The 72089-nt window shown below is 35.8% G+C and overlaps 1 protein-coding gene and 1 non-coding gene across 2 annotated transcripts; both read left to right on the forward strand.

Moving 5' to 3' along the window:
- Nucleotides 1–31521: 31521 nt before the first annotated feature.
- Nucleotides 31522–35936, forward strand: LOC114392352 (receptor protein kinase-like protein ZAR1). The gene is made up of 3 exons (XM_028353465.1): nucleotides 31522–32421; nucleotides 32618–33171; nucleotides 35074–35936. The coding sequence occupies exons 1-3, from the start codon at nucleotides 31691–31693 to the stop codon at nucleotides 35721–35723; spliced, it is 1935 nt and encodes a 644-aa protein (XP_028209266.1). The 5' UTR covers nucleotides 31522–31690; the 3' UTR covers nucleotides 35724–35936.
- Nucleotides 35937–71113: 35177 nt separating this feature from the next.
- LOC114404239 lies at nucleotides 71114–71220 on the forward strand. Its single transcript, XR_003664869.1, has one exon. It is a non-coding gene; the product is annotated as a small nucleolar RNA R71 (small nucleolar RNA).
- The last annotated feature ends 869 nt before the right edge of the window (nucleotides 71221–72089 follow it).

Below are 72089 nucleotides of genomic sequence, written 5' to 3' on the forward strand. Positions count from 1 at the left end.
ACTTGTGAAGCCGAGTATGTAGCTGCAACTTCTTGCACATGTCATGCCATTTGGCTAAGAAGATTGTTGGAGGAACTTCAGTTGTTGCAAAAGGAAAGCACAAAGATCTATGTTGATAATAGATCTGCACAAGAGCTTGCAAAGAATCCGGTGTTCCATGAACGAAGTAAGCATATAGATACAAGGTATCATTTCATTAGAGAGTGCATTACAAAGAAAGAAGTAGAATTGACTCATGTGAAAACTCAAGATCAAGTTGCAGATATTTTCACCAAGCCTCTCAAATTTGAAGATTTTCGAAGATTGCGAGCAAGACTTGGTGTGAAGAATTTTTCAATTAAGGGAGGATGTTAGATATTAATTAGAAAAATAATAATAACAAGTTTTATGAGCCTTAAATTGTGGAAGATGAAAGTTGTAAGGTTGTGAGTTACAAAGTCTTGAATAAGCAATTATGTGAGCATTTAGTATTCTTGAATAAGCAAATTATGTGAGTGGTCACTCTATTTTAGTATAAATAGGGGATCATACTCTTGTATTTTGTGTGGCAAATGAAATAAAATCTTCTTCTTCTTCCAACAAATGCTTTCACTTTCTCGAAGAGGCAATGGGTTTCATAAACACAAATAACGCTTGGACGATGTTGATAGATGATACCCTTCGTACAACGATAACCTTGAGCACTAACAGCTCCCTTAACATTCCATGATAATAAACAAATACTGGACTTATCCATGGACACGAGTAGGGGGTTGAGGGCTATCACCCTCATTGTCGAGGTCTTGGGTCAACCTCAGAAGCATCAATCATTTCACTTGGGTGATCCCTATTGGGAACTAGAGCAACCTGGTCAATAGCCATGTCATTTTCTTTGGTGGCAGAACTTGTAGAACCCACTTTGGGAAACTTAAGCATCTTAGCCCTAGGTTCCATTTTCTAGGATAGGCGAAAGGGTTCTGTGCTAGTCTGAAGAGTTGTGGCTGCTACTCCTTTACCCTTGGTGGAGCCGTTAATGAAATTTCCTTTAGCGGGGGTTAAGGGAGTGTTCGAATGTGGTTCCTTGATGATAACAACAATATTATCCTTCCTTGGTCATTTTCGCTCAGGCTCCTTCGCATAATTATTGTGTTTTTAACAAAGTCAATAACTGCCAATGATGAGAGGACCCTATCCCATTTGACTATCCCTTGATTGGTTGAAATTGGGTTCTTGCCATTGCCTTTCTTTTTACATTAAATTGTTAACCACTCACCATGCATATTTACCCTTCTCGAAATCACGGCTTTATCATTAGTATCTAGATCAACATTGATAGGATTTGATCTCGCAAAATCCGTATGAGATACAAAAGTGGTTGTTTTTGGCTTCTGCCACCGCCAGCCTTGCATTAGAGTTTGCAGCCATCGTCTCCACTTGAGGTTTGTGAGTGCACTCCCTACTCCGATGACCATAATGGCCATAGGAGGTGCAAACTCTCGTACTCAACATAGTACTAGTGCCCCTCCTGATATTTATCCTACCAACTACCGATTTGTTAAGGTTAACCTCAACGTAGACCCTGGCAAAACGTCTATATTCCGCATTCAAGGTATTCAGGTCCACCTTAATGGGTTTGCCAAACACTAAAGCCAAACCCATCAAAAAACTCTCATCATAGTACACCATGTTTAAGCTCAGAAAACGAACCCATACAAGCATGCTATCGATGGTGTCTACCTCCGTAATGAACTCCGACAATCATGTCTTCACGATTAAGTAATGGTTGAACAACAACCACAGACCACCACTCATGGCTATCTTCCATTGAGTCAAACTTCACCATAAAGTATCCATGCCCTACGTCTCATAGGTCAAAGTCTTGTTACTGATAGTAATTTTGGGTCATATATATATATATATATATATATATATATATATATATATATATATATATATATATATATTACATAATTGAATGAGTTAGGGTCATTATTTTATTAGCCAAAATATTAAAGTGGTCTAATTAATATAAAATTATGGATAAGGGTATATATGTTATGAAAGGCTAATTGTGTAGATACCATTAGTGATATTATAATTTGATGAGGGACAAAATTATAATTATCAAATTTGGGGTAACCGATGGCAGTTACCAATACAAGAGGTTATGATTCTCATTTGTAGAGAGAAGTGACAAGAACGTACAAATTATCCCCATCAGAAGAGAAAAAATCAAAGAAGAACATAAATCTCTCTACATTTGGAAGATCATAAAACCAATCTTGATCTTCATCAACCTTTCATCATCTCATTATGGCTAATGTAGGTATGCTTTCGCATCATGATTGTGAGTATATTTCTCTTTACATGGATAGAAAGCATGTTAGGATTGATGATCGACTGTTAGAATCAAATTAGGTTGATTGATTGAATCCCTACAAATTGGTATCAGAGCCACCCATACTTGATTCATGTAAGATTTTGGAAATTTTATTTATTCAGGCTGCTGGCATATTCTAAATTTTAAGATGAATTTAGATATTTTACATATTGTTGCTTGATCTTACCTTTTACTAAAGTGTAACTTCCAACAATATTTAAATGCACCGATCATTTAAAGGTTACAATGCACCATTAATATATATATATATATATATATATATATATATATATATATATATATATATACATATAACTTTGTGTTTATTCTTACTTTTAGAGGTCGCTGCAGTAAATTAAAATAACAATCATGGGCTTCTAAAATTTAAAATAAATAAATAAAGTTAACATAATTTACTCTAGAAATGTTTTATTTTTGGATTTGGTGCATCAATGTTCAAAATTTAGCTACAATATATCATTTTAATTGTTTAGTATTTAAATGAACTAATTGAATCAAGATACCACCAAAGTGGCGTCTCTTGTGTAGATTGTTCATAAAAAATGTTAACGTGTGTGATTATTTATATGAGTGGTGATTGACCCAAAGGAAAGTTATCATTTAACTAATTTACATACACACCTGTTATGTTAAACGTATGATAATTATGAGGTTTTGCATGTGAATGATAAATCACATCAAAAGATGAGTTTACTATTTGATATGCTTTTATTATCAATGTTTGAACATTACAACAAGGATTTCACTAGCAATTAATATCACTGTCCAAAGACTTGATATTAACGGTGTACTGGATATCTTGAGATGGGTTATACCATTATTTAAATGCATTGAAGACTGTTCTACGAGCTTATTGTATTATTTGTTTTGATCTTTCATGGTATTGCTTCTATATCTGCTAATCTGAATTCAGTTCCAAATCCTAATGGTACAAATTTTAAGGACTGGAAAGAGAACATGCAAATTGTTCTTGGTTGCATGGATCTAGACCTTGCATTAAGGATTGAGAAACCCACTTCTCCTACGGATTCCAGTACCTATGAACAGAGGAAACTTCATGATAAGTGGGATCACTCAAATCGCATGAGTCTTAAGATCATTAGGCGTGACATTCCTAAGGTCTTTAGGGGTACTGTTTAAGATGATATAACTAGTGTCAAAGAATTCCTTGCTGAAATTGAAAAGCGTTTTGCAAAAAGCGATAAGGCAAAAACAAGTACTCTTCTTTAGAACTTAATTTCCATGAAGTATCAAGGCAGAGGAAATGTCAGGAGATACATTATGGGAATGTCAAATATTGCTTCAAAATTAAGGGCACTAAAGCTTGAGCTATCAGAAGACTTGCTTATTCATTTAGTGCTAATTTTTCTACCTTCACAGTTTAGTCATTTTAAGATCTCTTATAACTGTCAAAAGGAGAAATGATCTCTTAATGAGCTCATTTCATACTGTGTGCAAGAAGAGGAAAGGTTGAAGCAAGAAAGGACTGAAACTGCTCATGTTATAAGTACCTCTAAAGACAAGGGCAAAAGAAAAAAGAACTGAGGAGCCCAAGAATGAAGCTGCTAAGGTCCAACACAAAAGAAACAAAATTAAGGTGACAATTGTTTCTTTTGCAGTAAGCTTCGACATGTAAAGAAGAAATGTACCAAATATCATGATTGACATGTAAAGAAAGGTATGTTTCTTACTTTGGTTTGTTCTGAGGTCAATTTAGCTTCAGTACCTAGAAACACTTGGTGGTTAGATTCTGGTGCCACTACTAACATCAGTGTTTCAATGCAAGGTTGCCTAAGCTACCGGAAGCTAATAGATTCTGAAAGATGGATATATGGTGGATATGGTAAATCGGTAGAGGTGGAAGCTATAAGGCATTTTAGATTATTATTATGTATTGGTTTTTATTTGGATTTGAAAGACACTTTTGTTGTACCTTCATTTAGACAAGATTTGGTTTCAGTTTCTTATTTGGACAAATTGGGTTATTTGTGTTCATTTGGAAACAATGTGTTTAGGTTGTCTTTTAATTCGGATATTGTTGGAACTGGTTCACTCTTGGTTTATGATAATCTATATTTACTTTATATTGTAGCTTCCTATGGTGAATCCTTTAATGCAAAATTACGTGGTACTAAGCGTAGAATTGATAATACAAACTCAGGAGCATTATGGCATAAGTGCTTAGGTCACATTTCTAAGAACAAAATTAAACGACTTGTGTCAAACAGAATCTTGGATTCCATTGATTTCACAAGCTTTGATGTTTGTGTTGAATGCATTAAAGGTAAATAGACCAAAAGAAAGAAATTGGGTGCATATAGAGCTACAAACGTCTTGGAATTGATACATACGGACATTTGTGGGCCATTTCATACACCTTCATGGAATGGTCAACAATATTTTACATCACTCATAGACGATTACTCCAGATATGCATATATGCTTCTTATACATGAAAAGTCACAATCTCTAGATGTGTTCAAAACATTTAAAGTTGAAGTTGAAAATCAACTCAATAAAAGAATCATGAGTGTCAGATCTGACCATAGTGATGAATTATATGGCAGATATGACAGTTCAGGTGAACATCGTCCGAGGCCTTTTGCCAGCTACTTAGAGGAATATGGAATCGTCCCACAATACACCATGTCGGGGTCACTTGGCATGAACAGTGTGACTGAAAGACGAAACATAACTCTTAAGGATATGATAAGAAGCATGATTTGTCATTCTAACTTACCAGAGTCACTCTAGGGAGAGACACTAAAGATTGCAGCTTACATTCTAAATAGAATGTCAACCAAGGCAGTTGCCAAAACACCTTATGAGCTTTGGGTTGGGCGAAAGCCTAGTCTGAAACATTTTCATGTATAGGGATGTCCAGCTGAGGCAAGGCCTTATAAGTCAAATGAAAGGAAATTGGACTCCTGAACAGTGAACAACTACTTTATTGGTTATTCTAAAAGATCCAGGGGCTATAAATTTTATGATCCCAAATTAAAGACAATTTTTGAGACGAGAATTGCCACATTCTTTTAGGATATTGAGTTTGGGGGGGGGGAGAATAAGGTTAGAGACTTTGTCTTAGAGGAAGAATCAGTAACAATTCCAGAACCGATTCATACAGTTGTTTTTGATAAAGCAAATTCAAAACCTCTACAAGATATTATTATTGAATCTCTCACTCAAGATAATTTGGTCATTCATGAAGAACAAACTCAAGATCCTCAAGAACCTATGCTTCATGAGCCAGTACCTTTGTTGAGATCTACAAGAGAAAGGAGAAGTGTTATTCCAGATGATTATGTGGTATTTCTCCAGGAACACGAGAAAAATAATGGTATGATGGAAGATGAACCAGTCATGATGCAAGACAACAAGATTTGGGAACTTGTCCCATTGACAGAAGATGTGAAACCCATTGGTTGCAAATGGATATTTAAGACCAAGCAGGATTCCAAAGGTAATGTGGAGAGGTATAAGGCTCGTCTTCTGGCAAAGGGCTATACCCAAAAGGAAGGGATTGACTTTAAAGAGACTATCTCTCCAGTTTCTTCGAAAGACTCTTTTAGGATAATCGTGGCTCTTGTTGCACATTATGATTTAGAGCTTCATCAAATGGATGTCAAGACGACATTTCTCAATGGCCACATTGATGAGACAATTTGTATGGTGCAATTAGAAAACTTTGTGTCAGGAGACCCAAAGAATATGGTTTGCAAATTGACAAAATCCATTTACGGGCTAAAACAGGCATCTCGTCAATGGTACCATAAATTTCATCAAGTAATTCTTTCATTTGGTTTCGAGATGAATCTTGTTGATGATTGTGTGTATCAGAAATTCAGTGGAAGCAAGTACATTTTCCTGGTCTTATATGTTGATGACATACTGCTTGTCACTAATGATATAGGCATGTTGCACGAAACCAAGAAATTTCTATCAAGAAACTTTGAAATGAAAGATCTTGGTGACGCCTCATTTGTATTAGGAATTCAGATACACTGAGATCGATCTCAGGGTATTCTAGGATTATCACAAAGGAGCTATATCGAAAAGGTACTTAAAAGGTTTGGCATGCAGGAATGTAAATCCAGGGATACTCTAGTTGCTAAGGGAGACAAGTTCAGTCTCAAACAAAGCCCAAAAGGAAATTTGGAAATTCAAAAAATGCAGAAGATTCCCTATGCATCAACTATAGGGAGTTTGATGTATGCCCAAGTATGTACGCGTCCGGATATAGCATACATAGTTGGGGTATTAGGTAGATATTTAAGCAATCCAGGAATTGATCATTGGAAAATAGCCAAAAAAGTTATGAGGTATTTGAAGAGAACAAAGTATTATATGCTTACATACAAAAGGTCATATCAGTTGGAGATCACTGGGTATTCTGACTCGGATTTTGCAGGATGCCTAGATAGTTTGAGATCCACTTCAGGTTACATTTTATGTTAGCTAGTGGTGCGATTTCTTGGCGTAGTGCCAAGCAAACCCTTACTACTTCATCCACTATGGCGACAGAATTTGTGGCATGCTATGAGACATTAAATCATGGAATATGGTTGAGAAATTTTGTCACAGGGCTGCAAATTTTGGAAGAAATTGAAAGACCACTTAATTTATATTGTGACAACAAATCAGTTGTATTGTATTCTAACAACAATAGGAGCTCGATCAAGTCAAATCATATTGACATCAAGTTCCTAGTTATTAAGGAAAGGGTACAGAGTGGACAAATTTCCATAGAACATTTAGGGACAAACTCCATGATAGCAGATCCTCTTACTAAGGGATTTCCACCCAAGGTCTTTCATGAGCATGTTGCTCACATGGGTGTTTTACAATTCGAGGAATCTTTGGTTTAGTGGGAGTTAGTCACTTTTATGTATTTTATGTTCTATATATGTTAGATTTTATGTATGCATACATTGACTTTTAGATATATTTGGTTATATATATGTTTTATTATTCTGTTATTACACTTTGTACGTTAAGGTTATTAGATGATCTCATTGAGGTAAAGTAGGACCAGTTGAAAATAGACGTGTACAGACCATCTTCACGTAATTTTCATGCTACACATTTCATGATGAGTCTATGTCATTTGATTCTGTCAGCATTAGTGATCATTGATGGGTTTAGTTGTGATTGATACCATGAAAATTGCTTTGGTTCTATGTGTGGATGTAATCAATGGACAAGATTTTTGGAATATGCTCAAGGCATGTAATGACAGATTTTGAGCTCATAAAGTTTAACACGTCTAATCAATATATAAAATTATGTCTAAGGGCATATATGTTATGAAAGGCTAACTGTGTAGATATCAGTAGTGATATTATAATTTGACGAGGGGCTAAATTATAATTATCAAATTTGGGGTAACCAATGACAGTTACCAATACAAGAGGTTATGGTCCCCATTTGTAGAGAGAAGTGACAAGAACATACAGCTTGATTTCCTTTTCTCTTTATCCCCATCAGAAGAGAAAATTTCAGAGAAGAACATAAAGCTCTCTACATTTGGAAGATCATAAAACTAATCTTGATCCTCATCAACCTTTCATCATTCCATTATGGCTAATTCACATACGCTTCGCATTTAGTTTTCATCATGATTTTGAGTATGGGCACAATGGTGTTGAAAACTGATAATTTGGCAATCTCACAAGGAAGAAGAAGAAGGAAAGAAAGATAGCTTTTCTTGTACAGATTCAAAGAAATCAGATTACTATTCTCATACTCAGTTTTTCTGTTTTTTTTAAACAGTACTACAGCAAGCTATATATGGTTATTCTTCTAATTCTGTTATAACTACCACTAACTAACATACAAGTGATAGAACTAACTAACTAATCATCTGAATTATCTTTTTATCTAACACTCCTCCTTAATTCAGATTTCATTTGAGCTTCTAAGTCCCATCTTTTTCCTCAGATCTTCAAACCTCTCCTTCTTCAAAGGTTTTGTTAAGATATCTGCAAGTTGATCTGCAGATATGCAAAAATCCAACCTCAATCTTCCATTGTACACTTGATCTCTTAAGTAGTGAAATCTAGTCTCAATGTGCTTGCTCCTTCCATGAGCAACAGGATTCTTTGTAAGGCTTATAGCAGACTTGTTATCTACCATCAACAGCATTCCATTCTCAGATTTTACCTTCAACTCATTAAGCAAAGCTTCTAACCATATTGCTTGACAAGCACTCATGCTAGCAGCTATGTATTCAGCCTCACATGACGATAAGGCCACTACGGATTGCTTCTTTGAACACCAACTGATAGCTGCATTTCCTAGCTGAAACAAATACCTTGTGGTACTCTTTCTATCAGTTTTATCCCCACACCAATCAGCATCTGAAAAGCCAATCATCTCACAGGAACTGCTACTCAAGTTTGTAGGAAACAGCAAACCAAAACCAATAGTCCCTTTCAAGTACCTCAGTAGCCTTTTCACTGCATTCAAATGACCTTGTTGTGGTGCTTTCAAAAATCTACTCACCAAGCCAACTCCATATGCTACATCTGGTCTGGTATTGCATATATACCTCAAGGAGCCAACCATTTGTCTGAACACAGTCTTATCCACCAATTTTTCAAGCCCAGATTGATCCATCACAACACTAGTTTCAACAGGAGTTGAAACTGAGTTGCAGTCAAGCATCTGAAACCTCTTTAGGACATCAATTGTGTATTCACTTTGGTGCATAAAAATTCCAGCCTTTGTCCTCTTGAACTCTATGCCCAGAAAATATGATAATTCTCCAAGATCTGACATTTCGAACTCAGACTTCATCTCTTGCTTGAATGTCGAAATAGCACTGCAATCCTTTCCTGTTATCAGTAAATCATCCACATTTAAACACACTATGAGGATATCTGAAAGACTTTCTCCTTTAACATACACACCATATTCAGTAGTGCATCTCATGAATCCAATTTGCAAGAGAAAGGTGTCTATTCTCTTGTTCCAAGCTCTGGGAGCCTGTTTCAGACCATCCAAGGCCTTATGAAGCTTGTACACCTCTGTTTCTCTACCTTTCATCACAAACCCTGGTGGTTGAGTGACAAAAACTTCTTCTTCTAGTGAGCCATTAAGAAATGCAGATTTTACATCCATTTGGTGTACTTCCCAGCAATTGTAGCTAGCCATTGCTATTACAAGTTTCACTGTTTCCAACCTAGCAACAGGGGCAAATACTTCATCATAAACCAGACCTTGCTTTTGCAAAAATCCCTTTGCAACCAGTCTGGCTTTGAACTTTGTTACTTCTCCTCTAGGATTCAACTTAGTTTTGTAGACCCATTTTACTGCTATGGCTTTCTTTCCTATTAGTAGCTTTGTGAGACTCCATGTCTTGTTTCTCTCAATAGACCTCAACTCTTCTTCCATTGCTTCAACCCAATGTGAGTGCTTCAAAGCTTCTTCCACGCCAATAGGTTCCATCTCAGCAAGTAAGGCCATATGGACAAAGTCACCATCAACTGTAATCGAGGAATCTGGGAATATCTCATAGTCATCCAGCCTTGTAGGGGCTTGTCTATTTCTCTGAAGTCTCGTTGATACTGCTTCATCATGAACAACATTGTCTTCTGTTCCTACATCAGTGTTTAGACCTTCAATTCTGGTTCTCAATTCAGATGTGCCCTGCTTATCACTCTAATTCCAGGATTGACCCTCATCAAACTTCAAATCTCTACTCAACACTAGTTTCTGAGTTTGAGGATTAAAAACCCTGTATGCACCAGTAGAATGGTAGCCGAGAAATATGAGTTTCTCACTCTTGTCATCCAATTTTCTCCTTATTGCGTCTGGAACGTGCTTATAGCAGATAGACCCAAAGATTTTGAGATGGCTCACACTTGGTCTAGTGCCTGACCAGACTTCTTCTAGTGTCTTGTCTTCCAATCTCTTTATTGGACATCTATTCAGCAGATACACAGATGTTGAAACAGCCTTAGCCCAGAATTTCTTTGGCAGGTTCTTTGTCTTTAGCATGCTCTTTGCCATGTTGAGGATGGTTCTATTCCCCCTTTCTGCCGTGCCATTGTGTTGTGGAGTGTAGGGAGCTATAACCTCATGTTCAATCCCCTCCTTAGTGCAATAGGATTTGAATTCATTTGACATGTATTCTCCTCCACCATCTGATCTTAGCACTTTCAATTTGGACTCACACTATTTTTCGACCAGAGTTTTCCAAATCTAAAAAGTGTCAAACACATCACTCTTCTTCTTAATAGGATAAACCCACACCTTTCTAGTGAGATCATCAATAAAGGTTACAAAAAACCTGTTTCCACCAAGAGACTCCTCCTCAAAAGCACCACACACATCAGTATACACAACTTCAAGTGGTTTAACAGTTTTTGTAGGTATGCTTGAAACAAAAGAATTTCTAGCTTGCTTGCCTATTAGGCATTCATCACATAGCTTCTCAGGAACTCTAATGTTTGGTAGGCCTGTTACTAAACCTTTTCTATTTAGTAGCTCTAAGCTTTTGAAATTTAGATGGCCATACCTCTTGTGCCATAGCCAAGTTTCAATTTCTGTGGTGGACTACATACACTTCTGATCACTAATCTGAATTTCAATTCTAAATGTTCTGTTGGCCGAGAGTGGAGATTTTAGGACACTCTTCTTGTCTTTATCAAAAACTTTCAGCATGTTGTCCTTCATCTCCATTGTATAACCCTTTTCAAGCAATTGTCCAAGGCTGAGTAAATTGCTTTTCATCTTGGGAGCATACAAGACATTTGAGATGCAGGCTTTCTTTCCATCTTTTCTTTGAATCATCACGCTCCCTATCCCTTCTGCTGTAATTGAGCTGTGATCTGCGAATTTCACTATGCTTTTGGAAGTCTCATCAAGTGTTGTGAACCACTCTCTTCTCCCTGACATATGGTTTGAGCAACCAGTGTCTAGGTACCAGAAATTAGCACACTGAAGATCATTTTTTGTGGTAACCATCAGCAAATAATGATCATCTTCTGTATTCTCCTCTTGTGCCAACCTTGCTTCTTCACCTTTCACATGAGAGCCTTTACTGAATCTACAATCAGTTGCAAAATGGCCAAAGTTCCTGCAGTTGTAACACTGCACCTTCTTCTTGTCGACCCATTTCTTTTCCCGTGAGAATTGGCTTCTTGGATTTGACACAGCTTTCTGTGAAGATGATCCAGAATCACCACACTTTGAATCTTCAGTCTTTCTCCACTTCTCATCACGCCACTTTCCTTTGTTCATTTTGGATTTGTCTCCTTTCTTGTCAAAATTTCTGCTTGTTTGAGCTTGTAAGGCTTGATCATTGTGCTTCTCAGGATTCCTTTCTCTTAATCTCTGCTCATGCGCTTCAAGTGAACTTTCTAGTTCTTTAAGCTTGAAGGATGTAAGATCCTTTGATTCTTCAATGGCCACCACAATGTGATCAAACTTTGATGTCAGTGTTCTGAGCACCTTCTCAATCACCAGTTGTTCCTTAATCTGTTCTCCACAACACTTCATCTGATTGGTGAGTGTGAGAATCTTGGTGAAATACTCAGCTACTGATTCAGTCTCCTCCATTGCAAGAAGCTCATACTGTCTTCTCAATGTCTGAAGCTTTACCTTCTTTATCTTTTCTGCACCTTCATAACTCTTAATAAGAATATCCCATGCTTCCTTCGAGGTTGTGGCATTTGCAATTTTCTCAAAGTTGGCATCATTTACACATTGGTGAATTAGGAATAAGGCTTTACAGTCTTTTTTCTTCAAATCTTTGTAGGTAGATCGATGTGCCTTAGTAGCACTGGCATTGGGTTCTTGATACCCGCTCGTGACAATCTCATACACATCTTGAAAACCCAGAAGAGCTTTCATCTGCACATGCCATCGATCAAAATTCTTTTCACCAAGAATTGGGAGATTGTTCATCGAAACTCCATTGCTCGTCATAGCTCAAGGTTCTTCCTCTGCTCGAATTCGTCTTCCTCAAAAGCGTGGATTCACACAGAATCTCCTTCGATTGCTTCAGTCCCAGGTCCCTCCTTTCGCGAGTTGATTCACATAGAAACAGACCCTTCAACCTTGCTCTTGATACCACTATTGAAAACTGATAATTTGACAATCTCACAGGGAAGAAGAAGAAGGAAAGAAAGAGAGCTTTTCTTGTACAGATTCAAAGAAATCATATTACTATTCTCATACTCAATTTTTCTGTTTTTTTTTACACAGTACTACAGTAAGCTATATATGATTATTCTTCTAATTTTGTTATAACTACCACTAACTAACATACAAGTGATAGAACTAACTAACTAATCATCTGAATTATCTTTTTATCTAACAAATGGGATTTCATTCATCTTTATGCAATAATTTCTCTCTACATAGATAGAAAGCATGTGATTAGGATTGATGATCAAACTATGTTGATTGATTGATTCCCTACAGTTGCAACTTCCACAGTGCTTGGAGTATAGACATCATTAGAGGGAAGCCAATGGTTTTCCCCACAATTTGATAATAAAAGCATATGTTGATGGTTCTCAAAGGCTCTTAAAGTAGCTATCATCAACCACAATCTTAGGGAGAAGAGGGTTGTTTTCCTCATATTCAACACACAATAAGTTCTTGGCGAAGAGATCTTGTCTAGCTTTTGGGGCCGATGGAGGTTTGCCCGCTACTTTATCATAAAAGGAAACTTTCGATACGATGATCAGATTTGATGGATCCATTGGGGGGCGGTCACCATGGGTGGGGAGGAGAAAATGAAACATTTTATTTTAACTTATCTCGACTAAAGTTTTATTTTAGTTAATTTTATTTTGACTCTTAAATTTTATATTGAATCTCAATCACGACAGGAAATGCATGAGTCAAAATTCTAATTTTGACAAAAGTAGAAGTTACTTCACTTTATGATGATTTTTTTCATTAAAATTGAGTTTACTAAAATAATTCATCATGTTTTAGCATGATTTTAAAGTCAAATCAATCAAACAAACACTAAAACCAGAGACTTGGTTCATAATTACTTTGGGAGTTGCTAGGTGCACCCAGCAATATTGCTGGTGCACCCAGCAATTTATTGAAAGTACCATTTTGCCCTTTAAAATAAAATTATAAAAAACGCAAATGTAATTTCCGGAAGACTTTTTTTTGAACAGATTCTTCTTCTCTCCCGGAACACAGCTTCTTCTTCTCTCCCGGAACAGCTTCTTCTTCTCCCGGAACCTGCTTCTTCTTCTCTTCTCCGTGAAGCTTCTTCTCCGCGAGGCGCGCCAAGGCTTTCTTCTTCTTCTCCGCGAACAGGTTAGTTCCCCTTCCCCTTACCCTTAGCTTGTAATGTGCATCACTGTTAGCATAGCAATGGAACCTTAGCATAGCAATGGAACCTTAGCATAGCAATGGAACCTTAGGGTAGAAGACGAGAGGGGAGAAGATGAGAGTACGCCGGAAAAAATGGCGAAAAAGGCTGACGGAGAAGTCTTCCGGAAGACCCGTTAGGGGTTCTTCCGGAAGTTCCGGAAGAACATTTTCCGGAAAGTTTCCGGAAGAAGTGTTCTTCCGGAAGTAACCAAACGTCTTCCGGAAGAACACTTCTTCCGGAAGACTCCCGGAAAACCTCTTCCGGGAACTTTCCGAAAGAAGTGGTTCATCCGGAAGAATTCCGGAAGACGCGCTCTTCTGGAAGAACTTTCAAATTTCCGGAAGACCTTTCCGGAAGAACCCCTTCTTCTGGAATGTTTCCGGAAGAACCACTTCTTCCGGAAGTGGTTTTTTTGTTTTTTTTTTTGTGTTTTTTTTTATAAATTTTTTTAAACAGAAATTGTTTTTATTTTTTTTAAATGAATTATTTTATTTATTTTGGTTATTTTGTTTTTTAGATTTTATGTAAAATGAAGTTTGGGTTGTTGATGTCATATTTTTTTTATAATTTAAATTGTGTATTTTTACTAAATATTAATTTGTAAATTAATTTTTTTTTATAAAAGTAGTTGTGTTTGTTTTTGTTTATTGTTTATTTTTTTAAATTAGTGTTTTTTCTTTAAAAATGAAGTTGTCTATTTTTATAATTAAAGTTGTGTATTTTGGAAGTTTTATAAAAATACTAATTTTTTATAATTAATTAGTTTATTTTATTATAAATGAAGTATTTTATTTACTAAAAAAATTGTGGATGTTTACTAAATAATTTTTTTACATTAGTTGTTTAATTTTTTTAAAAAATTAAGTTGTGGATGTTTAGTAATGAATTATTTTTATATTAGTTGTGTTTTGTTTTTATAAATGAAGTTGTTTATTTTTTTAAAAAAAAATTAACTTGTGGATGTTTACTAAGTAATTTAGTTGTGTTTTTTTTTAGAAATGAAGTTTCTTATTTTTTTTTTTAAATTAAGAGTTGGATGTTTACTAATTAATTTTTTTTACATTAGTTGTGTTTTTTTTTTTATAAATGTTGTTTAATTTTTATAAAAAAATTAAGTTGTGCATGTTTATTAATAATTTTTTTTACATTAGTTGTTTTTTTTATATAAATGAAGTTGTTTAATTTTTTTAAAAAAAATTAGGTCGTGTATGTGTGAAAATAATTTGATTTAAGTTAGTCTTATTTGTTTATAAATAAAGTTGATTTTTTATAAAGAAAATTGTGTATATTTTGACCGAAAAAAATATGTGTTCGACATGATTTACAGATCATGGCCAGAACACGAGGTTTAGGTCGTGCCATAGGTAGAGTTGTAGGCAGAGATAGAGCTGCTGACGAGGATGCTGGCGATGTTCCCGAGAGGCGTAGGCCAACTGCCTCAGCCCGTAGGCTACGCGTTCATCAGATGACTACGGAGGGACGTGATATGGCTGAGGACGTCGCTGACATGACTGATGATGTCCCTGAGCAACTTACGGAGGCACCTGAGATGCGTGCGGACGCACAGGGTGCTGATAGTGGTGAGGGGTCAGATGGTGATGATGCTGCAGAGGGATTCCCTGGTGGTCCACGTGACCCGTCAGTGCTCACATCATTTGTCGAGCATGTTGCACATGCCGTGTGGAGTGGACAGGTATTTTAATTTGTTAATTATTTGTCATTGTTTATTTATTTGTTTATGATTAATTTTTTTTAATAATTGTATAATTTGTACTTCAAATCAGGAACGTCCTGATTTGAAGTTAGTGTCACATGGGAGGAAGGTGACACTGATTGGGAGGCCAGTGCCTGAGATTGAAGGCCTGGTGGCTGCCACAGGATTAAGTCCACTGATAGATTGTTCAGTTATTACTGGCGATCCTGGACTTATATCCGCATTTGTGGAGAGGTGGCACAGTGAGACTAGCACCTTCCACCTTCCTGTAGGAGAGCTGACGATCACATTGGATGATGTGTCGTCCATTCTACATTTGCCCATCACTGGCGCCTTGCACAGTTTCCACGCTCTTTCTACGGAGGAGGCCAGATTCTTGCTCACGGAGTTGCTGGAAGTGTCTGCGGAGGAGGCCAGAGCCGAGACAGCACTCACACGTGGAGCATATGTACGATTAGGATGGGTTCGTGACATTTATGAGACCAGATGTCAGGCCCGGCGGTGGATTGTCGCAGCTCGCGCTTATCTGCTGCACCTTGTCGGTTGCACTCTTTTTGCTAATAAGAGTGCAACATACGTGCATGTGGTCCACCTTGACGCTTTCCGGGACCTTGCTCATAGTGGTGGTTACGCTTGGGGGGTTGCCGCGCTGGTTCATATGTATGACCAGTTAGATGAGGCTTGTAGGACCACCACCCGACAGCTTGCGGGGTACTTGACGCTACTTCAGGTAAATTTTGTGTTTATTAATATGTTAGGTTCGATTATGATTTAATCATGTTTTTATGTTATGTTAACCTCAATTATTGTGTAGTGCTGGATCTATGAGCACTTCCCTAGTGTGCATCAGTGCGTGACTGACGATACATACCAGGAGACGTCCCCACGTGCTTCCCGGTGGTTGACGTCGAAGGCGCACATGAAGGGCATCACAGGAGCACCCTACAGGGCACGTTGTGATGGTTTGACCGTCACAGATGTGTCCTGGTTTCCGTACACGGAGCATCGGGGTGTTAGGGCGTTTCAGGAGATTTCATCGTTCCAGGGTCAGCTCAGATGGGGTCCTATGATTGTCACAGTTCGATCGGAGAGGGTGGTACGCCAGTTCGGTTACATCCAGAGCATCCCTCCGCCGCCTGTTAGTGCACGATTGTCACAGGATCAGATAGATGACAGGTGGATGGAGTTTGCGGATCACTTACTACCTGCGGGTCAGCCTTGTCTAGTGCCTGGGCTGGTATCTGCGGATTACATTGAGTGGTTTTTCCGCATATCTCACCCTTTCATGACACCGACCCAGGCAGCTGACCAGCAGAGGGATGCACCAGCTACAGACCCTGAGGACTACATACAGCCGCCCAGCCCCCAGGTTCCAGTGGCGTTTGACCCCCCTCCATATGTGGTAAGATTATTTGCGCGTTTAATGTTTTATGAGTTGTTGTTTATTTTGAATTTCATAATAAATGTTTTTACTGACTTTGACAGGATGATTACGAGGGATATGAGGCGATTGCACAGAGGTTGGAGCGTGTGCTCAACCTTAGGATAGTCACTGCAGGCACAGAGTTATATGACATTATGCAGGACTGCCTGACGATCGCGAGAGGGGGACCCAGTGCTGATGGGACGGTCAGGGCTCGTCAGAGACGCCGCACGGACCATTGATCATTGTATTTATTTTGTTGTGTTGTAGTTGACATGAATATTTGTAATTATTACAGTTTTTGTTTAATATAGTTGACGTGTTTTGCACAGTTTATTATTTTATAATATAGTTTGTTATTCCGATTGTTTGTGGTCCTTAAGCGAAGTTTACGGTTGTTTTAAATTTATTTTTAAAAAAAGGGAACCTAGAATCATGAGTTTTGTTTGTAAGAATTACATAAAAAATAAAAGTTTTTAAAATGATTAATAATTCATAAGTGAACCCTTTTTCCATGTTCAAGTACCCATGCTTGTAAGAATTACATAAATGAACCCTTTTTCCATGTTTGTAAGAATTACATAAAAAACATAAGTTTTTAGAATCATGAGTTTTGTTTGTAAGAATTACATAAATGAACCCTTTTTCCATGTTCAAGTACCCATGTTTGGGATTTTTTTGCATGGGTGTGCCTGTGCCCTGAGACAATGGAGGGCAGCCATTTCTCAAGTTTGGACGTCAAAGAATCCAAAAAAAATAGTCTCGTTCCCCGGTTCCATCAACTAACACGTCAAAACAAAGCCTCAAAATCCAAAAAAATAGGAAATGAACCCTTTTTCCATGTTCAAGTACCCATGTTTGGGATTTTTTTGCATGGGTGTGCCTGTGCCCTGAGACAATGGAGGGCGGCCATTTCTCATGTTTGGACGTCAAAGAATCCAAAAAAAATAGTCCCGTTCCCCGGTTCCATCAACTAACACGTCAAAACAAAGCCTCAAAATCCAAAAAAATAGAAAATGAACCCTTTTTCCATGTTCAAGTACCCATGTTTGGGATTTTTTTGCGTGGGTGTGCCTGTGCCCTGAGACAATGGAGGGTGGCCATTTCTCATGTTTGGACGTCAAAGAATCCAAAAAAAAAATAGTCCTGTTCCCCGGTTCCATCAACTAACACGTCAAAACAAAGCCTCAAAATCCAAAAAAATAGGAAATGAACCCTTTTTCCATGTTCAAGTACCCATGTTTGGGATTTTTTTGCGTGGGTGTGCCTGTGCCCTGAGACAATGGAGGGCGGCCATTTCTCATGTTTGGACGTCAAAGAATCCAAAAACAATAGTCCCGTTCCCCGGTTCCGTCAACTAACACATCAAAACAAAGCCTCAAAATCCAAAAAAATAGGAAATGAACCCTTTTAACAATTTATTTTTTGGACCACTGATCAGCTCATTTATTTCATATTTTATAACCGTATCTGAATACTCAAACCGAGCTGGTTGGCGGAAAAACAATCGTCTTACCGTTTGTGATTCGTGAATTCCAAGAGGGGGAATCCCTTTAGGTGCAACTTGCTTGATTAAATTCTTCAGTTCATCGATGGTACATGTTGAAGGAATTTGAAATTTCTTAGGATTTTTTCCTGTGAACGCGCATCCAACAAATTTGTTCTGCGGTGGCATGTTCCATTTCCCGTTGTAATACAGGATCGCGTCATGAGTACGAGGCATAGTACGTTCAAGTAAGTTTATTATTTCATCTGGTGTTCTTCCAACGGTGCATAATAACTCAATCGGACCAACACAAGAAAATTGATCATTACACATTAACATTGTGTTGACATCGTCATCATTTATCAATTTGATACACTCAAAGCGAATTTGGTTACCTGTATCGGTGAATGGCTTCCGGTAGTGAATTTCATCCAAAAATTGTTTGTCGGATAGCTGAAGGGTATTGTGTATTCTGGTTTTTAGGCTTGCAAAATCACACCTATTTGGTACTCGAATGGGCACCGGAGTTGAAGTTTGGAAGTAAACCCCAGTATCATTGTGAATAATCGATCCATTTGGATAAATGAAAGCCAACCTTGAGTTGACAATCGTCTGACTGCTAGTTTCTCCTAGAAATGCCATAGTTTGTGTATCAGTTGGGAGATTATTTGAAAGCAAGATATTGTGTGATTTAGTAGCCTAGTCTGCCATATATATAGATGGTTGTGACCGAGCCTTTGTTTACAAAAAAATAGACACGCGTAAATGTGTAGTCAAGTCAGCCAATGTGTTGTCGCTAATGTGTAGTCAAGTCAACCAATGTGTTGTCGAGCGACTGCTAGTTTCAAAATGTGTACTGAAGTCAGCCAATGTGTTGTCACGCTGAAACTGTAATACGCATGCATGTCATTATGTGTTGTCAATTATGACAATGATGTATGCTGCACGCGTAAATGATTTTTGTTGGACCAACAATTTCCTTGCTTAACCAAACGAGTAAACCAAACGAGTAGTTGATAATATTAATTGGTTAGTAACGGGTTACAACAAATTATATCGTATAATGAATACAATTAAATAAACAATGTTTAGTCTTCATTTAGGTCTACATAGTGTGTTTTGAATGACATCAAGCTTGTGTATTGCTGCATTCTACTAATATATGGAATTGCCCATTGCTTTGCCTGAGAATAACAATTGCTTGACCACAACAGCGCTGGGGGCAGCAACGGACAATGGTCTTTCAAATAAACCTGTTGTACATGAACAAACATTATATCATGCGCTGACCGTGCCAAACGAACCAGCGAAGTCATTGCATAATTGTTACACTAACTATATTCAATGTACCTGAACAAAATGATTTCCAAACACGTGACCGACACATATGATGCGGTGGCCAGAAGAGTCAGGTGGTGGTTGACTTCTAAGAGGGAAAAATGTCATGCTTTGTTGTTGGGACAACGATACAAGGATTACGTTATACCGTGAAGCAATCACATAATTGTTACACTAACTATATTCAATGTACCTGAACAAAATGATTTCCAAACACGTGACCGACACATATGATGCGGTGGCCAAAAGAGTCAGGTGGTGGTTGACTTCTAAGAGGGAAAAATGTCATGCTTTGTTGTTGGGACAACGATACAAGGATTACGTTATACCGTGAAGCAATCACATATCCCATGTCTGTTATATCCATCCACTTGTCCACACTAACCTAAATGAATCAAACATACACATGTAAGTAATTTAAACATTGTTATTAAAAAAAATTAACCTAAAAGCATACCTTTGAAAAGCCATCAACAAGTAGGGACAACTTTAATTGTTCAAATCTCTCTGTGCCACCGAAGAGGTTGATGTACTCATGCGACCACCTGCCAAGTTCTTTAAGCAATTCATTACGCACTAACGGCCACGAATCTTCCCCCATACCTAATAAAGCGCCAATGGACCGATATCCACAGTTACCGTCCGCTTTCACATCCACAACGTCATGAATGAAACCTTGAAAGAATGACGCAAATTGATCCAACATCGGGATGATCCTTGTTGGCTGACGAGATTGAGAACATGATGCACTTCGTTTCACTGGAGAGTTGCTGCTTTGAACAGAATGAAAAGCATCAACATACTCCCAGTAAGACGGATCACGCTTTGTGGATGTTTGACTTCTTTTCATCGGTTTCTTCGGTGCACCTTTAGTGTTCACCTTTGACGGAGGAGGGCACATAGAGTTATGATCAGGGTATGCGATTTCTCGAAGTTTACTCTTCAGAGTTACTTTGCCAGCCACATCAAGTTCATCAAACCTTTTAGATATGACCTCTATTTCTTCCTTGATGGTGACTTCCGTCTCACATAACCCTTGGTCTGAAAAGCAAAGTCTCCTCCAAAAAAGATGGACTGACTCCAATGGGATGCTGCTAGCAGTATACCTAGAAAGCTCACATGCACAAGGAAGCCCGTGCGTGCTTCTCATCACACAACCACAAGAAGAGAGATTGTTGCCGAGATAACGTAGACGGTCAATCTCAGAAGCAATCTGATTTAAAGCATCCCTCGAAACCATCCCAAGAAGCCTCTTGTATAAGGTTTTTTTATATACATGGCCAACCACATGCGTACTGGTTTCAAAGGATGCTTTAATTTCGACGTGTTGCAGCGTGATCATGTTGTTCATGGCATCCCAAATACTACATAGGTCTCCAACGCTATTTTGTAGTACTCTTTTGATAGCCCAATGAGCTGATTCAACCCTACATTTAAAATACACAACAAACATGAAAATATACAACAATTAAATACCATTTAATATTAATCGTTACTAAAAAATAAAATCAGTTGTTAATACCTGTTTGTTGTTGTGTTGCCTAGGTGCATGACCTTATTCGTCCATGTTGTAATAAATTTTTCCTTGTGGGGGATAATCCATGTGTCGTTAACATAGTCAACGAACATTGGCCAAGGCGAACAAGCAACTTGAAACTTCTGATGTGACTCATGAAACTCGTATTCGGACGGACAATCAACCAAAGTACCCCAGCTATCCATTACATAGTCCCACGCATTTTTTTCCCCGATTAAAGATTTGCACTTCGCCTTCACATTCTTATCGATATGAAACCTGCACAACAAATTAGTAGACTCGGGAAACATAGTTTTCACTGCATTCATCAGTGCTAGGTCTCTGTCAGTGACAATAACAAGAGGGAGGCGATCGTGTCTTAAAAATAGGCCTCGAAATCGTTCCAAAGCCCATACAATATTATTAACACGCTCAGCCTCCAAATATGCAAACCCAGCAGAGAATGTCATCGCTGTTGGTGTCACTCCAACAAAGTCAAGTAGTGGGAGTCTGTACCTGTTTGTTTTGTAGGTACTGTCTATAAAAAACACCAGATGACATGCATTGCATAACTTTACTGCATCTGGGTGACACCAAAACAGATCACGCACCACAACTTCATCCTTCAATCTATGCCAATGAATGTATTGATCACGTTCGAGAAGTTTCATCAGATGCTGCATTTCGGTATCAGCTCCTCTTATTGAAGAACGATATGCACTTCTTGCATTGTAAATTTGCTTTATCGTGGTGTAACTGTCGGCATTGTGTTCCTTCAACGTTAGCAAGATGTTTTCCGGTTTCACCATCGACTTTGTCATATCAGCAATAATTTTCTTTTCTTCCTTAGTCAATCGCCCGGCGTATGGATGTCCAACTAAGGACTTCGCCAATTCATGATTATGAATCCCACAGATCAACTTCACCATCTAACCTTCCCCTCCACGCACTGGTTTCCCACGAAGCCTGAAGGGACAACCACATTTCCTACTCCCGGTGTCTTTTCTAACGAATTCTTTATTTCTACACTTGTACGTACCACTCCTTTCACACCCAATTAACACAAATGAACTTCTTCCTCTGCTACCGGTCTCTGTGTCAGATCTTATAATCATTGCAACAAATCCATTTTCATGGGCAACTGTTCGAGCCCATTGCAAAACATCATCTCAAGTAGCGAATACCTACAACGCAACCCTAACATATTAATTTTCATACAAACCATCAATTCAACCAATGACTCAAATTATCTATGATTACCTGAGATGTATTAAAAGCATTTGAACAATCGACATGTAATTCATTCACTCCACATTCTTCTTGATTATCATAATCATAATCCATATGCACTTCTTGTGACATCGCAAAGTCATACCTCCATTGATCTTCGTCCATCTTAAGGACATATGCATCATACACAAGTACATTCAAATTATCATATAACCACATCCAAAAATTTACAACACCTTAAATAACAAACATATTAATAGCACATATGCATCATACACGACTATATTAAAATTATCATATAACCACTAATACAAATATATTCTAAATTTATAACTGCATTATTTAATTAAACTAAACTTATCACTATAATAAACAACTAATAAAACATTTTTGTACCATTATACATTTAAGTTACCTAAATCATTTAATATTATACCTAATTAAATCAATAATCCACAACATATATAAAACAGAAATAAAAAAATTATAAAACAGAAATATATATATATATATATATATATATATATATATATATAAATTATAAAACAGAAATTAAAAAAAATTGCTAATAATTTAACATTCCGGTCCGGAAGTTACGAAGGCCAATTCCGGAAGAAGTGCTTCTGGAAACTACTTTCGGAAGAAGGTCTTCCGGAATTTGCATTCGTAACTTCCGGAAGACCTTCTTCCGGAAGTGGTCATTCCGGACCTTCCTCCTTTTGTGCCTAAAATTTCTTCCGGATACACTTTTTACTGTTTTTCTTCTCTAAAAACTAACCGGAAAACGAAATAAACGCGTACCTCCGACGAAATAGGAACAACAACCACTAATAAACTTCAAATACGGAACACGGGACCACCAAATCTTCAAATACTTCACTTCACGGGACCACCAACAGACTGCAGAAGGGACCACCACCGAAACAACAGCAAACGGAAGAAACAAACAAAGCAAACGGAAAAAGAAACAAAGCAAACGGAAGAAGAAACAAAGAAAGCGCAGTAAAACACAACCTCAACACGTTAATTTAAAGAAATTTACACAAGGGCAAAATCGTCATTACATACGCATTAAATATTATTTCATTTTTACTTATTATTATAAAATGAAAATTCTTTTTTCTTCATTTTGTTATAAAACAATAATCACGTTTACGAATTAATTAATTTTTATGGTTTAAATTAATATTTGACATGCGCGTAAAAAACAAATTATAAATATTAGTCATAATTACGTTCACTAATTATTTAATTATTTATGTATAATAGTATTAATTATTTTATAAATTAGTTTATGCAATTAAAAGTAAATTATTACAAAATAAAATATTTTAAAAAAAAAAACTAACTTCCGGAAGAAGCTTCTTCCGGAAGACAATGGAAATCTTCCGGAAGAAGCTTCCTCCGGGAACATTCCGGATGACGTTCTTCCGAAAGTTGTCTGTGAGTACTTCCGGAAGACACAAATTTTTCTTCCGGAAGAAGGTTCTTCCGGAAAAGTTCCGGAAATAATTTTTCCGGAAAGTTTCCGGAAGAATCTTCTTCCGGAAGAAGAATTGCTGAAGGGCAATTTCGCCACTTCACTGTTTGCTGGGTGCCCCAGCAATAATGCTGGGTGCACGTAGCAACTCCCTAGCCGGATTCATATTTGGCCTAAATTATTTCATTCTCAGAGAAATTAAGCGAAGCACACAATTCTAGAACACATGAAACAAAGAAAAAAAGGATAAATTCTTGCCAATTTGAATACTAGATGATTAGCTAGCTGTATTTGGGAAGCAGCTTTGTCAGAGGCAACCAAAAAGTGAAAAGAGACATACAAGCGTGGTGTCCTTATTTTCTCGTTTTCTGACACCTGAAAAAGGTTAAAAGTTACGCTAAGTTACAAACTGAGACCATTATCTTATTCAAATATAGACTACCTTGATTCTACTACATTAATGTCTAACTACCAAACCAAAAGTCTCCGTCTCCTGCGGTCCTCCTAAACGAAGAGACAAGGGATTGTTTCACGTGTATAACTTGTTACTATTTTTTAAAACAGTTTTGAAAAAGATTTTAAAGAGAATTAGGTTAAAATACAACTTTTGACCTTCTTCTGATGTTAAATTTATAATTTTGATCTTCTAATTTTTAAGTTAAAATATTTAGTTTTTTTAATTTTTAAAATCAATTATTTTTATCTTTTCATCAGTTAGTCATTCATGGACAAACATTAACTGCAAGAGGTAGTAGATTATTGGTAACATATACTTGTGTAAGTTACTGAAATGACAATGACGTTTATGTGACAAATAACTAAATGGAGTGAAAAATAAAATATTTTAGTGGAATTTGAACCTACACCTTTTAAATAATAACAAAGGAATGAACTATTTTATCCTTTACTCTAGAATAAAAATAATTTACATATTAAAATAAATAAATAATATAAATATTTTACTTATCAATTCATGTAATTATTTTCATTTATATAATTAGAATAAAAATAGTTTATATATTAAAATAAGTTTACATAATTTGTATAAGTTATATAAATAATTTATGTAAATAATTTAAATATTAATTTATGAAATTCAATTAATTTATATAACTAGGATAAAATAAAAAACAAAGTTTTCATAATGAAATTTTATAAATTTATATTAAAATAAATTTGTATAATTAAAATAAAATATGTAAAATTACATAAAATAAAATTAAAAACATTTATATATTCAATAAATTTTTAATTTATAAATTTTATTATTAGATAAGAAAAGTTAATAACTCATGATATGATAATAATAAGAAATATTGTTTGCAATATCAATTAAAAAATAAATGCATAATGATTCATTCCTTTGTTGTTCTGGTTATGGGTTCAAATTTCATTAAGACATTTTATTTTTTACTCTATTTAACCCAACTAACAAAGGACTAAAATCTCTTAATTCAAGAGAACTAAAAGTGTATTTTAACCAAAGAATTATATGCAACATTAAATCTTGATCCTTCTTAATTTGTAATTTTGATATGTTTATTTTAAAATAAGATATTTGATATGTTATTTTAGAAAAAAATTGATTTAATCCTCAATTTTATCTATATTTAATATAAAATTTCAAAATAAAGTTAAAAAAATTAAATACTTTTTAAAATTATATTAAAAACTAATTTTGTAACATTATTTAAAACTAATTTCATCGAATAAGGGACAACCTCAGTGGCTCTTCTACTGTGCATCTAAGTCGCTGGTAGAAGATAAGGCTTTTGATCGTGACAGTGTGACAGAGACAAAGCGCGAGGCCTAAACACAATAGTAGAAGACTTGGTTTTGCTCGCGGTCATGAGTCTCGCGTGCGACATAGATTAGGCTTGTGCGATAGTTCTCGCCAAACATTATGCTGAGCGGAGGCAGAGAGTGAGGTTGTGCGGTGGTTGAAGGCTTGACTGGATCCTGTGCAATTTTTCTGAGACGGTATTTCCAGCAAAGATCTGTTGCAGTTTGTCAAAGGTAGTTGTCCCACGGTTTCTCCTTCTTTTACGAAGGGACATTAACATCAGTTCAGTTCTTAAAAAATAAAGTGATCCGGCATAAACGATTTGAGAAGCTAGTGTACCTTAGCATTAATAAAAAATGAATATTTATTTAACTGTTCATGTTATGTTTATAACAAATTTTACCTACAAATATTTGCAGGTATGATTTATTTTTTTAAATGCCTAATTATATAGCCCAATCATGAATGATCATTGAAAGCTAAATTTATTAATTTTTATGATAATTATATTAAAATTCAAATCAATAATAATTTGTTAAAATTATTTTATACTATATGATCATTAAACATACTTTATATATATCTTAAATATATTTTTAGTCTCACAAATTAGAGATTCATTTTTTTCTTAGTCCTTTAAATTATATTTTATCCTTTTTAAGCTCTCAAATTTGAGAAATATTTTTTTTAGTCTTACATGGTGAAAATTTCTTTGAGTCAAACAATAAATATTGAATTTGTTATTTGTAGTGACTTTTAGATGTCATAACCATTCTTTCTTGTTAACGCCCAAATTTTGCTCAAAATTCAATGGTTGAGGAATTAGTAGAATGAGGTGAAGACTAGTCTAATTGAATATGAAATTGAAGACTTATTAATATTAGTCAAACAAGAATATTAGCATAATACACACAAGGTCAATATGAGTATCTATAAGGTTAGTTGAATGACAAACTTCGACTAATATTAATGTTAGTTGAATGAGAAGGAGACCAATTCACTTGAATGCACAATTGACTAATCTTCAATATTTGTTGGATATGAAGGTTAACTAAACATGAATAAGGTCAATACGGTTACCTACAATGTTAGTTGAATAGACAAAATTCAACTATTTTTAAGGTTAGCGAATGAGTAGAAGATCAATTTGACTACGTTCAATATTAGATGAGTGGAAGATTCAACTAACTTTAGTGTTAGTTGAACATGGATAAAATCATTTTGACTACTTATAATGTCAGAAATATTAGCCAAATGACATATTTTGACTAACTTTAAGCATACAAAATTAACTAAATTAAGTCAAATTTAATTTAATAAAGATAAGATGATATTTTTTACGATTTGTTGATATTGAGATGACTTGTGACGGTTAAAACTAATCAATGCTAGTGCTCCCTAAAAAATAGGAAGCAATTTCCATCTTTTTCAAGGTTGGAAACAAGTTGATGTGCGGGAAGAGGAGAATGTGTCTAGATTTTGAGTAGTTACCAAGCACCATAAAGATAAATTTGCTTCAAAATTAGTTAGTCGAAATCAACTATTGTTTGTCAAACTAACAAGCCAAGATTAGTCGAATTAATATAAAACTAGTCAAATGACCCCAAACTTAGCTATGTAACTCCCAAACTATGTTCTAGGAAGTTAACAAGACGTGAGTTTGTAGCCTATAAATAAGCATTGTACTTCAAATTTTAGACACACAATCAATCAACTACAAGCATATCATATCCTACACTTCTTTTATGACTTTTCTTTCCCTTCTGTCATTTATTGATTTCATTTAAACATTTCCTTTACTGCTTTCATTCATTACTTTCTTTATCGCTTTACTTTATAACCTCTCAAATACTACCTTTCATGCAAAATCTTATATTCTTGATTTTCTTCTCCGTTCACTTACACTTAGCATTCTTCGAAGTAGCTTGAGAACCTGTAACCAAGAAACAGATTCCTCTTCTTGACACAAATTATTTGATCATTATTTGAAATCACATTAAAGTAAAGTTCACCAAAACATATTATGACTAACATTGAATTTTTAGGCAACAACATCTCCCAATTTGTTCCTTCTTTTAATTCTTTTACCTAATTTATCCATTTTTTTTATGTTAATTCAATTGGTTATGATCTTCAAGCAGGATGGCAAAGTTTCCTTTCAGGAAAAACCACCCATCAAGAAAAGGTCCCACTCGCACCAAATCACCTTAATATGGACGCAAAACTGCAATAGTCATCGTGTAATTGATGAAATAAACTAATTGGCTACTGTGTATTTTGAATCTAAAATTGGCTACTATATATTTTGATTGCATATATTGCTTAATTGTTAGTTCGTGCAATTGCTAGAATAAGTTATTGGATTGTTTGTTTATTGTATCGTTGTTAGTTTTCGGGGTTAATTTTTTTTTTTTTAACAATTTGTGATAATTTTAAATCATCAAAATTTATACTATTGTACTAATATATTAAAAATCAAATTTTGATGGTCAACAATATAATATTCACAAATTATGAAAAATTTCCCAGATTGACAACACTACCGTTAGGGGTGGAAATGAGCTAAGTCAATCCAAACTTTACTAGGCTTGAGCTCGGCTTGAGTTGAAAATGTAAAACTTGAGCTTAACTCATTACTTGTCATAGGCTTTTTTTAAGGCTCGACTCAGCTTACCTAGTGAAATATCAACTAAAAAAAGAAACTTATAAAATTTCATATAAGTAATGTACAAATCCAAAAATAATTGATAAACAAAATCATATTGAATTCAAGTCGTTAAAGCACAAAGTATATCAAAAGAAAATAAAAAGAGCATAATATTAAAAAATGTATGGATTAGAGATGATTTACACTAATATAGCCAAACAAAAATATTTAAATTGTGTGAAAATGTCTTTACAAAACATTCTTTTCCTTGGAAGTATTAATCCGGTTACAATATCCTTTTAGCTTGAGTCTCTTTCTTTTTGAAGATGTCTAGAAGCACGTGAACTCTCTAAGTACTTTATATGTCACTTCATCATGTCATTCATAATACCATAAAAATGGTATAGATAATCATCATTAATCTGTCCGTTGCTATAAAGCTAGCACACAAAATATAATTCAAGATATACACCCTTAATCCAATAAATTAAAGTGCAGACTTCTACCACAAACATGATGTATTGATGTTTAACATTTTGACAGCACTAGAATTATAATAATAATTGAATTTGACATAGTTAAGTATATGTTAAAAATGTTTAAATACATAAACTAGATAAACTTGCGTAGCAGTAACAAAAATATGAGCCAATATGTCACTAAAACACATACAACTAAAAATTATAATGTGACTTCAACAATGAACTTACATTTACAAATCATTTGCAATCAAGTTATCTTCAAGATGATTTCTTCAAGCTTTTCATTCACCTTCACAATAAGGGGAAAAATGTTATTAGGACTAATTAATAAATACAAAAAAAGAACTAAAATGACAGCCATAGGTATGTACCTTTGATTTTCTCTGCAAATTATAATTATGACGAAGCCAATCCCCCCGCTTCAATAGATTCTTCATTTAGTTTAGAACGATACTCATCAATTACCCTACCCCAGCACTAAATGTAGACTCTGAAGCTATTGTTGATATTAGAATTATTCTCCTCTCCGAAAAAAAAACTTCCTAAACTAAAACCTTGGTGTTATTATATAGGTCTTCAGTCCCAAAGCTTACAAATCTATCTTAATCTATTTTAATTTCAAGCCCATAAACAAAATAAAATAAAATCTGGACAAGATAAGATAAGATTGGATGAAATAAAATCTGGACAAAATAAAATCTAGATGAAATAAAATCTGGATAAAATAAGATTTAATAAAATAAAGTTATTATTATTATTATTAGTTAAACAGACCGGCTTGTCAAGTTTAACATATTTTTTTTTTATAGTTTGAACTTTACCTTTTTATCTAAAAAAGCTTGAACTTAACCTTTATAGTAAACAAGCAGAGTCGAGCCTTATATATAGGCCGAGTCAAAGGTCCTGGACAATCTGCTCAACTCATTTTCACTCCTACTTATCATGAAGGACTAAAAAGTACTCTTTAAAATTCAGGAATTAAATAAGCAGTTTTAAATTAATTTAATTATACATTTAATCCTTTAATTATAATTTAAAATTCAATTATGTCTCTCCATTCTTAAAATATTTAATTAGATGTCTTAATTGTTTAAAACATAATAATTATATCATGACAAAGTCAAGTCAGAAGTTTCTAATTTCTTAACAGTGGAGATTTTTAACTGTGATTATATTTATTATAAATTATTATTTTTAACGTACACTTTTCCGATCAACGTACAACAGAAGCTCCGATCAATCACTAGCCTGTGCCTCAAACACCACAACGAACACGGAGCCACCACTTCCCATCATAACCACCACACCATCACAAGTCTGCACCTTAAACATCACAACCAACGTAGATCCTTGCGACCCACACCCAAATCAAACCAAACACTGCCTTCATTATCTTTGACACCAGATCCGTCGCCACCAAACCCATCGAATTTGGATTCCTCACCTTTGGAAAGGGTTGAATCTTAGAAAACACCGTCGATCCTCCCAACCACCTTGCCCTCATCTGTGTCAACCCTTTCTACTGCCTCGGTGAACCCGTCTTCATCTCCCCCACTCAATGTTCAACCCTTTTTCAATGCACAGATCTCTATTAACCTCTTTAAAGCAGCCGAAGATCAAATTGAAAGCTTGAAAAAAAAAAAATGAAAGGTTTGAACTGGTTCTTCAAGATGGGGTTGGTGGCAACGTGGTACTCCTCCAACATCTTCATGGTCACATAGGCAATCTCCAGTTCTCCACTAACAAAAATGATATAATTGTTGAGAGATTAAATGTATAATTAACTCTATTAAATTTAAATGATTAACAAATATAAATTTTTAACTTGAAAGATTAATATATATATATATATATATATATATATATATATATATATATTTGAAAATTAATTATAATTAATTTTTAATTTTTTATGAGCTGAAAAATTAAATTGTTAATAAATAAATTTTTAAATAGTTTTTAGTGTATTTTTGAAATATTAATTTTTAGTTTTATTATATATTTTTGTTCTTAAATATTTATTAGATTTTATTTTTGATTTATTCTATTTAAGATAAAATTTTATGTTTGATTATGTAATTTTATATTTTATAATTTAAAAAATAATTTTATTAAATATTTATGATTTAATAAAATCATTTTTTAATTTTCAGTCACTAGTTATTCTTGTTTTAGTTTTCATCAATTTTTTGTCCAGTTAGTTTTACTAACATAATCATATATTATTTTCTATTTATTTTTTAGACATGAATTTTATTAAAAAATTTAACTTAATTATTTTTTAGTTCTTCAATCTGTGGTTCTATTTTTTAGTCCTTAAATTATAGAAAATGTATTTTATAATTCATCTTATGATAAATTGATATTTGTGACGGTTTTATAATATAATTTTTAACTGTTAAAAATCAAATTTTAACAGTTAAAAACTTTGAGTAATGTTTTATTTATCATGAAAAGATTAAAACAACAATTTTCAAAAATAAAAAAGACTAAAAAAAAGAAATTTATATTTTAGGAACTGAGAAAACAAAACTTGATTAGAAGATGTTGCGTCTTTTAATATTTGTCGTATCTTTAAAAAATGAATGAATAAATATAAAATAGAAAAATATACTATAAAGTAGGTAAAATATGAAGTGGCGGGTCGCTAATAAATACAAATTACAAAGGTTCTAGAGTGGGGAGACAAATTTCAATCAACAACGTAGTCTCGTCCAGCAGCGCACACACCTTCTAAGCTTCTTCTCCTATTTCCGCTTCTCCACCTTCATCCATCCATTTCACTTCAACAGTTCAACCACACTACACCATTCTCTCCTCTCTCGTTGCTAAATGCCTCACTAACCCCCACAGAACCAACCATGCCAGGTCATAATCTCCACCTTTCTTTGTTCTTCTTCCTCATTTCCCTTCCCCTCACACTCCCCCTAAACTCCGACGGGCTCTCATTGCTAGCCTTCAAAGCCGCAATCTCAGTGGACCCCACAGGAGCCCTAGCCACCTGGACCGACACCTCCCTCACCCCCTGCACCTGGGCCGGAGTAACCTGCAAGCACAACCACGTAACCCAACTAACCCTCCCTTCAAAAGCCCTAACGGGCTACCTCCCTTCAGAACTGGGCTTTTTAGCCCACCTAAAACGCCTCTCCCTCCCCCACAACAACCTCTCCCACGTAATCCCCACCACCCTCTTCAATGCCACCACCCTCCTCGTCCTCGATCTCTCCCACAACGCCCTCACGGGCCCACTCCCCGCATCACTCTCCTCTCTCAAACGCCTCGTCCGCTTGGACCTCTCTTCGAACCTCCTCTCCGGTCACCTTCCGGTCACTCTCTCCAACCTCCCTTCCCTGGCGGGCACGCTCAACTTATCACACAACCGCTTCACCGGCAACATTCCGTCCTCCCTCGGGTCCCTCCCGGTCACCATCAGCCTCGACCTCCGGTACAATAATTTAACCGGCGAAATCCCCCAGGTCGGGTCGTTACTTAATCAGGGCCCCACTGCTTTCTCCAACAACCCCTACCTCTGCGGGTTCCCCTTGCAAAACGCGTGCCCGGAGAATCCGAAAGTTCCCACCACGAAACAAAGGTATTCTACGGTACTGTGTTATGTTTGATAAAACTAGCCGATAAGCGGGGTGAAAGCTTATAAGCTATAAGCTGGTTTAAGGGTGATTAACGGTACCGTTTATGAATAAACCAGTAAATAATAAGTTGAATTCTATAGATCGTGCCTTTGCTTTTAAATGAATAATGATAATGTATTTGTAACTTTCACTTTACAGACAAAACCCGAACCGGGATCTACAAACTGGGGAACAGAACCCGAGAGGTGGCGGGCTTTTTGTGTGTGTGGTTGCGATGGTGGTGATATCTGGAATTTTGTTATGTTTTGCGGTGGTTTTTATGATTCTGCGGCGAGGGAGGTGTGGCGACGAGGGGCAATTTGGGAAAGTGGAGGGTGGAAATGTGGGGTGTGTGGATGATGTGAAGGGGAGGTTTGTGGTGGTGGAGGAAGAGGGAGGGGTGTTGGGAGGGATGGAGTTGGAGGATCTGTTGAGGGGTTCGGCGTACGTGGTGGGGAAGAGTAGGAGTGGGATTGTGTACAAGGTTGTCGGGGTTGGGAAAGGTGCGGCGGCGGCCAGGGTGGTGGCGGTGAGGAGGCTCGGCGAGGGCGGTGCCGCATGGCGGTTGAAGGAGTTTGAGGCGGAGGTGGAGGGTGTGGCGAGGGTGAGGCACCCCAATGTGGTGGCTCTGAGAGCTTATTACTATGCCAGGGAGGAGAAGCTGCTCGTCACGGATTTCGTCCGCAACGGGAACTTGCACACCGCATTGCATGGTATTCTCACTGCTTCTATTATATTTGTATTTGACAATGCATAAGTGTATTGTTGTAAGCTGATAATGAATCTAGTGGAAGATATTTGTCTCCCATGACAGTTAACAAATTTATGATTACAAAATAGTATAAAAAAAATTGTTCAATAAATGTTTCCAATCATTTTCTTAGATTTAATTTTTATTTTTAAAGCTAACCACATCAACTAATTGATAATTTCTTGCTATACATTCCTTTTAATTTAAAAGTTACCTCATAAAATTAATAAAAGTAAGTACTTGTTAAAAACAAGTTGAATTAAATTGGATTTTTTGTTTAAATTTATTTGTTAAAAATATTTTTAAAAATAAAATAAACAATTTTATGTTTTTTAATATGTTTGTTTAAAATGCTTATGCTTAAAAAATATTTTTTTTTCTTATTCTAGGAAACAAATTCTTTATCCACTTCTTAAAAAAAGTACTTATTTTAAAAAATGTTTTTTCACAATTGTTTTTAAGTTTAAATTAACTGGCCCAATATGTGTGCTTTGTTTTAGCTTAATTATAGAGAAATAATCTTTTTTTTTTAATTAGTGAAAGCTATAAAATAAAGTTATTTTCTCAAAATGTAATGAAGAAACTCTAATGTACTCTAATAAGTCAAGCCAGGCAGAAAATGCCATGTTGGAGTACGTAATGTTGGATTCGAAACTCTATATCCTTTGCATGCCAAAGACAACAAAATTAGGGAATCTCTTTTGATACTTTTGTTGCATTTAAAAATAGACCAAATTTCCTGTATTTGCTAGATTTTCTGCATAATATAGTGGCATGAGACTAGTGCTTGGCCAGTTCACTATAGGTTTGATTTCAGTAAGTGAGAACAACACATACCACTCGCTATGAGTGCACGTTGTTGATATATGGTCACCGTGTGACAGTTCAAATTCTAGCTTTTCCTCGAGAGCTAATAATGTCGCCATGTGATTGTCTCCATTATGGTATTGTACGCATACAACAGCTGAATGGCAAACCTTTTAAGTTTTAACCATTTGTGATTGTAACTATTTTGGGGGGCCTCGGGCCATCGTGTCCTTTAGTGAATTGTGCTCCCGCACTGGAGAATTGGAACCACTTTTTAATGACTTTTGTCCGTGATCACATAGTTATAACTTTATGAAGGTACATTAATTTCGGTTATCTTTATTATTGTTTGTAGTATTTCTAATGAACATTCAATCAAATTCATCTAAAAGTGTATCATTTGTGGTCCTGCTTTGTCCATAAAGTGATAAATGCAAAAAAAATTAACTGCATTGTGTTGACCCCATTTGAGTGACTGAAAATCTTTTGGTTTTCAATGCAATCTTCGTCATTCCCTAGTGATGTCTCGTTAGATAATGGTTTGCCTATATTGATTATGGGGTGTGTCCACAGTTGCTCTTAATGCCATGCTCGTGGAGCGTGGTGGCCCTCAAATTCTGCTGTGTTGAACATTCTAACTCAGTAGTTGCGGGTTTGCCAATTAGATGTTAAAAGGAGGGAATTTGTAAGGCTATGTTAAAACTTCCTGTTTGATTTTCATTTGAGTGTGATTTTTGTCTCAATTTTGTCTTAAAACTCAGTTTGAAATGAAATTAAAGGAAGGGTTCTTTTTGCAAAATAAAATTCATTCAAACATAAGTTTATAAATTTTGATCCAAACATGTACTAACTCTATTATATGCGCAATGTTATTGAGATCTTTGTCATCTTCTTTGTAACATGCAAGACCTCTCACGAAAATTAATGCTTGCACTTTCACTTTTTGCTCTCTAAAACTTTGCCGACGGTGGTTGTGATGTCATTTTCAGTTTCCACTTTCCATTTAAAGGGGGTAATTGAAGCAATTTTCTGCAATGTTTGGTTTTCTTTGTTTCAGGTGGACCTTCCAATTCATTTTCACCATTACCATGGGCAGCAAGGTTAAAAATTGCTCAAGGAGCAGCAAGAGGCTTAACATACATACACGAGTTCAGTGGTAGAAAATATGTCCATGGCAACCTTAAATCAACAAAAATCCTTCTGGACGAGGATCATAGTCCTTACATATCCGGTTTCGGACTTACCCGTCTTGGCATAGGTAGCTCAAACTCAAAGTCTCTATCATCAGAACCAAAACGTTCAAACCACTCTATAGCAACATCAGCAATTGTTTCAATTGGTTCAAATGTTTCAACTTCCTCTAACATCTACTTGGCACCCGAGGCGCGCATAGCTGGTGGAAAGTTCACTCAGAAATGTGATGTGTATTCTTTTGGTATAGTGCTATTAGAACTTTTGACAGGTAGACTTCCAGATTTAGGAGCTGAAAATGATGGCATGGGGCTAGAGAGTTTTGTGAGAAAAGCATTCAGGGAGGAACAGCCCTTGTCGGAGATTATAGACCCTGCACTTCTGCCTGAGGTTTATGCTAAGAAGCAAGTTATTGCAGTGTTTCATGTTGCACTGAACTGCACAGAACTTGATCCAGAATTGCGACCAAGAATGAGAACCGTGTCAGAGACCCTAGATCGAATCAAATTACAGTGAAAAATGACATAGATCCTTGTAAATTTTTGGTTCATGTGGGTAGCATTTTTCTTTTTCTTTTTCTTTTTCTTTTTCTTTTTCTTTTTCTTTCTCTTAATTTGGTGGTTTGAGTGGTGTTGGTTTTGTAAGATTATTTAATGTATGGAAACTAGATGCAGCTTGTATGATGTATTGACATAAGCTAATGCAATGCATTTTCTTCCTCAATGGAAACTGCGTGTCTCCGTCCCTTCCTCTTTACTTAAAAATAGCAACTAAGAATGTTGGCAACTAGCAAGCTATTGTTGGCGAATTCTATCCTGGACCATTTAACTAAATGGTAATATTATTATATTCAACGTTGTGGATTTCTTACCGGTAACTATCTATAGCATTGAAAAGTAATTTTAGATAATGAATTTTATTTATATGAAGCTTATGTATTTTACTGGTTGCTCTTTAGTTATAATATTAATCGTCTAATTAAGTTTAGACATTGGGTTTTTATGGTTAATTTCGTAAGTAGCGGCGGCGGCCATTCATAGTGATTTGAGGTTTCTTTTTTTTTTTCGCAAACCCATTAGTTCTGCAGTGTTTCTGGTGTGAATTTCGTTCAGTATACTTTCCGTTAGTAAACACAATTTCTGCTGTGATACTTGAATTGGGTAAAAAAGAAGACCAAATAGCATGCCAACCATGACGCAAGGAGCACGTGATAGGAAAACTAACAAGAATCACTGCAAAAACAACAGCCATCCCAAAAGATTACAATAAAAGACAAACACAAACCCACCAAAAATTTCATTCACCCAACTCTACTGAAATTCATAAAATTTCTTTAACCTAATCCTAAAACAACATATGAACTTGCCAATGTCAGCAATTGCACCATCGATCCTCCCTCTGCAACAACCACGACAACAAAGCCACACTGTCTCAAACACGATCTGGGTCCTTCTAAGTCACCGGACTCACTATAACCCCTAGCTTCCACTTTCACGCACAAACAATCTTTCTTTCCGTAACTGTTAAAGTTTTATCAAGGGTGAAAAGGTCATTCCATAATGAAATATTCACTGCACAAAAATTAGAAAACATAGTTGCCGGACAGACCTACAACAACAGGTTATAAGGCATGGTCCATTTTGGACCATTTGAGTTACTTGCCCACCTTAGCAATGCCCTATAAATTGCGTTATTAATATAATAAAATTATTGATTTTTATAATAATTATTATATTTACTAATTGTTAACGATCTATCAAAATTAAACTTTTTCAAATTATGTATAGCATGACAGAAGCTGTGGTAGGTATATATATAGAACTAAATAAGAAAATTTATGTTAATATTAACAATAGCATTTATATTATCCTATGAGTACGAACAGAATGACCATAAACCATAACTACGAAGACTATGAAGTCAGAATTTGTCAAGTAGCTGGAGCTCATAAACAAAGGAATCTATGAATGCATAAAAAACGTAATTATATTAGCCTAATAAAATTGTCAAACTTGAGATCGATAAACAATTTGAGATAATAAAATCATTGATGTCTAGCATAACATATTCAATTGTTCAAAAAAAAAAAAAAATCATCAAAACTTATGAATTACCTACGCCGAATTCTTCAATAGGTGGCATAATTATGGTCTTCCATATCCTACTTCAGCATCCAAATTGCACGCTTCAAAGTCTTCCCCTGCTTGCACCAAGTCTCTTCTTGCTATTCCAAGTTCTGCTTCTATTTCTTTCATCTTTTTCTTCAACCTCTCTTCTTTCATCGCTAAAGCAGTCACATTCTCCTCCCTCTTCCTTTTCAACTGAACAACTCTCTCAACATGTTTCATACGCAAGGCGGATTGAACATGGGTTCCAACCAGGTCAAATCAAATCTAAACGGCTCAAGTTCATCCCATAAAATTTTTGGAGATGATTACAAGCATCATCATCCATATCTTTTATCTTTTTATTCTTAAGAAAATGTAAAACTGGACCCAAAGCTCTGAATGCATATTCAGTAAACATACTAGTTTCTTTCCTTTGACTATCAATTAGAGAGGAATGCTGTGAACATCTTCTAGTAGTGGAACAAAAGATTTCTCTATTTTCCCTAAGCCTCTGAAATCCACAAACTCATCAAGTGATGTTGTGCACATTTCCTTGGGTATAGGATCAGCAGTGTGTTCAATAGCCTTGTCATAAATTTTGCTAACTGGTTGCTCCACTAGATTCAAATTCAAATGTTCTGACTGGCTGAACAAATTCTCAACTTCAATTAAGCAAGTGTCATTCACAATAAACCCATTGGAAGGATCACACAGTTCATCTATAGGTATGAATGCTCTGAATCCCCAATAAAACTCCATTGCATTGAACTGATGTTTAATTTCTGGCATATATCATATAGCAAGAGTTAGTTGTGTTTTGGATTAAAATTCAAACGATATGATTATCAAATGGATATATAATTACAATTCATACACGTAATCGAATTATATGGTATGTAAAATTCAAATGGATATATAATTATATGGGGAGGGTCCATGTTATTACTACAGAGTATAGATGATATAGAGAACTCTTAGTATGAGTGAAGAGTATAATTTAGTAATATTCTTATCATATAGCTTCTATGCAAAAGATTTCGAACTATACATTTCTAACAAACATTTTTAAATAATAATGCATAACAATCAAAGTCAGAAACAGAAATTAATTGAAATTGAATGCATTTAGGCTAATCACACTTGCTAGGAAAGATGGAATCTGAAAAAAAAAAAAAATAAGGAATAGCTAAAGCGTAAGAATAAAAAAAGTAAAGAGACCAATAGTTGCTAGCTAACATATTTATTCTACCAAACATGTGTGACCCAACCAAAGCATAGCCTTTAAGAAATTGTCAAGAAACACAAGTTCTATCTAGGGATGAAATAATATAGCCAAAAGCTCAATTTTGTAAAGAGGGAAATGTGAAATATATCTTTTATCAGTCATTTTATTGTTAACATGATTAATTAAAGAAAACTTGAAATTTACAAATTCTCTCTGATTATAAGGATAACAATAAAAAAATTAAAATAAATTAATAAATAATCAACATGTAATGATTGGAGTCACATCTAACATTGTGATCTCGGATCACCTAATAATTTTTAATAAAAAATGATTAATTATAAACCTTACTTTAGATAAATTAATTATAAAAAATGAGATCACACACAATAATAATCCACGTTGGGATAGATAATAACCTCGTTTTTTTTGTGTGAAAGATAATAACCTCCTACAAACAACGTACAAAATTTATTTAAAATAAATAAATAAAAATCGTACGAAATAGTAATGTATACAGTACACAACAGTTTAATCAATCAGCATATGTGTTCATCCATGTAGAAAGATTCCCGTACTGTTGTTAGGAGTTGAATTTACAGAAGTTCCTAATCGCCCACCTAAACTTCTCAAACATTTTATTTCTTGTGCAATGATTATCCATTTATAAAAAACCTGAGCATGAAAAAAAAATTATTAATTTTCACATACTTAAAATTTAAAACTAATGAATGTAAAATGAAGAATTTTCTATGAATAGAGAGGAGCGCGAGAATTCCAGTTTTTTTTTTGAAGAAAAAAAAACGAGAATTCACCAGGAGTAACTTACCTTCAAATGGATTATTTTTTCCAGAGCAAGATTTCTTTTTTCCACAAAAACATACAACTTCCCCCAATATTTACACAAATATACATAAACATTATTCATAGTGTAAATTAGGGTTGGGAGGATCCGAATTTACAATGTGATTTACAATTTTGTTTTTAAAATCAGTTGAGAATTCGGGTTTCCCCAACTCAAATTCTCATTGTGGTTTTTCGTTTTTTTTAATTAAAAAAATAATTTTAAAATATAAATAAAAAAAATTAATAAAATTAGAGAAGAATATAAAGTTAAACAAAGTTAGTTAAAAATAGTACATTGTAAATTAGTTTTGAAGATACATTAGTTAAAAATAGCACAGTTGAAGAATGATTTTGAATTTATGAATGATGTGAAATGAAATACATTAGTAGTAAAAAAAAATTAATTTGCTTAACTGGAACTTCCGGGATGGTTGGAGACACTTATTTTTTGAATGACCAACTAGCCTGCAGATTGAGCAACGTTTTGGTTGATCTCTTTCTCTCTCATCCATATTAATTCATATTCTTGTAGATTTTGGTCGACCTTTTTTGTTTCTCCTTATGGCTGGATTGACACATAAATGCAGTCCTTCATATGGTGGCCAGTAATCATGGTGACGCATTCCTACTAACGAGACTTTGTAAACACTTGACACGTAACACTAGACTAACATATTGCAAGTAATCTATATTGATGTGCTTACATGTAGCAATGACATGTGCGCATGACATGTGTAGCTTTTGACGCTTCCACAATCACATGTTCTTTGATTCAGCCTGACAGTGAATTTCCCAATTTGACGCCTTTCTCTCGTATTCACTCTTTCCTCAACTTGAAATTGAAATCTTTGGCAGTCAAACTGTTGAACGAAGTGGGTGTTGGACTTAGTTTCTTCTTTGATGATGAACTTGACTGCAATAAGTGTGTAAACTTTTCTAGAGGCGATCATTGCATCAGCCTAAGTTCCACGACCAATAAAATATTTGTTTAACTTCTCATACGTGGCTTTGACCAAGGCAGTGATGGGAAAATTTTGAATTTTTTTGAGCATCAAGTATAGTGACTCTGCCAAATTAATGGTCATGTTTCCCTACTGTTTTCCTTCATCCCATGCCAAGGTCCATTGCTCTCTTGGTATTTAATCAAGCCATGCAGTGTCGTGTGAGTTGTCTTCTTGTAACTCCCAATGGTGATAAAAAAAAACTCTGGTTGAGTCATGGCATACCCTGTAATATGAAAAAAAATGTAAATCTGAATGTTAGTTTAATGTTAAATAATAAAATATTGTGAATTAGAATATAAACAAAATATCTTGCCCATACTCAAGATGCTTTTTCTTTCGTCTTCATTTTTGAACTATTTTTATGTAATTTTGGCAAATGTGCTGAATACAGAACACATGTGACGAGTTGTTTGATGTCCACCCACTATCAGTTCATCTGTATGCACTTTTGATTGACTTTCAGAGATTAAGCATATACCATGTTGTGGTGTCACATGTGTTATCAAGTTTTGCAAAAAAAAAAGTGCTAACCATCTACTGTCTCACCCTTGACAATGACAAATGCCAATGGAAATATGTTGTTAGCCCCATCTTGTGCAACTGGAATTAATAGTGTCCCTTTGTATCTTCCATATAACCATGTTCCATCAATTTACACAATGGGTTTACAAAATGCAAACGCATCAATGCATGCCTTAAATGACCAAAAAGTCGATGGAATATGACCTTGTTTGGAATTGGTTGGTTCGACTCTTCCAGTGCAAGATTAGTTTGAATCCTAAAAATTGTGCCAAGGACGAAAAGTTGCAAAGCTTGTAGGTATTTGGGAAGTATGTTGTATGAATCTTCCCAATTATCATATACATACTCGAGGGCCCATTGTTTTGCCAGTCGTGCTTTACGATATGTGATGGTGTATCCGAACTCTTGTCTAACGAATGCGATAAATGTAAGAATGGTTAGTTGCTCGTTTTCTTCAACCATCGCAAGGATATTTTTGCCAACAAGTATCTAATCCATCTTATTGTGATCTTGTGAAATGGTTGGTATGATGCATGTGTGAGGTCCTTCTATCATTCTAATTTCCCAAACTTTTGGATTTTTTCTTTCAGACGCTCTAAGTTTCCATTGGCACCCCTCAGCTGGGCAGCATATGACCCATGTATCCTTCGCACACCTCTTGTTTTTGAAAGTGAAGGGGTTCTTAATGTGCCACATTTTTACTGCGTGTTTCGGATCCTCCAATTGACGGAATCGCTAAACAACATACAACTCACCATCCTGTGAGTCAGATTGTTGTTGTTGGTCCAAAAAATGCCTATAGTTGGGGTTTTCAACCACTTGATTGTCACCAACATCAGCGCTATTTGGATATGGACGATAGACATTTTTAGTTGATGTTGGTTGGAAAAGGAACTATATGTCATTATCGTCGTTGTCGTTGATGTTGTTGTTGTTCGCCAAAATTTCATTTATGTCGTCACTGAAGTCACCAACTACTTCATTTGACAACCCATTTTGAGCATGATAGTCATGTGACATTTCATTTCTTTTAGACTGAGTAACATGGATATTAGTAGTTGGGTCGACATTTAGGTGGGCGGACTCATTTAGTTGGGGAGTCATCTCACAATAGTTTGATGATCCACTAAGCAATTGTGTGTATGAGCTAATGTGGGTATCAAATTCGGTGGGTTCAAAATGAGGGATGTAATAATCATTTGTGGGCATGTATGAGATTGGTGTGTAAGAAGATGGGCCTTCATGGTAGGTTTGAGTATGGTAGTCAGTGTATGGTGTTTCGTGAATTTGTGGTGATTGAATGGTTGTTTTGACATTAGTGGTAAAAGAATGTTGTTGTTCGTATTGTACGAAACTGAAAGCCACTTAAGCATTGATGTCAGTTATAGACATCGAACATGCCATCAATATCCTCATCATCACTGATGGTAACAGCTTGACAATTGAACATGCCAGATCCAGCAGAAATGAGGTATTGATAAATGACCGCAGTTATGGTTTGACCTTGATTTAGGCCCATCTTATGTTGGATTTTTGTTTTCAAGGCATTGAAGGTCATGCCTCTCTTCATTGAAACAAGTACATTTTTTCCACCCTTAAACTTTACGCCTTTGTCACAGTCGGCTACATAGGCATTGTAGTAGACTATGGCAGGGACATTTTAGTTTCTGCTTACCATGGTGACAATATGGTGTGTTGTATGAGAATAAAGTTTGGAGATTGAAAGTGATTTTAAAACTTTTGTTGTGAAGTGTTTTCTCAGTGTAAAAGAATATGTTTGAAGACTAATTTATAGAGTCGTGATTACGAATAGATCCAACGGTCGTCATCGCATCGACAATTTTAACGATCATGATTCCCTCTATAGTGACATGAACAATGCACTAATAGTTTGTGTGGTCAAAATTGTGTGAATAGTCCCGTGAACAGTGCATCGATAGTTTTTGCGGTAAAAAATTGGTCGATAGTAACGTGAACAGTAATTGAACAGTATGCTAACGTGCACAGTGATGTGAACAGTGTCTTTGCAGGATTCCTAACGCGTACAGTGACATGAACAATAATTGAACAATATACTAGCGCGCACAGTGACATGAACAGTGTGTTTGTAGGATTCCTGATGCGCACAATGACGCTATAGGATTCCTGACATTAGCAGTACATGAACAGTGGCACGTGCAATTTTTCCACCTCTATAAAAACCATCTCAAATGGCTTATTCCATACAACTTATTACACATAACTATTCTTTTTTAGTATCAACAACTAAATTTTGAATCGTTTGATTATGCAAAGGAAGAATGGAGGCATCAACGTTGTTATGGAAACAAGATTGTCACCGAGCTTCAAAGATACAAAACATGGTAAGTACTAATTAAATGATATTATAACCTCTTATTGTCATGGCAATTATAAAAATGTAACTTTTATTTTACAGGGACAACCACCAATAATCATTTCCTATTATCATTCGATGCCCGCTCCTCATCCTTTAATTGAGTTGTTGCTTGCTCATACTGGGTTTGCTGATGTTGCAAAATTATGCCACTTCAAAATTGATCATCATCTAGTGACTGCACTTGTTGAGCCATGGAGACCAAAGACTCACACTTTTCATCTTCCTATTGGAGAATGCACAATTACACTAGAGGATGTAGCACTACAACTTGGCATAAGGGTGGGCGGTAGGCCAGTCACTGATGCAACCTACTATGATTGGGAGGAAATGTGTGAACAATATCTGAGTGTGGTTCCACCAAAGGGAGAAGTACAATGTAGAGCTTAATGGCAGTTAATATCTAAGTGTGGTTGCAAGATAATATACCGCCGCTTCCCGTGGAACCAACACAATAGTAGTTAGAAGCACAATGTAAAGCTTACATTTTATGGCTAATCGGTAGGGTTTTAATGCCAGACAAGATGGGAAATCGGGTTCATTTGATGTACCTCACCGTGTTGGCTGATCTCGAACGAGTCAGGTGATATAGTTGGGGCTCTGCTTGTCTAGCAACGTTGTACAGGGAAATGTGTTGGGCCACTGACCCTGATTCCCAAACCATGGGCAACTGTGCATCATCGTTGCAATCTTGGGCATGGTATTGCATGCCTTTCATTGCAGCAAGACTTAATTGAACACCATCGTATCCATTGGTTAGAGGTAATATGAATCTCAAATTCATTGTTAGTATGTATTACATTAATAATTTTTCATTTATTAGATGGATTGGTGGTCTCGATAGTAGAATGGCACCAAGTGGATAGAGTTAAACTTCAATTCCGCCTATAACAAGGCATACTAGATCCCACCAAAAAACATGGAAAAACTTCACAAAATCGACATGCGAGGTCGAACGGACACAAATTGGGTTGAAAAACATGCAAAGTGGATAAGATATTGGCAACAATGTCAATCAATGGTTTTATAGGGACAACTATTATAAGGCATGCAAAGCATTCTTAGGAATACATGACATGGTATCAAAGTAGTACTATTATTTTTTTAAATATGCAACCACCAAGTGGATCATCAATGAATTTTGAAATTGGACAATCCTCAAGGGTAACAAACATTGTTAAACCAAAATGTAATCCTGGATACACCAATTCCCCCCATGACAGATTACGTTCCACCCACATACATGTAGAAGAAAGCTTCATGATGATAAATCAAGTTGATTCAAGTAGTTTTAATGATGACAAAGATGATGACAAAAAGCCCAAAGAATGATTTCAATATTAAGTTCAAGATCAAGATTAATTTCAAGATTCATCAAGAAGATTCAAGATTCAAGAATAATCAAGATCAAGATTCAAGACTCAAAGATTCAAGAATCAAGAGAAGACTTAATCAAGATAAGTATTAAAAAGTTTTTCAAAACATTGAGTAGTACAAGAAGTTTTCACAAAATCATTACTAAAGAGTTTTACTCTCTGGTAATCGATTACCAGAATGTAGTAATCAATTACCAGTGTTTTAAAACGTTAAGATTTTCAAAATTCAAAATGAAGAGTCACATCTGTTGATGTGTAATCGATTACACCTTAATGGTAATCGATTACCAGTGACTGTTTTCGAGAAATTCATTTCCAAAAGTCCCAATTCTTCAAGTGAATTGTTTATGAAGATTCTTTCAAAAGTTATAACTTTTTAAGTAATTAGTTTTAAAGGAATTGCCAAGAGTTACAAGTTTTGACTTGAGTCATCTAGAAATTATAAATATGTGACCTTGGCATGAAACAAAATTGATTTGATCTTACTCATCTCTTTCAATCAATCTTTCAATATTTTCTTTCATCTCTTTCAACAGATTTTTTCTATTTCATCTTCTCTTCATCTTTCTAAAAGTTTTTGTTCAAAACTTTCTCTTCCAAGAAAAGTTATTTGTTCAAAAACTTGTGCTATTCATCTTTTTCATTATCTTCTCCCTTTGTCAAAAAGAATTCGCCAAGGACTAATCACCTGAATTCTTTTTGTGTCTCTCTTCTCCCTTTTCCAAAAGAACGAAGGACTAACCTCTTGAATTCTTTTGTGTCTCCCTTCTCCATTGTCAAAGAATTCAAAACGACACAGTCTGAGAATTCTTTTGATTCTCCCCTTCCCTTTAAACAAAAGATTTCAAAGGACTAACCGCCCAAGATATCTTTTGTTTCCCCTTCACAAAGTTTCAAAGGACTAATTGCCTGAGAACTTTGTCTTAACACATTGGAGGGTACATCCTTTGTGGTACAAGTAGAGGGTATATCTACTTGGGTTTTTGTAACTGAGAACAAGAGAGGGTACATCTCTTGTGGATCAGTTCAAGTGGAGGGTACATCCACTTGGTTGTTCAAAGAGAACAAGGGAGGGTACATCCCTTGTGGATCTTTGCTTGTAAAGGATTTTACAAGGTTGAAAGAAATCTCAAGGACCGCAGGTCGCTTGGGGACTGGATGTAGGCACAGGTTGTTGCCGAACTAGTATAAAACTCTTGTGTTTGTCTTCTTCTTCCCTACACTCTTTTATTTCCATTGTGCACTTTAATTATCGCTTTTACTTTTGGTTAAGTTTCTATTTCTGTTCTTTACTTTCTTAACATTATAGTAAAAGCCTAATTGAATCTAGTAACATTAAGAAGGATAGATTTTTAATTAGTAAAGGTTCATTAATAATTAATTCACCCCCCTTCTTAATTATTTCGAGGCCACTTGATCCAACCAATGGTATCAGAGCAGGTTTCTTGTAGAAAGTTTAACCACTTCAAGATTCATGGCCTCTTCAAATTCTTTGTTTCCTAAAGGAAATTCCATCCATAGGCCACCTATCTTCAATGGTGAGGGTTACCACTATTGGAAAACCTGTATGCAGATTTTCATTGAAGCCATAGATTTAAATATTTGGGAAGCAATAGAAATAGGACCTTACTTACCCACTGTAGTAGATGTAAGCACAAGCATCACAACACAAAAACCTAGAGATAAGTGGACTGAAGAAGATAGAAGAAGAATCCAGTATGATCTTAAAGCCAAAAATATTATTACTTCAGCCCTAGGAATAGATGAGTATTTTAGAGTGTCTAATTGCACTAATGCTAAGGAGATGTGGGATACTCTCCAACTTACACATGAAGGCACCATTGATGTGAAAAGATCTAGAGTCAATACCCTTACACATGAATATGAATTGTTTAGGATGAACCCTAATGAAAACATCCATAGCATGCAGAAAAGATTCACACATATTGTCAACCATCTTGCCTCTTTACGAAAAATCTTTCCTAATGAAGATCTAATTAATAAAGTTTTAAGATGCTTAAGTAGGGAATGGTAGCCCAAGGTAACTGCTATTTCTGAAAGTAAAGATCTTTCCTCCATGTCTCTTGCTACTTTGTTTGGAAAATTGCAGGAACATGAAATGGAATTCCAACGTCTTAATCAAAATGAAGAAACCGAAAAAAAGAAAAGAAGTATAGCACTTAAAGCCTCTTCTTCAATGCAAGAAGAAAATGAAGAAGAAGAATCAGAAGATGAACAAGACTTCTCACTCTTTGTGAAGAAGTTTCAAAAATTTGTCAAGAGAAGAAGAATCGAGAAGCGTCAAAACTTCAATAATGGAAGAAGATCTCAAGAAGACTCTCAAATTATTAGATGCTACAAATGCAACCAACTTGGTCACATCAAAGAAAATTGTCCTTCAAATGAGGAATGACCTGAGAAAAGTGATTAGAAAAAGTATGAAGAAAGAAGGACCAAGAAGGCCTACATTGCATGGGATGACTATGACTCGTCCGACGGTTCAGAGAAGGAGATCAACCTTCTAACCAAGGACTATGAGAGTGATGAGAACATCTCTCAAGAAGATTAAGCAAAAAGTATGACTTCCATCTTTGAAGAACTAGATACTTTAATCATGAAAAAGGTAACATCAAAACCATTCTCTTTTAAAATTTTATTTTGGTTGAAATTTTCCTTTCAATTAATTTTGATTATGATGACTAACAAAATTTTATTTGTTTGTCTTGATTGATTGAAATTATGAGTATATGTTTATATGTTTTTGTTTGAGTTAATTCTCTTTCTCAAAGCATGAAGTTTTTTAAAATATCTATGATCTTTATTCTTCAATACTTATGTTGATTATTTTGATATTGGCAACAATGTCAATCAATGGTTTTACAGGGACAACCATTATAAGGCATGCAAAGCATTCTTAGGAATACATGACGTGGTATCAAAGTAGTACTATTATTTTTTTAAATATGCAACCACCAAGTGGATCGTCAATGAATTTTGAAATTGGACAATCCTCAAGGGTAACAAACATTGTTAAACCAAAATGTAATCCTGGATACACCAATTCCCCCCATGACAGATTACGTTCCACCCACATACACACCAGTTCCCCCCCATGACAAATTATGTTTTCTTACTCCTTTGAACATGGACTACACTCCACCAATTGTCCAACCAAATGATTTCCTGAGCAATGTTTATGGAACTGATTGTGGCACGCCAGCATCAGCTCGTGAATACATGCATAAGTTACAGAACAAAGTGGGTAATTTTACTCCACCAAGTTTCAATTTGATGTTTAACCAAGATGTTGAAGAGAATAATCCATCATTGCATGATATACCAAATCAACGCCCACGTCGAAATCCAGGACGTAATAGGAGATGCCCTCCATGTGGAACATGACACCATTATGGAGATTAAGTAGTCAAATCTGTTGTATGATGAAAATATCATTCTCCAATTAACTTATGTTGAACTTTTCGACTTACATTATCTTCATGCTCCTTTAATTTTACAATCTATTTAAGTATCCTCATGACAAATGAAAATGACAACTAAACAACATTTGTATAAACACATCAAACAAATGCCAAATACATAATAAAAGCTAACAAGTAATTGAAAGCAATACAACAACATATGTTAAATAGGTTAGTCTAATTTCATGGAACTATTCAACTTCTGCTCCATCTTCGTCCAAATTAGGTCATCAGTGTGTGACAGTGATGGTGAAGTATGAATTTCAACTCTAAGTTCCATACATATTACACTTGGCATGTGTTGAGAATGTATTAAACATGCACCAAACATCTTCATCATCAATAATTGGACATGTCGTACACTCAACATGTCCATTCATTTTGTGTATATGACAACGATACCAAATTGAAGTAATTGCAGACAAAACATCAACGTTTGGAATTGATGATTGTATTACACTGGTTATGTCGGCCAACGTCATTGTTGGATAGAACAACATCGATTTTATGTTTTCACTGGTGAAAACTATGTTTCCACTTGAAATGCGGGTGATCTCACCATTGACAAAAACGAACACACAAATTAGGGCTAAACTCATTTTTTTGCATTATTCTTTTTTGGCTCACTAACACTTTGATGCAATTATGCAAAGTATAGGGTGGTATCATGCAGTTAAATGTATAATCAATCACAGGGTAATAGTAGGTGTGATTTGGAAGCTAGAGGCATGACAATAAGATAGTCGTGCATAGGGGTTTTGGAATCTCGAGGTGTTACAATAAGGCTATCTTTTTAATGGCAATTGGAATCATGAGACATGACAATAAGATGGTTTTTTTAATGGCCTTTGGAATCTCAAGGCCTCACACTCAGACAAAAGCCATGTGCAAGACAACCTCGCATGCCAAGTATCATTGCATGTGATTGCATAATGAACAATTGCACACAATTGACGAACCCTATGCAATTGATTAAAGGTGTTTTTTTATTAATGCAGGCCTCCGTACATTATTAGTGCATGTGATTGAACAATGAATACCTACACGCAATAGACAAAATCCCAATTAATTATAATTTGGACCCTTGAAACAATGCTTAAGTGACCCTGTTATGCATTTTTGTAAAATTATGTCCAATACATTACAAATATTTGACACATTTTTTCCTTAGTTTAAACACCAAAGAATCCAAAAAAAAAATCGTGCATCAATTCCATGGACAACGACCACAAATTAGGAGGATAAAATAAAAAAACTATGATTTGGACCCTTGAAACAATGCTTAAGTGACCATGTTATGCATTTTTTTTAAATTATGTCCAATAGATTACTAGTATTCGTGACACATTTTTTCCTTAGTTTAAATGTCAAAGAATCCAAAAAAATATATCGTGCACCAGTTCCGTGGACAACAACCACAAATTAGGAGAACAAAATAAAAAAAATTATGATTTGGACCCTTGAAAACAGTGCTTAAGTGACCATGTTATGTATTTTTTTTAAAATTATGTCTAATACATTACTAATATCCATGACATTTTTTCCTTAGTTTAAACGTTAAAGAATCCATAAAAAATATATCGTGCACTAGTTCTGTAACACCCTATTTTTCGTAAAATAAATTAAAAGATGTTTTATTTAAAAATAAATAGATTTTTAGAAAAATAATGAGGTTTTTATAATTAAATAAATAAAGATAAATAATTTTATTAATTAAAATAATGGTTTGAAGGAAAATAAAAAAAAAGTTTTATTTATTCGTTTGATAGGGAATAAAATAGAGTTTCTTTTTATAAAATAAATAAATAAAGAAAAATAGAGTAAATAATAGGGTAACAGTACCCTAGCTATAAATAGATAAGCTACGTTAGTTTTTACATTTATGATACATCTCTACACAATCTCTTCCTCTCAAATTATTTTTCTCTTCTCTCTTTCTCAAAATCTTCTCTTTTTGCCGCATACACTCAGACCTATCTTAGTAAAACTATGATCCCAGACTCGTTAACCGTTGAATCGTTGTAAAATTTGGAAACCAGGTTCAAAACTCACTTTCGCACGCCCGACCATTGAAATTTGTAAAATAATGTCTGTGGTGCGAGAAATATCCCTCGCACGGAGCTTTTTTTTTTTTCTCGCATGCACCTAAACCTATCCCAGTAAAACTAATATCTCTGACTCGTTAACCGTTGCATCATCATGAAATTTGGACATCGGGTTTGAAATTCATTTTCTCACATCTTCACCATTGGGATTTGCAAAATCTTGTTTATGGAGGGAGAAATATTTATTGCACGCAGAAAGTACAATAAAGGCTCTAATCTCTTATCCTTCTCTCTAACACTTGGAAACCTTAGCAGAGCAACCAGAGGAAAAGCTTGGACAATCCTAGGAAAACTGCTAGAGATGCCGCTATCACTGTCGGACTACACACATGAGCCCGCTTAGACGTAAGAGATGAGTTTATCGCAATTGAGGTTAAAATGAACATGTATAGGGATCCTAAGAGGATCAAATTGGAACTTATTTTGGGATGTTTATTGTATTGTAATTCTTCCTTTGATTTTGATATGATTATGTGAAATTGTTTAAGGGGTTTTACCCCCCCCCCCCATGTTGTGAGAAGCATTTTTGTATAATTTGTTTGTATTTTGGACAAGATTTTACTGGATTAGCATGATAAATTATTATATTCGGATCATGAAATTGTGATTGAAAATGTGAGTAAGTAATAAATTGAATATGTGATAAATTGTGAGATACACATGTATTGAGATATTGTATGTATTGAGTTGTGAGCTATGAATTGTGCAATCACACAATTGTAAGATCCTTTAAGGCCAACGAGTTTTTGCGCGACGAGTATTGTGATGGGATCCACTGTGGGAACCTGACGAGTTGAATCACTTTGAGGCACGACGAGTTAAAATGATTTTTAAAACAATTGAGTACTTGTGTCTATTGCATATAGTTCACAGGTAAAGTCTATGTGTGTGCCATGTATGTATTAATATTGTGTTATGTGTATATGATACATGAAGTGTGGTAACATGTTGCTTTGGAATTGTACCATTGTGATTGATATTGAGCGTATGTGATAAATTGAGTATGTATTGAATTGTAATATATGTGTGTATTGAGATGCTATGTGCATTGAGTTGTGAGTTATGAACTATACAATCACAGGACTGTAAGATCCTTTAAGGGCGACGGGTTAATGCCCGATGATTATTGTGATGGGAACCACTGTGGGGACTTGACGAGTTTAATCACAAGCGTGATGAGACAAAATTATTTTGAGAACAATTAAGGAGTCATGTATTTTGTACAGTTCATAGAAAGAGCCTGTGTGCTAAAAATGTTTTCTGTGGTGGATCTGAATCAGGAGGGAGAGGCCCTGATGGACTCTTCAGAGTGTAGGCCTTGGGGGTAAATACACTTGGTTAGAATGTTCCTTAAAGCCTATGTTGATCCCATATGGTTGGAAAATTATCGCAAAATAGAGTTGTGAATGTATGAATACATGGTTTTAATGATGCCAAAGAATAATCAAACAAGGTTGCTTTCAAGATTAGTTCAACAAACATTCAAAGGTTAAGCATTGCTTTAAGATTAATACAAGGTTGCTTCAAAAAACAAGCATTGCTTCAAGATTAATTCAAGATCAAGCTTTTGCCTCAAAACAAAGTGTTTCCAAGAGATCAAGGCTCTGGTAATCGTTTATCAGGCAGTGTAATCGATTACCAGAAGACAATTTTGAAAAATAACTTTTAAAAAGGGTTTTGAATTTTGAATCATGCAATCGATTATCAGATGTTTGTAATCAATTACCAACAACGAAACTTCATAAAACACTTTGAAAAGTCATGACCCTTCAAAATATAACTGTGTAACCAATTACCAGAAACTTGTAATCAATTACCAGTGAAGAATTTCAGAAAAAGCTTTTTGAAAAGACACATCTCTTCAAACCATTTTGAAAAAGCACGAAGGGCCTATATATATGTGTGTGTCTGACTTCGAAAAGCAAGAGAGAGATATTATAAGAGAACTTAATTGCCAAATGCTCTCTCAACAACTCTTGGGCAAACACTTGCAAATCTATTGAGAATTCATATAGGAACTTCAAATTGTATTATCATCTCTAAAAAAGAGAAATTCCTCTAGGAACTTCAATTGTTATCATCCACTCTAAAGGAGAGAAATCTTTTTGTTCATCTCAGAAAGTCAGTTGTAATCAAGATACTGGTTGTCTCTTGGATTGTGAGAATTGTAATCAAGAGACGGGTTGTCTCTTGGAGAATCTTTGAACACAAGGGTGAGGGATCCCAAGGTGTGTTCAAAGTCTGTAAAGGATTTACAGAGATAGTGGAAAATCTCAAGTGGGTTGCTTGAGGACTGGACGTAAGCACGGGAAGTGGCTGAACCAGTATAAATCGAGTTTGCATTTATGATATGTCATTATTTTCTCCTATTTCTTAACCCTTTTTGTCACCATTTTAATTACTAATTAGCCTTAATTGTCAAATTAATTATGCAGTTTTATCATTTGGGCCTACTGGACTAATTTTGTGTTTTTAATTTAATTTCAGGAGAATTATAGGCAATTGGGTTTGAATCCGGAATTGGGCTTGGACTTGAAAAGAGTAGAAAATTTTATTTTATCAAATCTTATCTTATCCAGATTTTATGTCATCTAGATATTATTTCATCCAATCTTATCTTATCTAGATTTTATTTCATCTAGATTTTATTTTATCAAATCTTATCTTATCTTGTCCAGATTTTATTTTATTTATGGGCTTGGACTTAAAACAGATTTGTAAGCTTTGGGGCAGAAAACCTATATAACAGCACCAAGGTTTTAGTTTTTGGAGTTTTTCGGAGAGGAGAATAATTCTAGGATTTGAGAATTCCAGTTTTTACTGTTCATGTGCACTGTTCACATAGAATAAAATTTGTTTTCTGTAATTTCATTTTTGCTTCAATCTACAATTTCGTTTTCTATTGATTAATGGAAGGCTAAGTCTCCAGTGTTGTTTTCTATTGAGGATCAAGCACAACTCTCTTTGAGGTTTTGTTATTACTATTGAATTCTGATAAGTTTTTCCTCTTCACCAATTACTCTGTATTTGTTGCTATTAATCTATGCATGCTTAGTGCTTGATTAATTGTCTCTGCGCTTAATTTACGTTCATGCTTAATGATCAGTTTCGTTCATGATTAATTGGTGTATGTGTTGCTTAATCACATAATGAAAACCTTATGTTAATTTTTGCTTAGTAATTTAAAATAAGGTTGGATTAAGTGGTTGAACTGATTAAGGATAAATTCTTGTAACCTAGGATAAGAGACTTGCTTGTGAATCAAGGGGAAACAACATATTTTTAATTGTTATTTTCTAATTCAAATTTGCTTGCTGTTTAATTTACAAAAAAAAAAACAAACAACCCCCTCAATTCGTTACTATTTTATTACTATCTGTTATGAACATTTGGTTGACCATTGCTCGTTGGGAGATGACCTAGGATCACTTCCTAGATACTGCATTTTTAATGTTTATTTGATTCGGGTACGGCCTCGATCAAATTTGGCGTCGTTGTCGGGGAGCAGTGGGCCAAAGGTTCATAATAGGATTTAGTTATCTTATTTTGTGTAGCGTTCTGTTTTGCATTTCAGTGCATCCCCTGTTTAGCGATTGTTTTTAGCGACTGTTTTGCTGTGAACAGTGATGAACAGTTATTAGCGACTGATTTTGCAATTTAATTAGCGATTTTTGTTTTGATATTTAGAGTTGTTATTTTTGGCTGATTTTTTGTGTTATAGCTTCTTTAGATCCATATTTTGTGTGAAAAATACCAGAGCACTTGGTGTGGCAGTATTTGAGAGAGACAAAAATTTTGGGAACTTGTTTTTAGCAAAACTTAAAACGACCATAACTTTTGCTCCGGGTATCAGAATGACTACTATTATATATGCATTTGGGGTAGAAAAAAATTTCCCATACTGTGATAACCGGCTCCCAAACTTCAAAAATCAGCCATTTACTAAGTTTTTTTATTTTTTTTATTTTTCAAGTATTATTGTCCTATTTTTCTAAACTTTGCTTAGGTAGTTTTCATAGTTAGACTTTGAATTTTTGTTTGAAATGTTTTGTGCTATCTTTTCATGATTTTAGGTTGTTCCTCACAAAATTTCAGCTCATTTTGATATCATTTGAGTATAGTTGTAGTTTTACCCCCTTGTTAGGTGCTTGTTCAGAAACACATTATTTGCTACATATAGTGCATGACTAGGGGAAATCCAGGTGATTTCCAACCCTTTGATCCTGAAATAGATAGAACCTTTCATATATTAGTTAGGCATAGTGTACATCCTGGTCATTCTGTGCATTTTGAGCATTCTGAGCATTCTGTTGAGGGTGATTCTGAATATTTTGACTTTGAGCATTCCACTACTAATTTTCATACCGAGAACATGGCTCAACCTCTACCGCGTTAGAGGAATCTTAGGGAGATGGCTGCACTTGATTTCACTTATGAAAGCTTGTGCATTCAATATCTTGATGAGGGTGTTCCATATGTTCTCAAGATTGGACTAATACATTTGCTGCCCAAGTTTCATGGTCTTGCAGGTGAAGATCCTCATAAGCATCTTTAGGAGTTTCATATTGTTTGTTCCACCATGAAGCCCCCTGATGTCCAAGAAGAGCATATCTTTCTAATGGCTTTTCCTCATTCTCTGGAGGGAGTGGCAAAAGATTGACTATACTACCTTGCTCCCAGGTCCATTTTCAGCTGGGATGACCTTAAGAGGGTGTTCTTAGAGAAATTCTTCCCTGCATCTAGGACCACCGCCATCAGAAAAGACATTTCAGGCATCAGGAAACTTAGTGGAGAAAGCTTGTATGAGTACTAGGAAAGATTCAAGAAATTGTGTGCAAGCTCTCCTCACCACCAGATTTTTGAGCAACTCCTTCTTCAATATTTCTATGAGAGACTTAGCAACATGGAGAGGAGTATGATTGATGGTGCCAGTGGTGGAGCTCTTGGTGATATGACCCCTGTTAAGGCTAGGAATTTGATTGAGAAGATGGCTTCCAACTCCCAACAATTCAATGCAAGAAATGATGCTATTGTTCTTAGAGGAGTCCATGAGGTGGCCACAGATTCATCTTCATCTACTGAAAATAAAAAGCATGAAGGAAAACTTGATGCCTTGGTCAACCTTGTAACCCAGCTTGCCATGAATCAGAAATCTACACTTGTTGCAAGAGTTTGTGGTCTATGTTCTTCTGCAGATCACCATACAAATCTTTGTCCTTCTTTGTAGCAATCTGGAGTCAATGAGCAACCTGAAGCTTATGGTGCAAACATTTTTAATAAACCTCCTCAGCAGCAAAACCAACAACAACAGAATAATTATGACCTTTCAAGCAATAGATACAATCCAGGTTGGAGGAATCATCCAAATCTAAGATGGACAAGTCCTCTGCAACAACAACAGCCTGTCCCTCCTTTTCAGAATGTTGCTGGTCCAAGCAAGCCATATGTTCCTCCTCCAATACAGCAATAGCAACAATAGCAGTCACAACAAAGACAACAAGCAACTGAGGCTCCTCCTCAACCTTCATTAGAAGAATTAGTGAGGCAAATGACCATCCAGAATATGCAATTTCAACAAGAGACAAGAGCCTCCATTCAGAGTATGAAAAATCAGATGGGGCAGATGGCTACTCAGTTGAACCAAGCTCAGTCCCAAAATTATGACAAATTGCCTTCACAAACTGTGCAGAATCCGGAAAATGTGAGTGCCATCACCTTGAGGTCTGGCAACCAAATTCGAGTGCCTCCACCAGTAGTAGCACCTGCACTTGAACCTGTCAAGCTTCATTCTACACCTGAAAAAGAGGATGAGATAGTTGCACAAAAGAGAAAGCTTCCTAACAAAAATTTTCATGCAGGTGGACCTTCTTCTAGTAATTCTGACTTACTACAGCCTCCTATCCCTCTTCTATTCCCACCTAGAGCAATTCCAAACAAAAAAATGGAAGAAGTGGAAAAGGAGATCTTGGAGACCTTCAGGAAAGTAGAGGTGAACATACCTCTGCTAGATGCCATCAAGTAGATTCCAAGATATGCCAAGTTTCTAAAGGAGCTGTGCACCCACAAAAGGAAGCTCAAAGGAAATGAAAGGATTAGCATGGGCAGAAATGTGTCAGCATTGATAGGTAAATCTGTTCCTCACATTCCTGAGAAATGTAAGGACCCAGGTACTTTCTATATACCTTGCATTATTGGGAACAATAAATTTGAGAATGCCATGCTAGATCTAGGAGCGTTAGTTGGTGTCATGCCTCTGTCCATTTTCAATTCTTTATCTCTTGGACCTTTGCAATCTACAGATGTGGTGATTCATTTGGCAAATAGAAGTGTTGCTTACCCCACAGGTTTCATAGAGGATGTGCTTGTTCGGGTCGGTGAACTTATTTTTCCTATTGATTTTTATGTTCTTAATATGGAAGAGGGATTTTCCCATGGTTCAGTTTCAATTATTTTAGGCAAACCATTTATGAAAATAGCCCGAACCAAGATAAATGTTTATGCTGACACATTGTCTATGGAATTTGGTGATATTGTTGTTCATTTTAACATTCTTGATGCCATGAAACATCCATTTGAGGATCATTCTATTTTTCGTGCTGAGTTTGAATTTGATCCTGTGTCTGACTTTTATGCTGAGAGTGAATTTGAATTTAAGTCTGGTGTTGTACCTCTTAATGTCGATTTTTTAGAGTCAGAATGCACTAACCATGTTGCAGTAAGTACATATACTTCTGACTTACTTTATGAGGTACAGGCTGAGGAACCTTCTTCTTCTCCTACCCTGGTTCCTCCCACTGTTCAGCCACCACCCACACCAGAGTTGAAGCCCTTACCAGCAACCCTTATCAGTGATCATCTCTGCCTCCCTTGCTGCTGAGCAAGAGGAGAAGTTGTTGCTAGTTCTCAAGAAGCACAAGAAAGCCATTGGATGGACTTTAGTAGACATTCCTGGTATTAGCCCATCTACCTGCATGCATAGGATACTTTTAGAGGATGGAGCTAAGCCAGTGAGGCAGCCACAGTGGCGACTCAACCTCGTCATTCTAGATGGGGTACCAAGCTCTTATAAGCTGGAATCATCTACCCCATTTCTGACAGCCAGTGGGTGAGTCCAGTCCAAGTGGTTCCTAAGAAGACAAACCTCACAGTGATCAAGAATGAAAAGGATGAGCTTATCCCCACAAGAGTGCAGAACAGTTGACGAGTCTGCATTGATTATAGGAGGCTGAATCAGGTAATCGGAAAAGATCATTTTCCCCTGCCTTTCATTGATCAAATGCTTGAGCGCTTGGCAGGTAAGTCTCATTACTATTTTCTTGATGGGTTTTCTGGTTATTTACAAATTCATATTGCTCTTGAGGATCAAGAAAGGACCATATTCACCTGTCCCTTTGGCACTTTTGCCTATAGGAGGATGCCCTTTGGCCTATGCAACGCCCTTGGTACCTTCCAGCGGTGTATGCTTAGCATTTTCAGTGATTTTTTAGAGAGTTGCATAGAGGTGTTTATGGATGATTTTACTATTTATGGATCCTCTTTTGATGCATGTTTGGCCCTTCCACTATCCAATCTGCTGCAAAAGGAGGTGGAGTTTGATTTTGATGATCGGTGCAAAGAGGCTTTTGATTACCTCAAGCGTGCGGTGACTACCACCCCTATCATTCAGGCACCTGATTGGACAACCCCATTTGAGCTAATGTGCGATGCATCCAATTACGCATTGGGGGTTGTCCTTGCTCAAAATATTGATAAGCTGCCTCAGGTGATCTACTATGCTTCCAGAACTTTGGATGCTGCTCAAGCAAATTACACTACCACAGAGAAGGAGCTATTAGCGATAGTTTTTGCTCTTGAAAAATTTCGTTCATATTTGCTTGGTACTCGTGTTATTGTTAATACTGACCATGCAGCTCTAAAGTACCTATTGAAGAAGGATGAATCAAAGCCTAGATTGATAAGGTGAATGCTTTGGCTCCAAGAGTTTGATTTAGAGATCCGTGATTGGAGTGGTGCGCAGAATCTCGTGGTTGACCATCTAAGTAGGATTGAGCGTGTGTTTGAGGACTCATCCATTCGGGATGATTTTCCGGATGATCATTTGTACATTCTGTATAGTATTTCTGATTCCTTCCCCACTCCCTGGTTTGCTAATATTGTGAATTATTTGGTTGCTTCTGTTTTTCCTCCCTTAGCATCTAAAGCTCAAAATGATAAAATTAAGAGCGATGCTAAGCATTATGTTTGGGATGACCCCTATTTGTGGAACTTGTGTAGTGACCAGGTTATCAGGAGATGCATTCCAGACCACGAGGTTGACTCGGTCCTGCAATTCTGTCATTCTTCGACACCAGGTGGCCATCTTGGCATTCAGAGGACAGCTCGCAAGGTGCTTAACTGTGGTTTCTTTTGGCTCACCATCTTCCAGAATGCGTGGAGAATCTATAGCACTTGTGAGCCTTGTTAGAGAGCAGGCGGCTCACCTTCATGGAGACAACAAGTGCCTCAACAACCCATGTTATTCTGTGAGGTGTTTGATGTCTGGGGTATAGATTTTATGGGGCCTTTCCCTGTCTCTTTTGGTTTTGTTTATATTCTCCTTGCTGTTGATTATGTTTCAAAATGGGTGGAAGCCAAACCCACCAAAACTAACAATGCTAAGGTCGTTGTGCATTTTGTTAGATCTAATCTGTTTTGCAGGTTTGGAGTCCCTAGAGCCATCGTTAGTTATCAAGGCACCCATTTTTGTAACAGATCCATGTGTGCCTTGCTCAAAACGTATAGGGTCGTGCACAAAATTTCCACACCATACCACCCCCAAACTAATGGGCAGGCTGAGATTTCAAACAGGGAGATAAAAAGGATCTTGGAGAAAATTGTGTAGCCCAACAGAAAGGATTGGAGCACCAGGCTAGATGATGCTCTTTGGGCGCATAGGACTGCCTACAAAGCACCCATATGAATGTCTCCTTATCGGGTTGTCTTTGGCAAGGCATGTCATCTTCCTGTAGAGATAGAGCACAAAGCCTATTGGGCTGTAAAGACCTGCAACTTCTCTATTGATCAGGTTGGAGAGGAAAGGAAGTTGCAACTAAGTGAGCTAGATGAGATCTGGTTAGAAGCCTATAAGAATTCAAAATTCTACAAGGAGAAGACCAAGAAGTTCCATGACAGCTTGATAGCTAAGAAGGACTTCATGGTTGGACAGAAAGTTTTATTGTATAACTCTAGGCTTAGACTCATGAATGGTAAGTTGAGGTAAAAGTGGATTGGTCCTTTTGTGGTGACTAATGTTTTTCCTTATGGTACAGTTGAGATCAAAAGTGAATCCACAGATAAGAGCTTCAAGGTCAATGGACACTGGCTGAAACCATTCCTCACAAATCCCTGGTTAGTGGATGTAGTGGTTAAGGAGACCTCCTTACTTCACCCTACTTCTCTTCCGCCATGACTTAGGGAGTTTTCTTTTTTTGTCTCCTTCTTTACTTTTATTCCACTTGTCCAAATTTATTGATTTTTTTTATTGTTCTTGATCTTATGATTGTGCTACATTGAGGACAATGTGTTGTTTAAGTGTGGGGGGGGGGGGGGGGCGGGGGAGATTGTTCTTTAATTTTGTTGGGAATTCTAGTTTAATTTTATTAGGTTTTTATAGGTTAATTTTGTTATTTTGGTTTTATGTTTTGTGTACAACATTGCATGGTTCTCTTTGAATTTTGGGTTATCTACAGGTAATGGGTAATTGTTTTTGAAATAGGAGTTTCTTGGCATTTTGTGAATTGAAACCCTTGTTTTTCTCTACATGTCAAGTTAGTTTTGAAAGTTCGAATTGAAAGTGATAGATTTACCCTTGGTAAGAATTTGAGCCATCATCATCTATTTTATTCAGTGTGTTTTGCCCCATTGATTGCTTGCACAATAGCCTTGGCTTGACTCTTGTTGATACTTCTTGCTTCACATGCATGTTGGGAGATGATTTAGGCATTTTGTTCTTATAAGCCTTTAGCCAAATGAGCCTACCTTGAATTAATTCCTTTGATAGCCCCTTTGAGCCTATATTCCCCTTTCTTTGTTTTGAAGCTCATTACAAGGCTTAAGTGAAAAACCATGATTTCACCCTACCCTTAAGGAATTTTGGAGCTTTGGAATTGTTTTGGAAATAAGTGTGAGGGGGGGGGGGGGGTATGTTTCATTGGATGATATGTTTTTGTTGGCCATGCTTGATGTATATACATATATTGCCTAATTGTTGCTTTATTTTTCAAATGCTCTCAATTGCTACTGTTCACGTGCAAAAAAAAAATACAAAAAAAAAAATTCAAAAAAAAAGAAGAAAAAGAATGAAGTTGAATAAATGAGGTCTTGGTTTTAAGACTTGGATTGGTTTGAGGACTTGGTTGATTTTGTTTTGGATTTACTTTTTAAAGCTTAATTTGTAATTTTGGTTTTGGGGTTTACTACTTTTTCTTACTTCCCACTTATTCCCCATTGCTCCTCTATTCCTTTGGGTTTTAGGTACTATCCCATACTTTCCTCTACCTTGTCCTTGGCCCCATTACAACCTTAAAAGACCTTTTGATCCTCATGTGCATGTGTTTATGATGTGGTTGTCAATTTTAGAGTCTTGCCAAGTCTATGTGGTGTTTGTTTTCATGGGTGCTCTGAGAGTAAACAATAGCATAGACACTTGAGACATAGAGTGCATATCTTATGAGACTTTATCACTTTTCATTCTTGAGCTGACTGACTATCTTGCCATGTTTGAGATGCTTGGATGATTTTCATGATGGCCTTGATTCTTTGACTCTTTACGTGTTGGATGTTACCCATTCTTTTCATTCCTTGAGATTCATTGAGAAATATGTAATTGTTTTTGTGTCTGTTTGTTTCTCTTTAATGTCTTTGGATTTGTTCCTTACTTTGCTTTTTGATTTTGCCCAGGAGTGAAAAAGACTAAGTGTGGGGGATTTGATGTGTCATTATTTTCTCTTATTTCTTAACCCTTTTTGTCACCATTTTAATTACTGATTAGCCTTAATTGTCAAATTAATTATGTAGTTTTATCATTTGGGCCTACTAGACTAATTTTGTGTTTTTAATTTAATTTCAGGAGAATTATAAGCAATTGGGCTTGAATCTGGAATTGAGCTTGGACTTGAAGAGAGCAGACAATTTTAATTTATCAAATATTATCTTATCCAGATTTTATCTCACCTAGATATTATTTCATCCAATCTTATCTTATCTTATCTAGATTTTATTTCATCTAGATTTTATTTTATCAAATCTTATCTTATCTTGTCCAAATTTTATTTTATTTATGGGCTTGGACTTAAAACAGATTTGTAAGCTTTGGGGATGAGAACCTATATAACAACACCAAGGTTTTAGTTTGTGGAGTTTTCGGAGAGGAGAATAATTCTAGGATTTTAGAATTCTAGTTTTTACTGTTCATGCGCACTGTTCATGTAGAATAAAATTCATTTTCTGCAATTTCAGTTCTGCTTCAATCTACAATTTCATTTTCTACTGATTAATGGAAGGCTAATTCTCCAGTGTTTTTTTCTCTTGAGGATCAAGCACAGCTCTCTTTGAGGTTTTGTTATTACTATTGAATTCTGATAAGTTTTTCTTCTCCACCAATTACTCTGTATTTGTTGCTATTAATCCATGCATGCTTAGTGCTTGATTAATTGTCTCTGCGCTTAATTTACGTTCATACTTAATGATCAGTTTCATTCATGATTAATTGGTGTATGTGTTGCTTAATCACATAATGACAGCCTTATGTTAATTTTCGCTTAGTAATTTAATTTAAGGTTGGATTAAGTGGTTGAACTGATTAAGGATAAATTATTGTAACCTAGGATAAGAGACTTGCTTGTGAATCTAGGGGAAACAACATATTTTTAATTCTGTTATTTTCTAATTCAAATTTGCTTGTTGTTTAATTTACAAAAAAAACAAACAACCCCCCCGTAATTCGTTACTGTTTTATTACTATCTGTTATGAACGTTTGGTTGACCATTGTTCGTTGGGAGACGACCTAGGATCACTTCCTAGATACTGCATTTTTAATGTTTATTTGATTTGGGTACAACCTCGATCAATTTCTTTTTCCTTATCTCATTTATGTTATTGCAATCAATTTAGTCTTGTATGTTTAAAGAACATTACTAAATTGATTGCTGCTTCTTCTTTTGCATTCTGAGCCTATCATTTAAAGGGGGTTAAAAGTTTGTTAGTGGAAAATTTTGAAACTTAATTCACCCCCCTCTTAAGTTATTGAGACCACTTGTCCAACAAGTGGTATCAGAGCAGGATTCTTGTCTAAAGTTTAAAAACTTCAAGAATAATATGGCCTCATCTAACTTTCCATTTCCTGAGGGGAAATTCTATTAATAAGCCTCTTGTTTTCAATGGCGAGGGTTATCACTATTGGAAAACTCGAATGCAGATCTTTATAGAAGTCATAGATTTAAATATATGAGAAGCTATTGAAATTGGTCACTTCATTCCTACAATGGTAGTGAGAAATGCAACTATAGAAAAACCTAGAGAAGAATGGAATGATGATGAAAGAAGAAAGGTTCAATACAATTTAAAGGCAAAAAATATAATCACTTCTGCATTATACATGGATGAATATTTTAGAGTATCAAACTATAAGAATGAAAAAGAAATGTGGGATACATTACAAGTAACCCATGAAGGAACAACTGATGTAAAGAGATCTAGAATAAACACCCTTACTCATGAATATGAACTGTTTAGAATGAATCAATATGAGACCATACAAGATATGCAAAGAGATTTACTCACATAGTTAATCATCTTGCATCATTGGGAAAAATATTTCCTAATGAAGATCTCATTAACAAAGTGTTGAGATGTTTAAGCAGACAATGACAACCAAAAGTAATAGCAATTGCAGAATCAAGAGATCTCACTAATATGTCTCTTTCCACTCTCTTTGGAAAACTTCAAGAACATGAAATGGAACTTATGTGACTCCATAAACATGAAGAGAATGATAAAAAGAGGAAAGGAATAGCACTCAGAGCCTTATCATCTTCTATTCAAGAAGAAAGTGACAAAGAGGACTTGAATGAAATAGAAGAAGATGATGATTTCAGATTTTTTGTGAAGAGATTCAATAAATTTATGAGAAATAAAGTGTTAGTGCTTAGCTCTACTGAGTGTTTAAAAGATTGGCTAAGATTTTGTTAAAACATAAGCACTTAGACAATGAAGGAAAGCTGGAGTTGCTGCACATGATGTCCAATGTTATGTCAAGGAATCAGATCGGGCTGCACAATGCACAAGGCAAGATAAAATGTCAAATGAAGAATTGAAGCTGCAGGATCCACGATGTCGGATACAATGTCCTGACATCCTGCCCGAAAATACTGGACACATAAATCTGTTATATCTTTAACAGAGTGTGCAGGATCCACGATGTCGGACACGATGTCCTGACATCCGGCCCGAAAATACTGGACACATAAATCTGTTATATCTTTAACAGATTAATGTGCAGTTAGCAACAGATTTGGGGATCTATCTTTAGGAACGAATTAAAAGATAATTAAAGTTCGAATTACAAACTTGAATAGTTCGTTCAGAGATTAAAGATTAAAGATAAAAACTAAAAGATCAAACTGTATCTTTTAGATCTTTAAGTGCAGATTTTCAGGAAAATGATAGATCTCATCCAGCACAAGTAGTTGCAGCCCAGAAACGCACACTGCTATATAAACATGAAGGCTGCACGAGTTTTCTACCAAGTCCGGGATTGAAGAGTTATTTTGTGAGTTTTGGGACTTGAGTGTTTTGTGAGCCACCTTGATGTTACTCTAACATCAAGTGTTGGACCTGAGTGTGTAGAGTTGATCTCTATAGTGTGTAGAGTTGATCTCTATAGTGTGTGGAGTTGATCTCTATTGTTCAGAGAGCAATCTCTGGTGTGTATTTGAATTAATTGTAAACACGGGAGAGTGTTTGAGAGGGAGTGAGAGGGGTTTCTCATATCTAAGAGTGGCTCTTAGGTAGAGATTGCACGGGTAGTGGTTAGGTGAGAAGGTTGTAAACAGTGGCTGTTAGATCTTCGAACTAATACTATTTTAGTGGATTTCCTCCCTGGCTTGGTAGCCCCCAGATGTAGGTGAGGTTGCACCGAACTGGGTTAACAATTCTCTTGTGTTATTTACTTGTTTAATCTGTTCATACGGTCATATACAATCTGTATGTTCTGAAGCGTGATGTCGTGACATCCTGTACGACATCTGTCCCCAGTATCAGAATTTCATAAAGGAAATCAAAGGAGATCAAATATCAATCCAAAGAAGAAAGGAGAAGATTCCACCTTAGCCCCAAAATGCTATGAATGCAATCAACCTGGGCACTTAAGATTCAATTGTCCTGTCCTTAAAAGAAGAATGGAAAAATCTGACAAGAGAAATTTCAAAGAAAAGAAAGAAAGGAAAGCATGCATCACTTGGGAAGATAATGACATGGATTCTTCAAGTGATTCAGAAAATGAAATCATAAATCTGGGTCTCATGGCGAAAGACTATGAAAGCGGAGAAGAGGTAATGTCTTCTAACTATGACTTAACAATTTCTTTTGATGAACTTCAAGATGCATTTAAAGACTTGCATAAAGAATCTATCAAACTTGCCAAATTAGTTTCATATTCTAAGAAAACCATTTCATGTTTAGAAAATGAAATTTTGAAGTTAAATGTAGAGTTAGAAAATCTTAAATTTGAAGTTAAAACATTAAAATTAGTAGATAAAGACCAATCATCTACAAAATGCTTAGTACAAGAAAACATTAAAGCATCTCATTCATGTGAATGTTGTGATAAATTCAAAGAAGAAATTATAGATTTAAAAATTGCTCTTGCCAAAGTTACTCTTGGTAAAAATAATTTAGATATTATATTAGGCAAACAAAGATGTGTTTTTGATAAGGCTTGATTAGGATATAATCCTGAATATCAACAAAAGATGCATAAAAATTTCTTTGCCTCCACTCAAAAGGCTAGTTCTCCCTTGTTAACATGCTTTTACTATGGTAAGAATGGTCATAATGCATCAACATTGATTGAGGCCGTACTCGAATCAAATAAACATTAAAATGTAGTAACTAGGAAGTGATCCTAGGTCGTTTCCCAACGAGCAATGATAAATCAAATGTTCATAACAGATAGTAGGAAATAGTAACAAATTGGGGGAGGGGGTTGTTTGCTTTTGTAAATTAAACAACGAGTAAAATTGAATTAGAAAATATCAGAATTAAAATACATTGTTTCCCCTTGATTCACAAGCAAGTCTCTTACCCTAGGTTGCGAGAATTTATCCTTTATCAGTTTAACCACTTAATCCAACCCCAAATTAAATTACTAAGCGAAATTTAACATAAGGCATTCATTATGTGATTAAGCAACACATACACCAATTACTCATAAACGATCATTAAGCATGAATGTGAATTAAGCGCAGAGACAATTAATCAAGCACTAAGCATGCATGAATCAATAGCAGCAAAATCAGAGTAATTAGTGAAGAGGAAAAACTGAACAGAATTTAACAGTAATAATTGAACCTCAAAGAGAACTGTGCTTGATCCTCAAGAGAAAACAACGCTGGGGACTTAGCCTTCCATTAATCAATAGAGAACGAAATTTTATTGCTAAAACTAGAAGTCAGAACTACACTTGCAAAAAGGAAAAAAATAAAGGAGAAAGAGAAGAGAGAGCCTAAACTAGAACCTTGGTGCTGTTATATAGTTTTTCAGCCCCAAAGCTTACAAATCTGTTTTAAATCCAAGCCCATAAATAAAATCAAATCAAATCTAGATAAGATAAGATCTAGATGAAATAATATCTAGATGAGATCAAATCTAAATAATATCTAGATAAGATAAGATAAGATAAGATCTAATTTTGTAGAATAAAATAGTCTGTCCTCTTCAAATCCAAGCCCAATTCTGGATTCAAGCCTAATGCTTCATTAATTCTTGAAATTAGATTAAAAACATCAAATTAGCTGAATGGGCCCAAATAATAAAACTGCCTAATTAATTTGACAATTAAGACTAATCAGTACTTAAAATGGTGCAAAAAGGATTAAGAAATAGGAGAAAATAATGGCACATCAAAACCCCCCATACTTAGCCTTTTGCACTCTTGGGCAAAATGGAATAAAGAACAACATCCAAGGATATCAAAGAGAGACAAACAAAAACATTTACATATTTCTCAATGAACATCAAGGAATGAAAAGAATGGGTAACATCTAACATGAAGACATCCAAAGAGTCAAGACATTCGTGAAAATCATCCAAGCAACCCAATCATGGCAAAATAGTTAATCAGCTCAAGAATGAAAAGTGATAAAGCCTCACAAGATATACACTCTATCTCTCAAGTGTCTAGGCTACTGTTTACTCTCGAAGCCCCCATGAAAACAAACACCACATAGACTTGGCAAAATTCTAAAATTGACAACAACTTGACAAACACATGCACATGAGGATCAAAAGGTCTTTAAAGGTTGTAATGGGGCCAAGGACAAGGTGGGGAAGAAAAATATGGAATAAGTAGCTAAATCCCAAAGGAATAGAGGAGCAATGGGGAATAAGTGGAAATTAAGCACAAGTAGTAAACCCAAACCCTCTAATATCAACAAAATCAACTAAGGCTCCCAAATTGAGTCCTCATAACAAGACCTCATTTATTCAACTTTACTTCTTTTTTTTTTTAATAGTACGAATTTGCAGAATTTGCAGCAACTGAAATTTTTATTTTATTTTATTTTATTTTAAATTGAGCAGTACGAAATTGAAGATTAAAGCAAGAACCAGGCAATATATATATACATCAAGCATGGCCAAAATAAAACATAAAGCATGGCCAAACAAAATCATATCTTCCTATGAAACATACCCCCCCCCCCGCCGCCACACACTTATTCCCAACTTATTCCCAAAACAATTCCAAAGCTCCAAAATTCCTTAAGGGTAAGGTGATATCATGGTTTTTCACTTAAGGCTTGTAATGAGCTTCAAAACAAAGAAAGGGGAACATAGGCTCAAAGGAGCTATCAAAGGAATTAATTCAAGGTAAGTCTATTTGGCTAGAAGTTTATAAGAACAAAATTGCCTAAATCATTTCCAAATATGCATGTGAATTAGGAAGCATCAACAAGAATCAAGCCAAGGCTATTGTGCAAGCAATCAATGGGGGCAAAACACACCAAAAGATTATGATGATGGATGACTCAAATTCTCACAAAGGTAAACTTATCACTTTCAAATTGAGCTTTCAAAACTATCATGACATGTAGAGGAAAAACAAGGAATTCAAATCACAACATGTCAAGAGACTTTTATTTTCAGAACAATTACCCATTTCTTGAACATATCCTATAATTCAAAGAAAAACATGCAAATTTAACACAACAAAACTAACAAAATTAAACTAGAACCCAACAAAACTAACAAAATTAAACTAAACTAACAAAACTAGCAAAACCAAAACTAAAGAACTCCCCCCATACTTAAACAACACATTATCCTCAATGTAGCACAATTAAAAGATTAAAAGCAATTAAACCATCAAATAGAATCGGACAAATGTAATAAAAGTAAAGAAGGAGATAGGAAAAGAGAAACTCCCTAAGTCATGGTGGAAAGGAAGTAAGCTGAAGTAAAGAGATCTTTTGAGCAAGGACAACCCCCAATGTGTAATTGGATGCATCGCACATTAGCTCAAATGGGGCTGTCCAATCAGGTGCCTTGCTAAAATCTCTTATAAAGCGCCTATAGAATCCTGCATGACCAAGAAAAGATCGCACCTCTCGCACGCAAGATGGGGTAAGGCAATTGTGAAATAACAGAAATTTTTGCAGGATCTACTTCAATGCCCTTATTGGAAATAATGTGGCCTAAAACTTGTTGCTCAACCGTAAAATGACATTTTTCAAAATTTAGAACAAGGTTAGTTGCAATGCGTCTATTCAAAACCTTTTCTAGACTATCCAAACAAATATCAAAAGAGGATCCATATACAGTGAAATCATCCATAAACACCTTTATGCAATTTTCTAAAAAATCACTAAAAATACTAATCATGCACCACTGGAAGGTACCAGGGGCGTTGCACAGGCCGAAATGCATCCTCCTATAGGCAAAAGTGCCGAAGGGGCAGGTGAATGTGGTCTTTTCCTGATCCTCAGGAGCAATAATGATTTGCATATAACCAGAAAAACCATCAAGGAAATAGTAGTGAGATTTACCTGCAAGGCGTTCAAGCATCTGGTCAATGAATGGCAGTGGAAAATGGTCCTTTTTGGTAACCTGGTTCAGCCTCCTATAGTCGATTCAGACTCTCCAACTGTTCTGCACCCGAGTAGGAATCAACTCCTCCTTCTCATTTTTTATCACGGTGAGGCCGGTTTTCTTCGGGACTACCTGGACAGGACTCACCCATTGGTTGTCGGAGATAGGATAAATGATTCCAGCTTGCAAAAGCTTGGTTACCTCCTTCTTCACTACATCAAGAATCACCGGGTTGAGTCTTCTCTGTGGCTGTCTAACTGGTTTAACCCCATCTTCTAAATTTATCCGATGCATACATGTGGATGGGCTAATACCAGGAATGTCCGCCAGGGTCCAGCCTATAGCCTTCTTATGCTTCTTGAGAATTGATAACAGCTTCTCCTCTTGCTCATCAGCAAGGGAGGCAGATATAATTACTGTAAAAATTTTGCTATCATCCAAGTAAGCATATTTTAAATTTGATGACAGAGGCTTCAATTCTAGTGTGGGCGGCTGGATAGTGGTAGAAAGGGATAGTTTCTCAGCCTGTACCTCATAAAGAAAGTCAGAGGTATGTGTACTTCTTGAAACATGGTGAGTTCTATCTGACTTTATAAAATCAATCTCAAGAGGTAAAACATCACCAGACATGTAATCAATATCAAATTCAGATTCACTCTCAGCATCAAATTCAGACATATGATCAAGTGCAAATTCAGATTCAATGCATGAAGAGTGACAGGTATGCAGATTAGGATGAAGATCAGTTATGTATTCATCAACAATATGGTCAATTATTTCAACACAAAATACAGAAAGATCTTCATATGAGTGTTTCATAGCATCAAGAATATTAAAATGAATAGTTATATCACCAAACTCCATAGATAGTGTGCCTGCATATACATCTATCTTAGTTCTAGCAGTTTTCATAAAAGGTCTGCCTAGAATGATGGGAACTGATCCTTTAGAAAATCCCTCCTCCATATTTAAAATATAAAAATCAATAGGGAAAATCAGCTCACCAACTCTAACTAAGACATCCTCTATGAAACCAGCAGGATAGGCAACACTTCTATTAGCTAAATGAATTACCACATCAGTTGACTGCAAAGGACCTAAAGATAGAGAATTAAAAATAGACAGAGGCATAACACTAACAAAAGCTCCTAAATCTAGCATGGCATTGTCAAACTTATTGTTCCCTATAATACAAGGTATGCTGAATGTACCTGGATCTTTACATTTTTTAGGGATTTGGGGAACATATTTACCAATCAATGCGGAGATATTTCTGCCCATAATAATTCTTTCACTTCCTTAAAGCTTCCACTTATTAGTGCACAACTCCTTCAAGAATTTAGCATATCTTGGAATTTGCTTTATTGCATCTAGCAGAGGTATGTTTACCTCTACTTTTCTAAATGTTTCCAAGATCTCCTTCTCTGCCTCTTCCATTTTTTGTTGGAAATTGCTCTTGGAGGGAATGGAAGAGGGATATGCTGCTTCTCTTTAGATTCACCTGCATAGAAATTGTTAGGTAACTTACTCTTTAAATTTTTGTCATCATCTTTTTCTGGAGTAGAGTGAGGTTGGGCAGGTTCATTGGCGGATGAGGGAGATGCTACTGGTTGAGATCCTTGACACTGTTTTCCTGACCTCAATGTAATGGCACTCACATTTTTGTGATTCTGGACAGATTAAGAAGGTAATCTATCAGAATTATGGACTGTTGTTGATTTAACTGTGTAGCCAACTGTCCCATCTGATTAGTTAAGCTCTGAATGAAGGCTCTGGTCTCTTGTTGAAACTGCATGTTTTGCATAGTCATTTGCCTCACAAGTTCTTCAAGGGAAGGTTGCGGAGGGGCCTCAACTGTTTGCTGTTTCTGGGGCTGTTGCTATTGTTGATGCTGGATTGGTGGAGTAACTTATGGTCTGCTTGGGCCAACAACATTTTGAAAATAAGGTTGTTGTTGTTGCTGCTGCTGTTGTGAAGGATTCGACCATCTAAGGTTGGGATGATTCCTCCATCCGAGATTGTACCTGTTGCTGGAGAGGTCATAATTATTCTGTTGTGGCTGATTTTGCTGCTAAGGTTGAGGAGGTCTGTTGTAGATGTTTGCAGCATAAGCTTCATGCTGTTCAATTACTTCAGATTGTTGCACAGAAGGGCAAAGGTCTACGTGGTGGTCAGCAGAGGAGCATAAACCACAGAGTCTGGCGATAGGTGCAGATTTTTGATTCATGGCCAGTTGGGTTACCAGGTCAACCAAGGCATCTAGTTTACCTTCAAGCTTCTTAGTCTCACCTGATGAATTTGTGGCTATTTCATGCACTCCTCTAATGACAATAGCATCATTTCTGGCACTAAATTGCTGGAGTTTGAAGCCATCTTCTCAATTAAATTTCTGGCTTCAGCAGGGGTCATGTCTCCAAGGGCTCCACCACTGGCAGCATCTATCATACTTCTCTGCATGTTGCTGAGTCCTTCATAAAAATATTGGAGAAGAAGCTGCTCTAAAATCTGGTGGTGAGGGCAACTGGCACATAATTTTTTAAATCTCTCCCAATATTCATATAGGCTCTCTCCACTGAGTTGTCTAATACCTGAAATATCCTTTCTGATGGTCGTGGTCCTGGAAGCAGGGAAAATTTCTTTCTAAGAATACTCTCTTGAGGTCATCCTAGCTCGTGATGGACCTTGGAGCAAGGTAATATAGCTAGTCCTTTGCCACTCCCTCTAAAGAATGTGGAAAGGCCTTCAGGAATATGTGATCCTCCTGTACATTTGGTGGTTTCATGGTGGAGCAGACAATATGAAATTCTTTCAGATGCTTGTGTGGGTCTTCACCTGCAAGGCCATGAAACTTTGGAAGCAAATGGATCAGTCTAGTTTTAAGAACATATGGGACATCCTCATCAGGGTATTGGATGCACAAGCTTTCGTAGGTGAAATCAGGTGCAGCCATTTCCCTTAGAGTCCTCTCACGGGGTGGAGGTTGTGCCATGTTCTCAGAATGTTCAAAATTATAATGCTCAAAATCACCAATAACAAAATGCTTAGGATGCTCAAGAGGTACTAAATGATGTCTAACTAATCTATGAAATGTCCTATCTATCTCAGGATCAAAGGATTGTAAGCCAGATGGATTTCCTCTAGTCATACACTAAATTCAGCATGCACAATTAGTTGTCTTCTTATGCAACTAACAGTGTAGGTTTGAACTACAACTACCATTAAATGATATCCAAATGACTTGAAATTTTGTGAGAAACCTTAGAAAATGATGAGAAGATAGCAAAAAAAATTTCAAATGAAAATTCAAAGTATAACTATATAAGCTAAAAATGATAAGTTAAGAAAAATAAGAGAATAATACTTGGAAAATAAAAAACTTTTGACAGAATTGCAATTTTTGGAAGAAGGAGACCTTAGGCCGGCTGCCACGGCATGGGAAATTTTTTTCTACCCCAAATACATTTATAATAATAGTCATT

The sequence above is a fragment of the Glycine soja genome, chromosome 2, assembly GCF_004193775.1.
Source record: "Glycine soja cultivar W05 chromosome 2, ASM419377v2, whole genome shotgun sequence".
In the NCBI taxonomy this organism is placed as follows: domain Eukaryota; kingdom Viridiplantae; phylum Streptophyta; class Magnoliopsida; order Fabales; family Fabaceae; genus Glycine; species Glycine soja.

Bases quoted from the DNA above. Each gene is read 5' to 3' on its own strand.
- LOC114392352 (XM_028353465.1), top strand. From the start codon at position 31,691: ATGCCAGGTCATAATCTCCACCTTTCTTTGTTCTTCTTCCTCATTTCC. The intron at 32,422-32,617 runs GTATTCTACGGT...TTCACTTTACAG, and splicing joins GTTCCCACCACGAAACAAAG to ACAAAACCCGAACCGGGATC. The intron at 33,172-35,073 runs GTATTCTCACTG...TCTTTGTTTCAG, and splicing joins CTTGCACACCGCATTGCATG to GTGGACCTTCCAATTCATTT.